This window comes from Lepidochelys olivacea (genome assembly GCF_965140295.1).
Source record: "Lepidochelys olivacea isolate rLepOli2 genome assembly, chromosome: 10".
In the NCBI taxonomy this organism is placed as follows: domain Eukaryota; kingdom Metazoa; phylum Chordata; order Testudines; family Cheloniidae; genus Lepidochelys; species Lepidochelys olivacea.
In genome coordinates this window covers 18377534-18445627 of record NC_140420.1, presented here as the reverse complement: position 1 = coordinate 18445627, position 68094 = coordinate 18377534, and the positions used below count along the sequence as shown (strand labels likewise).

Sequence of the window (68094 nt, the reverse complement as noted above, 5' to 3'; positions counted from 1 at the left end):
CAGGAAGCTGGCTAAATCTACTGTGCTGGTTTCTCCTTTTTACTTCCAGCTGCTAAAATGCATTTTAAAAGATACATGATACCTTTGTACTAGTACTTTTCTAGGGAAACAACTGCTGTAGTTGCCACAAGGATGTGACTGAAAATGGGAGGGGAGACAAATCTACAAGAAAATGCCTGTCTATTATAACGTGGTCCACACTTGAAAGAATGTGAAAACCTGTGCCATTGGATACATTTTCAAGGAATATACTAGGGCCGGGTCGACACTAAAAAGTTACATCAACCCAGCTAGGTCATTCTTGTGTGAAAAATCCACACCACATCCAACCTAGTTAAGCCGACCTAACCCCTCTCTGGACAGCATTAGGTTAATGGAAAAATTCATCTGTCAAACCATCTACCACCTCTTGAGGAGGCGGATTAACTACAGCAACAGGAGCACCTCTCCCTCACTGTAGTGAGTGTCTACACTGAAGTGCTACAGTGGTGCAACTGCAGCAGCTGAAGTCGTAGTCTGACACAGGCATTTTTTTTCTCCTCCAAGAAATGGATGCCTTGCATTGGCTTATTTGGTCATCCTGTGTTCCTGTTCTTACTGAGTATTCCTCAAGTTTTCATGAAATCTAATACACTGTAGTCAAACACTCAGTAAAGATGCTCATAGGCCTAACTGCTCTTATTCATTACTGTATCCAAGGTTGGACAACAGCACGACTTGGGGGCCTTGTTAATATCAGGCAATAAACTGCAGTTGTGTTGGTGAATGAGCTGAGTCAATTGGCATATTGCCACTTCTAGCTTTTTATTGGACAGCACTGAACATATTGATGTGGTTTTGCATCCCTCAAGCAATGCTTGCAGGACATCCACAGGTTCCAAAATAAAATTCCAGGGCTCAGAGCCATCACATCACAATGCTGAATTGCAACATAATTATATTTTGATGTGATGTGACCCAGTGTCATCATAATGCATTGCAGTGTCACAAATGGTAACCTTGGGTAGGCGCTATGTATGCACTGTGTTTCTACCTACTAGTTTTGAAGTGCTTAGGAGTTTCAGGGCAATACTATAAATCATGTTGGTTCACTTGCAACTCTTAAATATTTGAGTCAGTTTTACACATATAACCCATTGTATATGGCATTATAAATCCTTTCATTTGCTGTCTTAGTTCTACTTCTTTTGGTATTTAAATTGAGAAAATTAACCAGTAGCATTTGATATTCAGCAAGCTGAAGAAATAAATTTAAAACAGTAAAATCAAAATCAGATTTTAGTGGAGTACTAGCAATATCGAGTGCAAAGATTCTCTGACTTTCAAAGAAAGAATCTTATGGATCATATCACCACCCACTGATAATGGAGCAGATTATCTCCCCTGTGGGGAAAGGAAAGGTAATATTAGGGATGTATTTTTAGCTGCCTTTTAATGTGATTTAGCAGCTGGACACAAGAAAGAGAATCAGAACCATGTGGCCAACCTCTGTCTGTAGACCACCACAGTTTGAGCACCGCTGATTTAGTGGGTAGAGCAGGAAGTATTGTATAAGAACTGGATTCTAGTCATGAATCTGCTCCTGAATCTGTGTGGTCTTGTGGAAATAATTTAGCATCTCTGAGTATCATTTTCTCCTTTTGTAAAACAGGGATAATAATGACAGGTTTCAGAGTAGCAGGCGTGTTAGTCTGTATTCGCAAAAAGAAAAGGAGTACTTGTGACACCTTAGAGACTAACAAATTTAAAAATTCATGAAGTTGATAGATTTCCACTCTATACGGCTAAATTCAGTGCCTTGCATAATGACAGGTTTCAGAGTCATTTTGAAATCACTGTACAAATATTAAAATGCTATGTAAGTGCCAAGCACTATTCAATACGTAATTGAACTATTTCTGTTTAGAATGACTACATTGTGAAATTTTGATAGTCTTTTAAGTAATAATTAAACTTTTCATCATGATCAATGAGATATAATAATAATAATTTGTCACAGAGAACTTTTTCATCTGTAGATCTCAAGGTACTTTACAAAAGTGGATAAAAACATTTAATCCCCATTTTGCAGAGGGGATAGCTAAAGCACAGGGAAGTTGAGACCCACGTTTTCAAAATTGGCATTTCAGTTTGCTCTTGTTGGTTTCTGGGTCCCAGATTTAGATACCTAGGGCCCAGGATTGATGTCAACGGGAGCTACAGATGCTCAGCACCTTTGAAAATAAAGCTGTAGGTGTGTAAAGCTGCATATCCAAAAATTGAGGCACCCAAAATTAGAGACCATTTTTGAAAATGTAGGTTTAAGTCACTTGTCCAATGTCACAGAATGAGTCAGTGGGAGTGCTGGAAATAGGACTCTGGTCTTCTGACTCCCAGCAATGTGCTCAGTCCACTAGACCACATTGCTAATGTTCTTTCTATTGCAGAATTCTGGAGCAGATTGACACCACTAATTCTTTGCTGATTTCCAATTTATCCTCATGATTTACTGATTTAATATGTAAAACTATTAGTCCAAGTGTTACTTTTTATTACAACTAAAGCAGGGTGTATACTTCTACTGTGCTTAAATAAGACAGCACATTACATCTTCCAACCTTAACCAGTTTGCTTCCTTACCCAGCATGGCTTTTCTAAAAAAATCTGTGCATGCTAAGGAGCACAAGCCAAGCCATTTTCTGGGCTCCATAGCTCCACCTATACCCTTAACAAAGCCACATATTGAAAGAAAAACAAACAATCACCATTGTGGGTGAGGGAAAGAGATGCTAACCATTTCCTAGTTTGGAAACAGGACTGAGGCCAAGGAGAAAAAATAGTATTTGAGCAGAGAAACACAACCCACCAAGATTCTGTAGTTTGAGAATTACAAGTGGGTGCCTACTAAAGACTACAAAGAATTCCTAGAATAGAGATTCCCTGTAAAGATAACACTGCTATGCAGATATGACTGTGTATCATATACACATTGTATAATTTTCATTTAATCCAAAATTGAGTTTACACAATCTCCTTTACACTAACATGTAAACAAACTGAAACAATGGACCTCATAAGATAACACACTCATACATTCTAGATTGTTGTTGCCATTGCAAATTTTGTTCATTTAATGCCAAGAAATCTTACAATAGCTTCTTTGAATGATATGGTAAATTAAGGCTGTTGATTAATCACACAGTTAGCTCACACGATTAACTAAAAATAATTATGATTAAAAAAATTAATCGCGATTAATTGCACTTTTAATCACACTGTTAAATAATACAATACCAATTGAAATGTATTAAATATTTTTGGATAGGTTTCTACATTTTCAAATATATTGATTTTAATTAAAACACAGATGTTTAAACAAACATCAGATGATTTAATTTAAAAAAAAATTAACACACAGATGTGGAGCATCCTTTTTGAAGTCTTAAAAGAACAACACTCCGATGCAGAAACTAAAGAACTGAACCACCAAAAACAAAAATGAACCTTCTGCTGGTGGCATCTGACTCAGATGATGAAAATGAATGTGTGCGAGGCCGCACTGCTTTGGACTGTTATTGAGCAAAACCCATCATCAGCATGGACACATGTTCTCTGGAATGGTGGTTGAAGCATGAAGGGACATGAATCTTTAGCGCATCTGGCATGTAAATATCTTGCAACACCAGTTACAACAGTGCCATGTAAACACCTGTTGTCACTTTCAGGTGACATTATAAGCAAGAAGCATTATCTCCTGCAAATGTAAACAAACTTGTTTGTCTGAGCAATTGGCTGAACAAGAAGTAGGACTGAGTGGACATGGAGGCTCTAAAGTTTTACATTGTCTTATTTTTGAGTGCAGTTATTTTTTGTTTACATAATTCTACATTTGTAAGTTCAACTTTCACGATAAAGAGATTGCGCTACATTATTTGTATTAGCTGAATTGAAAAATACTGTCTCGTTTTTTACTTTGAAAATATATTTGTTATAAAAAATACCTCTGCCCCCATATAACACGACCTGATATAACACAAATTTGGCTAGAACGCAGTAAAGCAGCGCTCCAGGGGGGCGGGGCTGCGCGCTCCAGTGGATCAAAGCAAGTTCAAAATAATGCAGTTTCACCTATAACGCCGTAAGATTTTTTTGGTTCCCGAGGACAGCGTTATATCAGGGTAGAGGTGTAATATAAAGTGAGCACCATGCACTTTGTATTCTGTGTGGTAATTAAAATCAATATATTTGAAAATGTAGAAAACATCAAAATATTTAAATAAATGGTATTCTATTATTAACAGTGCGATTAATCCCCGATTTTTTAATCACTTGACAGACCTAAAATATACAGTAAATTGAATACTAATAACAAAAAATAATATCTTGTAACATTCCCTGTTGATGTGGATGACAAGAGAAAAATACATTTTACCTACTCACAAATCTGTTCCAATTACTAAACATGTTTTCCACTGATCACTTATTTCAAAAATTATTTGAGTAATACGGTATGTGGGAATTTAACCTATGGCATCAAGGTCATTTAGAGGACAGTTTACACTGAGCAGTATTCCTTTGGTAACACAACTGATACAATTACTTTCTTTCCACTGAACCATTTATATTTCCAATTTGTATAATTTTTTTAAACATTCTATTAAAAGGTGGGTATTGCAGGTCTCCAATATAAGTTAATATCTTATACTTAAGTTTGATTTTATGGGTTCTTGCTACAGAACTTGGGTTTATGCCATGGAATACATGAGGCCTGCCCACAAATATAAACTTCCATATGATCTGTTCATTAAATGCAGATTACTTTAAATGCTCTGCACCAAGGGGCCACATCCTGTAATTACACTGGCATAAAGCTGAATAACTCCATTAAAGTGAATGGTTTCTGGATAAGTAACTACTCAGTGGAGTTACTTTTATTTGACACCAATGTCACTGAGAACAGATTAAGTCTAGGAGATTAAATAAAGTGCGCTGCGAAAAATATGCATAACAGTACAATTATAATTCATATTATATAACAGGCCATATTGTCTCTCAAACTTCAGCCAGCATAGGTGGTGGAAAGAAATGCCACAACAGCAGACTCGATTCCGCCACTGTCTCAAGGGAGCACATACTGCAGCAGCCCTTTTATAATTATTTGCAAAGCACATGAGATCACTAGATGAAAGACAATAGACTGGCAAAGTATTGCCTGGTTAATCGATTGCACAGCAATTTCTTGTGATTGTTTTTAAAGTGTTTTTATACCTCTCCGGGGATCCTAACTGAATTCTTTAGCTTTGTCTACACTAATGACTTTACATGTGTCCATGCACGTGGTTCTGCCACAACCCCTCTATTATGCACATCTAAATGGCAGAAGTATGTGTCTGATGGTGAGTAAGCCGCTACACCTGAGAAGACTGGATCAGTTCACACCGTCAGAGGTGTCACAGCACCATCCCTGTACCAGTGTATAGTGTGGATGGGGGTCAGGGGAGGGCACAGGTCTTGAGTTTCAATAGTTCTTCCACTCCAGTCCCACAAAGCACTGAAGCCTTTTCTTCCTGACTCTGAACCAAATCTATAAAGGTTCCTGGCCCTGCATTTTCACTTGTAATAGTGAGCTACACTGACCACATCAGAAAAGCTTCCTGCTGCACTCTTTACAGATCAATACAGGTGAACATGGATCCTGCTCCAAGAGTAGCTTTCTGGTCCACTGAGCCCACCCGGGTGCTGATCACTGTGGTAGGAGTAGGCCATCTTCTATGACTTTGCCTGGAGTGACACAAACGTACAGCTGTACTGGTAAATTTCACAAAGGCTGGAGCAGGCAGGCATTGAGTGGACTCCAGCTCCATGCCAAGAATGCATCAAGCACTTGAGGCTCCTGTAAAGAAGGGCAAAATATTCAAACAGTTGTTCCAGGAGGGCTCATTGTACATACCCCCCTTCTATGAGGAGTTGGCCAGGGTGCTATCTAGGGCTTCCATTACAGAGCCTGAAGTGGCTCACAATTCCCTCTTCTATCCCACTAGCCTCATTGTCTAATAGGAATACGGGCCACCAGAGGGAGGAGGCAGCAGGAACCGGAGGACAAGGAGCATGTGCTTTTGCACTTCTACTCAGAGAAGCCAGTTAAGGAAACATCCCCCGCCCCTCCCAATGAACCCAAGGAGGCGCCAAGCCATGATGGCAGGAACCAGAACCCACCGATATCTCCTCTGACTCTGAAACCTGGCAATAGAGTAACAGCCGTGTTAGTCTGTATTCGCAAAAAGAAAAGGAGTACTTGTAGTACCTTTCTTTTTACTCTATTGCTACATTCCTGATTTTAAGCCCAGCCTGAGCTCCACTTCAACCCTTAAATGGTCCATGAGCAAGATACAGCCATAGATCAATTATTTTATTGATTTCAGATGAATCACTGTCTGAAAAAACAGATTATTAACTAAAAATCGTGTGCCCCTGTGTCTGTGCATTTCTCAGCCAGCATGCAGGCAGCAATGATCCTGGGTCCACATGAACTGGGGGAAGGAAGGGAACAGACTTAGAAAGGTCCCAGTTGGGGATGTGACAGTTGCAGGAAACTGACAGTTGTTTGTGTAAACGTAGTAATGGCTGGTCTTTTGTTCCTTGGAAGATTACACAGTTTCAGTGCTTCTATACCCCCCACCCCCGCTCTTACTATCCCGTTACAGAATGGAGGAAAAGGTTGAGGTGGAGGGCAGATAGGTCCAGAAATGGGGAAGGGAGCATTTTGGTTGTCTGAGGAAAAGTTAGTCACAGCACTCCTTTCTCCTTTGGAAGATTACAACATTTTTACCATCCTGGTCCCTGGTGTCTGGCCTCTCCCCGCACTGAGCCATGCTGCAGGAACTGAGGGAAATGGGGGTGGGAGAAAGATCTGGACTGGCAGTTGGATAAACACACTGTGGTGTCCCTTTGCAGTGGAGAGGCAAGGGATGTGTGGTGCTGACCTGAAACTTCAGGGAACCAAATAAAGTTGCAGTGTTTCCTCTTTCTTTCCCTGTATGTGGTGTTGTTGTAGCCATGTTGGCTCCAGGATATTAGAGAAACAAGGTGTGAGAGATAATATCTTTACTGTATCCATTTCTGTTGGTAAAAGAGACAAGCTTTTGAGCTTACACAGAACTCTTATTCAGACTGAGGATAATACATCACCCACCTCATCTTTCTTTCCCTGTCCATTTCTCTGTTGTTAGGTAGGAACAGGGGCTGAATTTTCTGGTGATGCCAGAGTGGGCAGTTTTTGTGGTTCACATCTCCTTTTGCATGGAAATTCCATGTGACAGTTGAGAATATAGTCAATTTCTAGTCAAATTGCTTTCCAGTCATGTAAGCATATTTCAGCAAAATTTCTGGTGTAGCAGAAACTCCATCTGGTTCTTGAGGTTCAACGGCAGTACAAAGCTGCTTGGTTCACCTTCATAGCTGGCCAGACCTCTCCACTCAGCAATATGTCAAAGTATGAACATTAGCAGAAACATCTCTCTGGCATAGATTGCCAGATCTCACCACGAGACTGGAAAGCCACCTCTTTTCCATTCTGGTACCTTGAAAACTCATGTTCTCCAAATGTTGGCCAGCCTTTTAAGAAGAACTTTCAAACTGGTAATTGAGACATTATGAACATTTTTAAACCATTAGTACATATTTCTTACCATTAGTAGATATTTCTTACCTCTACTCCTTCCTCATGGGCTGCAAAAGTTGTCTGAGAACCAAGGATAGTCTAAGGCTATGTCTACACTGCGCACCTTACAACAACGCAGCTGTGCCACTGCGGCCGCGCTGTTGCAAGGTGTGCTGGGAGAGCTCTCACACAGCAACAACATAAAGCCACCTCCAACAAAGCGCTGTCCACACCAGTGCTTTTCATTGCTAAAACTTTTGTCATTCCGTGGGCGGGGGTGTGTTGTTTTTCACACCCCTGAGCGACAAAAGTGCCAGTGTAGACAAAGCCTAACAGTCACATTCCTGGAATGCTGAAAAGTATCAAAATTGTGGGCTTCTGCCACAAAGTTATGTTATAAGATCATAAGAATGGCCATGGTGGGTTAGGACAATGGTCCACCTAACCCGGTATCCTGTCTTCCAAGTTCTGACAGTGGCCAGTGTTGGGAGTGAAGTGAATCTCAATCCAATATTTTGGCAAGCCAGCCAGAATGTAGATTGGGGTTAACAACCAATATCCCAGGGCCCATGACTTAAGAGTATTGAGAGGTTGAAGGAGTTTAAGTGAAGGAGTCACTGGGGAGATATATAGATAAGTATCTGGCTGGAGGCAGTGGCTAATCTCCCGGAATGCTATTTATCTGGCAACAAAAAGTTGCCAAGAAGAGGGTAAAAGCTGTAGTTGTTTAGGGTTTGCTAGTGGCAGCCAGAGCTTTTGTGAAACAATGGAATGCAGAAAATATGAAACTCAAGTTATAGAAATGCAAAGGGTGAGATACAAGAACTGAGAAACAAGGTCACTGAGTTACAGGCACAGTGTTTTACTATTTTGACAGGTTTCAGAGTAGCAGCTGTGTTAGTCTGTATCCGCAAAAAGAAAAGGAGGACTTGTGGCACCTTAGAGACTAACAAATTTATTTGAGCACAAGCTTTCGTGAGCTACAGCTCACTTCATCGGATGCTCAGATAAATTTGTTAGTCTCTAAGGTGCCACAAGTACTCCTTTTCTTTTTACTATTCTAAGGCTTTGAGTGAGAATGTGAGTCTGAAGGCGCAGAAAGCATTCTGCAAGCACAGCTAGAAGCCATGCAATTGGAGAAGAGAGAGACGTGACAGGCACTTTTAATCAGACAGTGAAACTTTTGGGAGGAGAAAGCATTAATATAGTGAGGAGGATTATATTAATAGTCAGGAGGCTCCACCTTTTTATAATCCCTTTTTTCCTTCCTTGAACAATCTGGACTCTAAAATGCTTATAGGTGACTGTCACAGTCCAAAACAATCAGGGTGGTACACAAAGGGAAGTGAAGGTTAAAAATCTTTCACCAGTGGAGATATTTCTTTCATTATGGCTGATAGGACCTTGTCCCAGAAGCAGGGGCATAGAGAAAGTGTTAAAGTGGTTTGTGAAAGTTAGGGTGTGGGCTGAATTTTGTGATCTGACTAGAGGAGACAGTTTTGGAGAAGGAAGTGGATCCTGGGGTTTGGCTGCATATTCCACAGGGCTAGAGTCAGGGACAGTGGCAGTTCTTGTGTTCAGAGATTATCTGAATTTTATTTGGATCTGACGCAGCAATCATCATTGTTGGTGCTGTGGAGCTGAAAACTAAGGAACCCCCTGCAGAATATGAAGAATGACTTTTCTTTGCTTGTTTTCTGGTCACTAATAATTCCTCTTTTGATGATCCAGACTCCCTACAACTTGTTGTAGATGGGCTACTTGCAGAAGTTAAAGAGGCAGTTAAAATGGGGTTTGATGGGGTAGTACTAATGTTCAGCCTTTGGCTGAAAAAGTGGCATGTGCTTTTTGTCATGTCCTTATTCTTACCCTCCAGGGCACACTGGACGAGGCTAAAGCATTCAGAGTTGAAAGTGGCAGAAGCCCAATTCTGAGGGAGGGTAGTCCAGGACCCCCTGGTTATCGGAGAAGGTGTGAAGGAGAGTGGCCATGGGCACCTATGGATCACCTTGCATGAGGTGCAAAGGCTTCAGGAACTGACCCCAAGGATGGGAGTGTTCTGCTGACTAGAACCATTTCCTCCGTCCTCCAAAAGGGATACTCAGCCGCCTCCCACTCATCCAGAATTCTTACCTGCATTATCTTGGATGAGTAGGGATGCCCCCAACATATCAGTTAGAGGAGGCATTCATAAGCAAAACTTGCCTACTAGTGGGATGTCTGTCTCTTTAACATCTAGAATCCAGGTGGGAGATGTCAGTCATGGTAATATGCTGTTGTGTGACAAGGCACGGAACCACTCACTGGCTTGCTAAACCCTTTGATGTCTTTGTGGCTGATGCTTGTAGGGAAATTTTAGGAGTAGAGTGAATGAAAGCCAGGGGTTTTAAGGTGGATTTGGCTAACCTTTTGCTGTGGAATTCATCACAGGTAAATGAGAACCTTTCCATACTAATGGCTCACTGCAGTGTTTACAGTTAAAGGGGTTTATTCTTTAAATTAGAGGGAACATGTGACAGATGCTGAGGTTCTGGAATTGTGTGCTATTTCCTGAAGTTTTTGTTTGAATGTGGGAGTACTGATGTGTGCATCCAGGTTGAGGGACAGGATCCCCCTCCCCAGCAACAGTATCCTTACCCTAGAGAGGAGGGGACTCGATCCATGTGGTTATTGACTGTCAAAGAGAATGCTGATAATTAAAAAATAAAAATAAAAAAGGGAAGGAAGGGTGTGAAATACCTGGTAAGTTCAATCAGAAAAACACGAACAACACAGCAGTTAACACTGCCTGTCAGAAGAACTGTTTCAGTTTGGCAGCAGAGGTGTTGTTATCTAAGTTGGCTGAGGAAATTCGGTCAGTATAACTACATTGCTCAGGGTGTGAAAAATCAATACCCCTGAGAGATGTGGTTAAATTGACGTAAACCTGGTTTGGGAAAGGATGAAAAGGGGTGGTGAACCGATGGTTGCATGCTATGCAGCTGAAGCCATGCAGCAGGAAGGAAAGAAGGGAATCTACTGATGTAAAAAAAAAAAAAAAAAAAAGGAGAGGGCAAGGACACAGGTGCAGAGACATTAACACGTCATTGTTCACAGATTCAGTCCCATTATGTTTTGCTGGTTTATATGTCTTTTAAAAAATATTTTACTTACATGTTCCAAAGTATTTTTAATAAATGTTATAGTTTCCTTGACTTGTGTGTGGACCCTTCTTCCTAAGGATGATGAATATAAGGTGTTTTAGAGTTTGGGATTGGGCCCCACAATTCACAGCACATGAATTGGAAGGGCGTAACTGGCTGGTGTCATGATACTGCAAACAAACACTTTTCTGTCTGTCGCACACCCACAGCTCCTCCCCTCCCCCAGGTTCAGAAATATCCTGAGTCCCAAGGATACCTGGGAGGGATGGAAAAAGTTCAGTCAGTGTTGTGTGCTTACAGAAAGCACTGCTAGTTCTCAGCACAGTAGAGGTCACAACCCTGAAAGTGGGTAGATAAGTGTCTTTATGGCTTGGTTAACATGCAGTAAATCAAAACACAATTCAAGTATCAATACAGGCATCTGCCATTGCCCACTGATTAAACAACCCCTCCTTTCTCCCTGCTTCCACAAACCTTGCCCAGTTTCAACCTTAGTAGCAACTTTAGTGCTGGATAATGGCTGCTAAGTGCCGTTAGCACCACTGACAAAGAACAGTTAAAAAAAATTGATGCACCCTCTTCAAAGAAGATGTGGATACGGCCATTCAGAGAGATTGAGTACTCCCAATAACAGATTTGCAAACAGGTGTGAACAGCGAAGAGGAAAGCATCGCACAAGCACTGCATCACAACCAGCTGCTACCCTCCACAGCACAAACCCACTCTTAAAGTGTTAACCCAGCGGAAATGCCTTTTATAACTGTCTGTAATGTGTGACTTGTTACAGGAATGAATGGCTAATGACCTTCAGTTACCAGGAAACAAAACCCTCAAAAAGGTAGGTAGTGCCACTAGTATATGCCAGTGTTCTCTCATGTGCTTTTCCAGCAGTTGCACAGGGTTTGAAGGTGTTCCTTGGCACAGATATATATCACCCTCTGCCTCCCTGCTGTGTCAAGAGGTGCACACCTACAGAATCCCTGATTTCCCTTGCTCTCTGGGTGCCAGGACCAGCGTGCACAAGGCTGTGATCTGGTTGCCTGTACAGAGTTTGTAAACCGGACTTGTCCTGAGTCCACTCAGGATGGAAGCACTTCCATTTACCCTCACATACATAATGGAGTGTGCAGTAGGTGACAGCTATATAAATGATATTTTCCACATTGGCACCTAGATGGGTGGGTAGGCAGCCCCAATGAGATAATCAATGGGACAGAGTAATACCAGGGTACAAAATATATCAGAAGAACAGGTCATGCTGGTGGGGAAGTGGCACTCTATGTCAAAGAAATCATAGAATCAAATGAAGTAAAAATCTTAAATGAACCAAACAATGCCATAGAATCTCTATAGATAGTAATTCCATGCTTGAATGATAAGAATATAGCAGTAGGGATATACTACTGACCAGGATGGTGATAGTGACTGTGAAATGCCCAGGGAGATTAGAGGTGCTATAAAAAAATCAATAATGATGGGGGATTTCAACTATCCTCATCTTGACTGGGTACACATCATCACAGGATGGGACGCAGAGATAAAGTTTCTTGACACCTTAAATGACTGCTTCTGGAAGCAGCTAGTCCTGGAAACCACCAGGGGAGAGGCTATTCCTGATTTAGTCCTAAGTGGAGCACAGGATCTGGTCCAAAAGGTGAATATAGCTGAACTGCTTGGTAATAGTGACCACACTATAATTGAATTTAACATCTCTGTGGCAGGGAAACCACCACAGCAGCACAACATGGTAGCATTTAATTTCAGAAAGGGGAACGCCACAAAAGTGAGGAAGTTAATTAAACAGAAATTAAGAGGTACAGTGCCAAAATTGAAATCCCTGCAAGCTGCAGGGAAACTTTTTAAAGACACCATAATAGAGGCTCAACTTAAATGTATACCCCTAATTAAAAAACATAGTAAGAGAACCAAAAAAGTACCACTGCGGCTAAACAAAGTAAAAGAAACAGTGAGAGGCAAAGAAGCACCCTTTAAAAAGTGAAAGTTAAATCCTATTGAGGAAAATAGAAAGGTCCATAAACTTACAAGTTAAGTGTGAAAATATAATTAGGAAGGCCAAAAAAGAATTTGAAGCTCAACTAGCCAAAGACTCAAAAAGTAATAGCAAAAAAAATTGTAAGCACATCAGAAGCAGGAAGCCTGCTAAACAATCACTGGGGCCACTGGACGATCAAGATGCTAAAGGAGCACTCAAGGACAATAAGGCCACTGCGAAGAAACTAAATTAATTCTTTGCATCGGTCTTCATGGCTGAGGATGTGAGGGAGATTCCCAAACCTGAGCCATTCTTTTTAGGTGAACAAATCTGAGGAACTGTCCCAGACTGAGGTGTCATTAGAGGAGGTTTTGGAACAAATTGATAAACTAAACAGTAATAAGTCACCAGACCTCTTGGGTGAATACCATCTGGTCCTGAAGAAACTCAAATGTGAAATTGCAGAACTAACAACTGTGGTATGTAACCTATCATTTAAATCAGCTTCTGTACCAGATGACTGGAGGATAGCTAATGTGATGCCAATATTAAAAGGTTCCAGAGGTGATCCCAGCAATTACAGGCAGGTAAGCCTAACTTCAGTACTGGGCAAACTGGATTGAAACTATAGTGAAGAATAGAATTGTCAGACACATAGGTGAACACAATTTGTTGTGGAAGAGTCAACACGGTTTTTATAAAGGAAAATTGTGCCTCACCAATCTATTAGAATTATTTGAGGGGGGACAACAAGCACGTGGACAAGGGGGAATCCAGTGGACATAGTGTACTTAGATTTTCAGAAAGCCTTTGACAAGGTCCCTCACCAAAGGTTCTTAAGCAAAGAAAGCTGTCATGGAATAAGAGGGAAGGTCCTCTCATGGATTGGTAACTGGTTAAAAGACAGGAAATGAAGGGTAGGAATAAATTATCAGTTTTCAGAATGGAGAGAACTAAATAGTGGTGTCCCCCGGAGGCCTTTATTGGGACCAATACTTTTCAAAATATTCATAAATGATCTAGAAAAAGGGGTAAGCAGTGAGGTGGCAAAATTTGCAGATGATACAAAACTACTCATGTTAGTTCAGTCCAAAGCAGACTGAACAGTTACAAAGGGATCTCACAAAACTGGGTGACTGGGCAACAAAATGGCAGATGAAATTCAATGTTGATAAATGCAAAGTAATGAACATTGGAAAACATAATCCCGACTATACGTATAAAATGATGGGGTCTAAATTAGCTGTTACCCCTCAAGAAAGATCTTGGAGTCATTGTGGATAATCCTCTGAAAACATCCACTCAATGTGCAGTGGCAGTCAGAAAAGCTAACAGAGAGTTGAGAATCATTAAGAAAGGGATAGATAAGACAGGAAATATATTGCCTCTGTATAAATCCATGATCTGTACACATTTTGAATGTGGAGATGTGGTCACCCCATCTCAAAAAAGATATATTGGAACTGGAAAAGGTTCAGAAGAAGACAGCAAAAAGGATTAGGGGTATGGAACATCTGCCATATGAGGAGTGATTAATAAGACTGGGACTTTTCAGATTGGAAAAGAGATGACGAAGGGGAAATATGATAGAGGTCTATAAAATCATGACAGGTGTGGAGAAAGTGAATAAGGAAGTATTCTTTACACCTTCATGTTACGCAAGAACTAGGGATCGCCAAATGAAATTACTAGGCAGCTGTTTTATTTTGTTTATTTAAAATAAATAAAAGGAAGTATTTCTTCACACAACACAGTCAACCTGTGGAACTCTTTGCCAGAAGATGTTGTGAAGGCCAAGACTATAATAGGGTTCAAAAGAGAACTAGATAAGTTCATGGAGGATAGGTCTATTAATGGCCGTTAGCCAGGATGGGCAGGGATGGTGTCCCTAGCCTCTGTTTGCCAGAAGCTGGGAATGGGCGACAGGGGATGAATCACTTATGACTGACTGTTCTGTTCAGTCCCTCTGAAGCACCTGGCATTGGCTACTGTCAGAAGACAGGATACTGGGTGAGATGAACCTTTGGTCTGACCCAGTATGGCCGTTCTTATGATTTCAATCTACCAAACGCACACTCCATGACCATTCTGCAGCTACTGAGCCCAAGTCTCTATTACAGAATTATGTTGGTATAACGACATTGCTCAGAGGTGTGGAAAATCCACACCCCTGAGTGATGCAGTTATACTGACTGAACTCCAGGTATAGGCAGCGCTATATACCACTTCTCAGAGAGGTGGAGTACCTACACCAATAGGAGAAGCTCTCCTGCCAGTAGAGGTAGTGTCTTCACTAACTGATACAGTGGCACACCTGCACCAGTGCAGCTGAGCCACTGCAGCACAGTAATTGTGCTGTAACTGAATTGTTTGTAACTGAATTCCCTTTTTCCCAGTCCTTCCACGAGCCAAGTTACATGCGGGTATGAGGGGCCCCAAAATAACTGCTAGCACAGACACACCTCAAAGAGCAATATAGTTTTTGTGGAATAAAGTTCCTTCCTCCCCCTTCAAGTACAATCCTGATCTCCTCAACACTTTAGTGTTATGAACCTCTCCAGTGTTTCCCATATTTTATTCTTGAATCTGCCTCTATAGTCCACTAAGCCTTGCAGAATGAGTAAATGGTAACCTTTTTGGTTTATATACTCACTTGCCTCTTTTGGTGAGCAAAGTATTGGCATATAGGTGCCATTGACGGAAGCCTCATCCTCTCAAATTGTATGTGACCAGGAGTTGATTCAGAAGTGCCTAGTGATTGGAGCAGGAGTCAGGCTTAGGGGTTAGAACAAGAGTCAGTAGCCAAAAAGCAGAGCCCAAGGTTAGAGCTAGAGTCAGAGGCCAAGTGCCAGAGCCAAAGCATGACAACCAGAATCAGGAGCTGGAGCCTAGGGTCAGAACAAGAGTTAGGGGCCAGAACCAAGGGTCAGAATTGGAGTCAGGAACCAGAGCCCAGACCCAGAGTCAGAGATCAGAGCCCAGGGTCAGAGCCAAAGTCAGGAACAGAGCTGAAGGTCAGAACTGGCTTACCTGCAGTGAATCAAGGCAGGAGCTAGGCTGGAACAAGGTTAGAAAGAGCAAGGCTGAGAACAAGCCACTACAAGAACTATTGCAGCTGTGGGTGAATGTTTTGAGCAACCACTGAACTGCTGCTGGGCTTAAGAGCTGGTCTGCTGACTCTTCCAACCAATCAGGCAGCGTAACTATTCAGGCAGCCAACTATAGGCCAGCTGCACCCATTAGGTTACCCAGAGACTGGCTGTGCTGTAGGCTCTGATTCCTGACAAAATCCCATTATTATTTCTGGAACTTTTCTTATGGCAACCACCCGTGGGTAGATCACAGCGTTAACTGTCTTAAACTTGCACAACCATTACCCAGGCAATGGGCTTTCCAAGCCCGAAGTGGTTTGCAATAGACTGATAGCTGTTTGGTGTTGCCAGCTTCCACAGGGAAATAGCCATCCACTTCTTCATTGGTATGGCTTCCCTGAATCGAATCTTCTGGTACTGGAGGTTTGGCACAAGCTCCTCACACAGCTTCATGAAGGTCTGTTTCCTTATGCAGAAGTTCTGAAGCCATGGCTTGTCATCCCATGTTTTCATAACAATGTGATCCTTCTGCACATGCTAGTTCTCATGCACCAGAAGCAATGTTCATACTGAGGCAATACCAGCATTCACCAAACCTGTACCATGTGAGCTGAATTAATTGTCATTGACCCTTAAGGTCAGCAATCTTTGATGTGTCAGAAAGTTCTGCTCAAATTTCATCCAGCATCTTGCTGATAGTCTACTCCATTACATAAACATAATCTGTCCCACAATATGGAGAAGAACCACATCATCATCCCATTGCTCCATGTCTTCCACCCAGTTTGGCAGGAGGGAGACGTGATCAAGAACTGCCATCACCGAATGTGTTAAGGCAGGTGACAGTACCAACAAACGCAGAGCAAAGCAGTTCCTAGAGCATATCTGTCTGGAATACCGCCTCTGAAATGGCAGTGCTAAAGTTGCATAACAGCAGCAGCACTGTGGGTGTGGGTATATGCATAGATGCAGCATTACCTGTGTCCAGCACATCCTATGTGGACACTCAACGTGGGTATAGGGAACATGAGCAAGCATGTGCACGGTCCAGTACGTGAGCCAGTGTAGACATGGCCACAGTGCGAGAATCTCATTTCTGCCTGTTAGATAGCACTGGTTCTGAATCGAGTAAACATTTGCTTATGCCAAATTAAGACTATGAAAACATTGCAAGAAGCAGTAGTTCTCTTTCCCACAAACATGTTAGGGATCCAACGAGACCCCATTTCAAAACACTGAACCAAGGAACTATACTATACAGATTTCATGGGGGAGAACAGCATTTCTCAAATTGGGGGTCATGACCCAAAAGGCAGTTGCAGGGGGCTCCCAAGGTTATTTTAGGGGGGTTGTGGTATTGCCACTCTTATTTCCGCACTTCCTTCAGAGCTAGGTAGCGGGAGAGTGGAAGCTGTTGAGTGAGGGCCCAGCTCTGCAGACAGCAGCGCAATGCTACCCAGGCCATCCTTACGTCTGCACTGCTGCTGGTGGCAGCTCTGCCTTCAGAGCTGGGCTCCTGGCCAGCAGCCGCTGCTCTCCAGCTGCCCAGTTATGAAAGCAGCACCGCCGCCAGCAGCAGCGCAGAAGTAAGGGTAGCAGTTCCGCAACCCTCTCTACAATAACCTTGCAACCACCCCCTCTCCAACACTCCTTTTTGGGCCAGGACCCCTACAATTACAACACAGTGAAATTCAACATTAGAATGACCATACTGAGTCAGACCAAAGGTCCGTCTAGCCCAGTATCCTGTCTTCCGACAGTGGCCAATACCAGGTGCCCCAGAGGGAATGAACAGAACAGGTAATCATCTAGTAATCCATCCCCTGTCGCCCATTCTCAGCTTCTGGCAAACAGAGGCTAGGGACACCATCCGTGCCCATCCTGGCTAATAGCCATTGATGGACCTATCCTCCATGAATTTATCTAGTTCTTTTTTGAACCCTTTTATAATCTTGGCCTTCACAGCATCCTCTTGCAAGGAGTTCCACAGGTTGACTGTGCATTGTGTGAAAACATACTTCCTTTTGTTTGTTTTAAACCTGCTGCCTATTAATTTCATTTGGTGACCCTTAGTTCTTGCGTTATGAGAAGGAATAAATAACACTTCCTTCTTTACTTTCTCTACACCAGTCATGATTTTATAGACCTCTATCATATCCTCCCTTAGTTGTCTCTTTTTCAAGCTGAAAAGTCCCAGTCTTATTAATCCCTCCTCATAAGGCAGCCGTTCCACACCCTAATCACTTTTGTTGCCCTTTTCTGAACCTTTTCCAAGTCCAATAGATATTTTTTGAGGTGGGGCGACCATATCTGCACGCAGTATTCAAGATGTAGGTGTACCAGGGATTTTTATAGAGGCAATATGATATTTTCTGTCTTATTATCTATCCCTTTCTTAATGATTCCCAACATTCTGTTCGCTTTTTTGACTGCTGCTGCACATTAAGTGGATGTTTTCAGAGGATTCTCCACAATGACTCCAAGATCTCTTTTATTCTGAAGATTCACTCTTCACTCCAGGGTCTCACTCATTCACTCCAAGATCTCTTTCATTCTGAAAACTGACCATTTATTCCTACCCTTTATTGTCTATGGTAACTTTGCTAGTCATTCGGTCACATGTTATTTTTTGTGAGAAGACTGAAGCAATGTAGGCATTGAGTAGCTTTGCCTTCCTATCATCTTGGAAAGTGTTCTTAAATGATTCCCAATTATCATTCACATTTTTCTGATTAAATTTTTCCTCTGAGCTGATTTGGCTCTAGGTATTATTTTGTTAAAAAAAAAAGTTATATATAAAGAGGGAAGCAGAGGGATATAGAGACAATGTGTGCATGTTTTTTATTTTACACTTTTAAAAGTGTGTTGATGGATAAGAACTAGGTTACAGGGAATGGTGGAATGTGGGGAGAACCAGGATTAGAGGAGAGGTCATTAGTAGGCTGAGGTACACACAACGTAACTGGTGAATGGGAGGCTAAAATATTAAGTTTATGGGAGCGAATGGGCAGACAGAGATGAGGAATAGAGGTAGTCAAAAAGCTTGAAAAGCCTGGTTGGAAAGTTCAAGCATATTGCTAGACCGGAACTGGGAATGCAGTTCTTAAAGGAAAGCGAGGGAGAGTCCTTTGGGACTAAAGGGTTACACTTTTCTGAAAAAGCAGAGTGCAATAAAAAGTGGGAGTGTGCTAATAAAGTTTGCGGATGATACAAAGCTGGGAGGTATTGCCAATTTAAAGAAGGACAGGGGTATCCTACAGGAGGATCTGGATGACCTTGTAAACTGGAGTAATAGTAATAGGATGAAATTTAATAGTGAGAAGTTTACGGTTATGCATTTAGGGATTAATAACAAGAATTTTAGTTATAAACTGGGGATGCATCAATTAGAAGTAACGGAGGAGGAGAAGGGCCTTGGAGTATTGGTTGATCATAGGATGACTATGAGCGGCCAATGTGATATGGCTGTGAAAAAAGCTAATGCGGTCTTGGGATGCATCAGGAGAGGTATTTCCAGTAGGGATAAGGAGGTTTTAGTACCGTTATACAAGGCACTGATGAGACCTCACCTGGAATATTGTGTGCAGTTCTGGTCTCCCATGTTTAAGAAGGATGAATTCAAACTGGAACAGGTACAGAGAAGAGCTACTAGGATGATCCGAGGAATGGAAAACTTGTCTTATGAAAGGAGACTCCAGGAGCTTGGCTTGTTTAGCCTAACTAAAAGAAGGTTGAGGGGAGATATGATTGCTCTCTATAAATATATCAGAGGGATAAATACTGGAGAGGGAGAGGAATTATTTAAGCTCAGTACCAATGTGGACACAAGAACAAATGGATATAAACTGGCCACCAGGAAATTTAGACTAGAAATTAGACGAAGGTTTCTAACCATCTGAGGAGTGAAGTTTTGGAACAGCCTTCCAAGGGAAGCAGTGGGGGCAAAAGATCTATCTGGCTTTAAGATTAAACTCGATAAGTTTATGGAGGAGATGGTATGATGGGATGTGGCGGTTTAGTGATGAGACAGAACACAGCTTTATGCAAGCAAATAGGCTGGTCAGCGGAGATGGGCTGTTTTGCCCCCCTGCTTTTTACCTTTTTTTTTTATTATATATTTTTTTTAAGCATTACACACTGCTACACAAAGGAATGTATGACGTTGATTTATATGCTTAGTTATTATTTTTTATTTACTACAATTTTGGTTTTTAGGCCTTGAGCCCAGGCAAAAAAAACCTCCCACAGTTGCTGTCCAAACAATCAAGTTTTCAGGGTTCATATTTAGCCCTTGTCCTTGGATAGAGCAATGTGTGCATTGCTTCTAGGAAACAGTCAGGGTGTGCCCCGCCTGCTTCCAGGTGGAATAGCTAAACATTAACCCTTCATCGGGATAACATGGTTTTGGTAATTAAATATTCATGGTAAATGGGCCCAATGGCCTGTGATGGGATCTTAGATGGGTGGGATCTGAGTTACCCAGGAAAGAATTTTCTGTAGTATCTGGCTGGTGAATCTTGCCCATATGCTCAGGGTTTAGCTGATCGCCATATTTGGGGTCGGGAAGAAATTTTCCTCCAGGGCAGATTGGAAGAGGCCCTGTAGGTTTTTCGCCTTCCTCTGTAGCATGGGGCACGGGTCACTTGCTGGAGGATTCTCTGCTCCTTGAAGTCTTTAAACCACGATTTGAGGATTTCAATAGCACAGACATAGGTGAGAGGTTTATTGCAGGAGTGGGTGGGTGAAATTCTGTGGCCTGCGTTGTGCAGAAGGTCAGACTAGATGATCATAATGGTCCCTTCTGACCTAAATATCTATGAATCTATGAATCTTCCGTTACCAGCTCACCTGCTCCACTGAGCAGCGGACCCACACCATCCTTGATCTTTCTTTATTGTCTGACATATTTGAAGAACCCCTTCTTGTTGTCTCTAACATTTCTTGCCAGCTGTCACTCATTCTTTGCCTTGGCTTTCCTAATTTTGTCCCTACACACTTGTGTTATTCCCATCTATACTTCCTTGGTGACATGCCCCTCCTTCCATTTGCAGCATCTATCCCTTTTGTTTTTTAGATATGTAAACAGGGTCTGCTGAATTCTTCCCTGACAGCTAGCTGGGAGGGGGAAGAGATTTAAGGAGCAAACTGTATTTACAAGAACACACCTACTCTACTTAGATATCCAACAGATAGAGCTATGTTGCTTAAAGTGATCAACTGTGTCTGGTGTTGGGTTACAAATCACCTTAGTACTGAATTCAGGGGTAGTGAAATGCTGTTACCAATGTTGGCATTATTGTATGAATAAAGGGGAGCAGAACTGTGTTTAACCTGTCCCACACAAGGGGGTCACCCTCAGCTGAAAGGACCTTGTTAAGCCAGGGGCTTGAATGCCAGAGCCCTGTGGAAATAAGAGGAGTAGGGACAGGTGTCCCAGCCAGAAGGTGTGTGGCCCCCCTCCCTCAGGGTCCTCCCCAGACTGGTTTAACCTGTTCCTCCCCACTGTTCAAAGAAAGAGCTAAATAGGCTTCATTAGGAGCCTCTTTGTTATTTTAAATGCCCACTCAAAGCTGACATCAGTTGTGGTGGGGCAGTGTTTCTGCCTTGTCTTTTAAGAGCTGACAATTACTAAGAGACTGATGTGCAGAGGTCACAGCAGAGAGGCAGGTGGCAGCAGAAGGTGACTGACAGTCAGCTGGTGAACAAGTGGCTGGTGAGGCAGTGCACAGAATGAGCAGCTGGGGAGGCAGAGAGGAGCAGCAGCTGGCAGGACAGCCAGCGGAGAGGAGTAGCGGGTGCTGGGGCAGTCATCCAAAGACAGTGCTCAGATACCAGAGCAAGTAAGGTGCCTTCTTCTCTAGGTGGGAGGTGAACTCACACAGATGTGCCTCTGAACCCTGGGGTTGTCTCTGACCAAGGATAACCACTGTGAGTAGGGGATGGTGAGGGAGCAGAGAGGGGCACAGAAAAGGAACTGTTGGTTGTAGAACTCAAGAACATGAGGCATAAGGAACTGCCCCACACACTCTGGGGTGGGTGTCCTGCCCACAGTTTTATTATGATGAATCCCACTTGTGGCATTTTCCCTAATTAATGTTGGGTGACTTCCCTGCTTTCATTAAACGTTTCTTTTCTACACTCAGACTCTGTGTTTGCGAGTGAGGAAATATTCCCTCTCAAAGGCACCTAGGGGTGGTATGTAATTTTCCCAGGTTACTGATGGGGGCTCAAGCCAGTTCTATGTTGTATCGATTGAAAGGAACCCCTACATATTGAACCTGGCCCTAGTTGCTGCTGACTCCACCTGGCAGAAAGGTTACAGATAGCTAAAAAACTCAATGTGCAGCCACACTGGCCTCCTGAGGCTCTTTATATCTTTCCTCTGCAACAAAATAGCTTGTTGAGCCATAGTAACCAATACAATACATGTTAAGTCATAGTAACTAATTCAATATTAAACATGACGTAGTATTCAATGTTAACCCTAGGGTTAACCATAACCAGCTGATGCAATGTTAACTATGATAGGCCCTCTCTACACTGAATGTTTAACATCATGTTAGTTACCACAACTCCCAGAGGTGGTGTTCTACCCCTGTGCAATTTTCCAGTGCAGACAAACCCCTTGTGGCATTGCCAGCTTGTGTTGAGTTTGTAGACAAGTGTGCATTTACAGTGATTTCCTGAAGAATATGGAATGGGTCATATCACAGGAGGTCTGGTCATGTCCTCGTGGTCTTAAAAAAAACAGGTGCTAAGCTCTGAGGATTTGTCTGAACTTTGATTTTGTTTACATTTTAACTGATCTATACTTTTTGATGTTTTATTTATACTTCTTATATTATCTTTCGTCACCCAAAGCTCCTGAGGGGGAAGGCAGAGAGTAGGCACCCAATAAATATATATATCCATTTAGTATTTATGTCCTGTTATGATTAAAATATACATGCAAAACGACCTACAGTTCTCCAGATAAATTAAGAGTTACATTTGTCCCTCCATAGTCAATTACCTTAATTCTATCAGTGGTTTGTTTGTTTTTTGTTATTAGTTTTAAAATTAAATAATTTTTCTTGTTCATTGATTGATTACATTTTCCCTTGTCAGACTATTTGCAAAATTCAAAGTGAATAGATCGTGGGGTGAAAAAAGGAAGCCATCACTATAAAGACTCCAGGCCAAATCCTCAGCTGTAGCCAATGGTGCAGCTAAGGAAGAGAAGTGCTCAGCATCAGCTGTTCCTCTGCCAGCTGCCAACAGCCCCAAGAGGACAATAAATGCAGAGAAACTGAGCAGCAGCCCTATATAGGCACTGATATAGCACTGGGCTGGGACTCAGGAGACCTGGGTTGTTTTCCTGGCTTTGCCACCTACCGGCTGTGTGATCTTGGGCATGTTACCTCACTTCTGTGTGTTTGCTTCTCCCCACACCCTTAGTCTGTTTTATATGTTTAGAATATAAACTCTGTCCCCTGCAGTGTATCTATACAGTAGGTCAATAGGCCTCCATCCCAGTTGGCCCTCCACATGCTATTGTAATATGAATAATATTTTTAAAAGGCTTATGATCTAGTGGTTAAAGCAAAAAAAATGGAGAGCCAAAAATGCCTGCAAAATACCCACTGATTCACTATTCCAGTCTTAGTCTATGAAGCAATCATCAATGTGTCCATGTTTAAAAAATGTTCAGAAGAAGTAATTCTTCAGCAGTGCCAAAGACTAAGAGAAACAAAGTGGAGACATTATTTATTGACCAAACATTTCAGGGTTATGTCATCCTAAGACACCCCAGTGGCTAGAAGTTCTTCAAACTGCATTTGTAAGCATTTCTTTCAGGAGACAATGCCACCCCTGTGAAAATTATGACAATTTCTTTAGGGACTTGAAATGATTAATAATGAGTTTCTATGCAGACTTCCAGGGAAAATTATTTACAAAGTGGCTTCTCTACATAAAACAAAGGTCAATAAGAGAACCACCATCTCCAGACCCTCAAAAGAAAGGGGAACAATCCTAAGCAGCAACATCTTTATCAGGGTCACTTTCAGGTGTCATATCTCATACCATAACCCATCCCCTCCACTCCATCAATAATGGCAGCTTTGATACTCTGTTTCTCCTACAATCATCTTCTCTTTTTTCTATACCCCCAATCCAAGGAATGCCCTTCCTGAACTGGTCTGCAGGCCACTACCTGCTCTGCATTCATATCCCCCCTGAAGACCCATTTCCTTCATGATGGCTACAGGATACAAGTTCACTGAAGTCAATGGAAAGATTCCTATTGACTTCCATGGGCTTTGGATCAGGTCCTGACTAACGAAATCACCCATGTATTTACTTCATTTATGCTGGGTATGTCTCTACCTGTATGCGTGCAGGTTAAGTGCAGTGTGAAGCCTGAGGGAGGGCTTGGCTGGCTTGCCTCAGCAATTAAGTGTAAACCCAGGCTGGTAGGTCAGGCGGGCTCAGTGGTACCCTAGTTCCAGGTGGCACCTGGGGGAAAACCCGTCACATAATCGTCTATGCTGATCAAATGTCAGCAGAGAGGGGAGGAAGGATCCTGGCCTTGAAGCTGGGGACTGCTTTGGGGATAACCTGACTAATAGCACCAGGCCTGCCTTTTTGAACAGAAAGGTGAGTTAAAAAAGTAAAATCATGTCAGAAAAACAGATTGATTTATATGTGAATGCATTCATTCTAAGTGAAACAGGCCATGGCTGGAAAACAAACAGAGCTGAACTCCCTTGTTTGATCAGTGTGCATACTGTGCAAATAAAGCATGCATAGAAGATTGAAAACCTGCTCAGTAGCAGTTAGCCAAAGAAACAGCCCAAGGAGGAGCATAAAATAATTAATGAGTTAAGACACATAACAGTCCTACAGGATAATCGCCACACATGGGACAAAGTGGTCATACATAGTGGCCCACATTCGCCTGCCGAAGGGCAAAAACTGGCCAAGACTCCCGAGTTGGTATAGATCCAACCAAACCAGTTCTTACGCCGTGGCTACACACCACCATTGGGTGTGAGTATGTGAATGAACGTGTGGGGGAAGTTTGACTGGATGGGGGTTGCTATGTTCTGGCTAAACTTGGCTGCTGAATGGCATCTTGGAGGCCATAGCTAGCGGCCATAAATTAGAGCAGCCCTAATGAGAGTTAAAAGTTTTCCACACTGGGAATTTGAGCCATTTATACAACTTGATTAAAACTTCATTTATATAATAGTCATACACTTTGCCTTAGTGAGGAGTGCAGGGTCAGTGTATAAATAATAACAATACAATATAATTAAATAGGATCAGATAATAATTGGTCTCCTCTTACAGTGCATAACCAGTACAAAGACTTTACATTAATTTCAGTCCTCTCATTCTATGGAATACCCTCACAATTAATTATTACTTCAGAGCTACAGTTTAGGGCTTAAAAATAAAAATCACAATGTATATGCCTTCAAAGCAAAGCAAAGAAATATAAAACTAGCAGATAATGACAGACTAATATTTGATGGGAGATAAAAGCAAAAGGAAGAAATTTTACAAAATCACTCTTTAGGTCAGGGGTGGGCAAACTTTTTGGCCTGAGGGCCACATCGAGGTTCTGAAACTGTATGGAGGGCCGGGCAGGGAAGACTGTACCTCCCCAAACAGCCTGGCCCCTGCCCCCTATCCACCTCCTCCCACTTCCTACCCCCTGACTGCCCCCCTCAGAACTCCCAACCCATCCAACCCCCCCTGCTCCTTGCCCCTGACTGCCCCCTCCTGGGACCCCCCACCCCTGACCACCTCCTGGGACCCCACCCCCTATCCAACCCCCCTGCTCCCTGTTTCCTGACTACCCCAACACGTAGCCACACCCCTGCCCCCTGACAGGCCCCCCGGGACTCCCATGCCTATCCAACCACCCCCTGCCCCCTGCCTGCCCCCCGGGACCCCCTGCCCCTTATCCAACCCCCCAACCATGCCGCTCCAAGCCGTGCAGTCTAGAGCCATCAGGATCTCGCAGCCCCGCTGCCCAGAGCGCTGGTGACATAGTGAGCTGAGGCTAGGGGAAGGGGGGACAGCGGGGAGGGGCAGGATGGTCCCGCGGGCCAGATGTGGCTTGTGGGCCCTAGTTTGCCCACCTCTGCTTTAGGCCCTTAATTGCGATGGCCATCCTGAGGCATTGGTCAGCCTACTCGATCAAAAGAATGAAGTGTTAATTTTGCATTAAAAAAAAATCTCTAATCTACCTAGGAGTGTCATATACACACACAGCTAGTTTCGGGACTGATGGGATTTGTAAACTGTGCTGTGTTGTTTCTATCTAGTATTCCCATTCAAAAATATATTCTATAGGACTTGTAAACACTTAAAATCAATGTAAGCTTGGGTAAAGTATCCACTGTGTGTCCCCACTCGTTTACATTTTCAGCTAGGAAATAAATCAGGCCTAGAATCCAAACCTTCCTGGCCTACTTTTACCATTTGTGAGTAATGGGGCCAACCCAAACATATGCTAATAAAACAGCTAGACCATCACAAATAAGGTCTCACACACATTCTGTATTTACAGTTCATTTACAAAATGCAGTGTATAAAGTGAATTAATCCACCATAAAGAGAAGGATATCATGCCACTGATGCATAAAATTAAATTTAAAAAATAAATTTATCTCTTTAGTCACTAATTAAAAGGAAAAATGCTCAAGTATATGTGTGATTTCTTCTACATACACATGTGTGGGTATTTATAACAACAATAATTGTAGGCAGGGCTACACTTCCCATTATAAGACTTTGTTTTCAGTTGCTAATAACTTTGCTGAACGTTAACCATTCTAGCTGGAATTTTCCATGCCAAGTGTCTGCTTTATGATAAATTTGTCTGGAAAATTTCAGCCAAAACAGTTCAACCATTTCTGAGGGGAAAATGCATTGTTGCCAGAATTAAGGTTACAGCAGGAGTTTTATGGAAAAAATAGTATGTAATTATGTAATAAAAAACTATCATAATACATACACAAAATTGTATTAAAATTAAAGATCATCATAATACATACATAAAAGGAGACCAAATTAAAATTGCACAGGCAACCTTAATTCATGCATTTCCTAATTTTTAAGTGCTTGACTTTGCAACGTTAATAATGTTCTTTTAATATAGTTTTTTTTTGGTGTGCACATTTTTATATTATAATTGCTTTCCCCTCCCTGCACCCTTTGTAAGTGACCTGTCTTAGACTGCAAGTGGCAGGAACTGTGTTTTTGTATGTGTTTGTACAGTGGCTTGCATGATGGATCCCTGATCCTAATTACGGTCTCAATGCTACTGTAATATTAATAATAATTTTACTGTAGAAGAGTTTAATGGTAGTCTGTTGAAGTCAAAGAAAGTAGAACCACATCCTTTACCAAAGTCATCTTTTTTCTTTCTTTTACTAGGCTGTAGCTCAGGGCATGTCTACACTTACCTTCGGAGCAATCGATCCAGCAGGGGTCAATTTATCGTATCTAGTGAAGAAGAGATAAATCGACCGCTGAGCGGTCTCCTGTCGACTCTGGTACTCCACCGGAGCAAGAAGTGTAGGCGGAGTTGATGGGAGGGCGTCAGCAGTTGACCTACCGCAGTGAAGACACCGCGGTAAGTAGCTCTAAGTACGTTGACTTCAGCTACACTATTTTCATAGCTGAAGTTGCGTAACTTAGACTGACTTAGCTTGCCCCCGCCCAGTGTAGACCAGGCTTTACATTGCTCTGTTGCACATCCCCAAATTCCACACAGCTGTCTTCCTCAAGGCCACCGTTTCTGTAGCTAATATACAGAACAGTATTCTAGCTACAAATGTCCTTTTTAATAACCAATCTATCATACAGTTAGGACATAATTAATAAGTGACACATTTACTACCCTTGTACACGTAAATTACATTAAATGCTTGAGACATTAGATTGTTTTTAGAATATGGCATGGAATCACAATTTTCCTAGTTTAGATTATTCCTCAATCTTTCAGCTAAAGAGATCATTCCACTTAAATAATACTAACCTTGCAATAATATATCACCCACAAGCTGTTTCTTTCAGCACATTGCTTTTCCTCACTGCCTCTGTTCACGGAGTATAACACTGAAGCTTTATTTTGATTCCTCCCTACTAATTCAGATGTAAGTGTGAAACTCTTAGCCCTGGTCTATACTAGGACTTTAGGTCGAATTTAGCAACGTTAAATCGATTTAAACCTGCACCCGTCCACACAGTGAAGCCCTTTATTTCGACTTAAAGGGCTCTTAAAATCGATTTCCTTACTCCACCCCTGACAAGTGGATTAGCGCTTAAATCGACGTTCCCAGCTCGAATTTGGGGTACTGTGGACACAATTCGATGGTATTGGCCTCCGGGAGCTATCCCAGAGTGCTCCATTCTGACCGCTCTGGACAGCACTCTCAACTCAGATGCACTGGCCAGGTAGACAGGAAAAGAACCGCGAACTTTTGAATCTCATTTCCTGTTTGGCCAGCGTGGCAAGCTGCAGGTGACCATGCAGAGCTCATCAGCACAGGTGACCATGATGGAGTCCCAGAATCGCAAAAGAGCTCCAGCATGGACCGAACGGGAGGTACGGGATCTGATCGCTGTTTGGGGAGAGGAATCCGTGCTATCAGAACTCCGTTCCAGTTTTCGAAATGCCAAAACCTTTGTGAAAATCTCCCAGGGCATGAAGGACAGAGGCCATAACAGGGACCCGAAGCAGTGCCGCGTGAAACTGAAGGAGCTGAGGCAAGCCTACCAGAAAACCAGAGAGGCGAACAGCCGCTCTGGGTCAGAGCCCCAAACATGCCGCTTCTATGATGAGCTGCATGCCATTTTAGGGGGTTCAGCCACCACTACCCCAGCCGTGTTGTTTGACTCCTTCAATGGAGATGGAGGCAATACGGAAGTAGGTTTTGGGGACGAAGAAGATGATGAGGAGGAGGAGGTTGTAGATAGCTCACAGCAAGCAAGCGGAGAAACCGGTTTTCCCGACAGCCAGGAACTGTTTCTCACCCTAGACCTGGAGCCAGTACCCCCCGAACCCACCCAAGGCTGCCTCCTGGACCCAGCAGGCGGAGAAGGGACCTCTGGTGAGTGTACCTTTTAAAATGCTATACATGGTTTAAAAGCAAGCATGTGAAAGGATTACTTTGCCCTGGCATTTGCGGTTCTCCTAGATGTAGTCCTAAAGCCTTTGCAAAAGGTTTCTGGGGAGGGCAGCCTTATTTCGTCCTTCATGGTAGGACACTTTATCACTCCAGGCCAGTAACACATACTCGGGAATCACTGTAGAACAAAGCATTGCAGTGTATGTTTGCTGGCATTCAACCAAAATCCGTTCTTTCTCTCTCTGTGTTATCCTCAGGAGAGTGAGATATAATTCATGGTCACCTGGTTGAAATAGGGTGCTTTTCTTCAGGGACACTCAGTATAGCCCATTCCTGCTGGGCTGTTTGCCTGTGGCTGAACAGAAATGTTCCCCGCTGTTAGCCACAGGGAGGGGGGAAGGTTGAGGGGGTAGTCACGCGGTGGGAGGAGGCAAAATGCGACATTGTAACGAAAGCACATGTGCTATGTATGTAATGTTAACAGCAAGGTTTACCCTGAAAGAGTGTAGCGACTGTTTTATAAAATGTGTCTTTTTAAATACCGCTGTCCCTTTTTTTTTCTCCACCAGCTGCATGTGTTTCAATGATCACAGGATCTTCTCCTTCCCAGAGGCTAGTGAAGCTTAGAAAGAAAAAAAAACGCACTCGCGATGAAATGTTCTCCGAGCTCATGCTGTCCTCCCACACTGACAGAGCACAGACGAATGCGTGGAGGCAAATAATGTCAGAGTGCAGGAAAGCACAAAATGACCGGGAGGAGAGGTGGAGGGCTGAAGAGAGTAAGTGGCGGGCTGAAGAGAGTAAGTGGCGGGCTGAAGACAGGGCTGAAGCTCAAATGTGGCGGCAGTGTGATGAGAGGAGGCAGGATTCAGTGACGAGGCTGCTGCAGGACCAAACCAGAATGCTCCAGTGTATGGTTGAGCTGCAGCAAAGGCAGCTGGAGCACAGACTGTCACTGCTGCCCCTCTGTAACCAACCGCCCTCCTCCCCAAGTTCCATAGCCTCCACACCCAGACGCCCAAGAACGCGGTGGGGGGGCCTCCGGCCAACCAGCCACTCCACAACAGAGGATTGCCCAAAAAAAAGGAGGCTGTCATTCAATAAATTTTAAAGTTGTAAACTTTTAAAGTGCTGTGCTTAAAGTGCTGTGTGGCATTTTCCTTCCCTCCTCCACCACCCCTCCTGGGATACCTTGGTAGTCATCTCCCTATTTGTGTGATGAATGAATAACGAATGCATGACTGTGAAGCAGCAATGACTTTATTGCCTCTGCAAGCGGTGATTAAAGAGAGGAGGGGAGGGTGGTTAGCTTACAGGGAAGTAGAGTGAACCAAGGGGCGGGGGGTTTCATCAAGGAGAAACAAACAGAACTTTCACACTGTAGCCTGGCCAGTCATGAAACTGGTTTTCAAAGCTTCTCTGATGCGTACCGCGCCCTCCTGAGCTCTTCTAACCGCCCTGGTGTCTGGCTGCGCGTAACCAGCAGCTAGGCGATTTGCCTCAACCTCCCACCCCGCCATAAACGTCTCCCCCTTACTCTCACAGATATTGTGGAGCACACAGCAAGCAGTAATAACAGTGGGAATATTGGTTTCGCTGAGGTCTAAGCGAGTCAGTAAACTGCGCCAGCGCACCTTTAAACGTCCAAATGCACATTCTACCACCATTCTGCACTTGCTCAGCCTGTAGTTGAACAGCTCCTGACCACTGTCCAGGCTGCCTGTGTACGGCTTCATGAGCCATGGCATTAAGGGGTAGGCTGGGTCCCCAAGGATACATATAGGCATTTCAACATCCCCAACAGTTATTTTCTGGTCTGGGAAGAAAGTCCCTTCCTGCAGCTTTTGAAACAGACCAGAGTTCCTGAAGATGCGAGCGTCATGCACCTTTCCTGGCCATCCCACGTTGATGTTGGTGAAACGTCCCTTGTGATCCACCAGAGCTTGCAGCACTATCGAAAAGTACCCCTTGCGGTTTATGTACTCGCCGGCTTGGTGCTCTGGTGCCAAGATAGGGATATGGGTTCCGTCTATAGCCCCACCACAGTTAGGGAATCCCATTGCAGCAAAGCCATCCACTATGACCTGCACATTTCCCAGGGTCACTACCCTTGATATCAGCAGATCTTTGATTGCGTGAGCTACTTGCATCACAGCAGCCCCCACAGTAGATTTGCCCACTCCAAATTGATTCCCAACTGACCGGTAGCTGTCTGGCATTGCAAGCTTCCACAGGGCTATCGCCACTCGCTTCTCAACTGTGAGGGCTGCTCTCATCCTGGTATTCATGCGCTTCAGGGCAGGGGAAAGCAAGTCACAAAGTTCCATGAAAGTGCCCTTACGCATGCGAAAGTTTCGCAGCCACTGGGAATCGTCCCAGACCTGCAACACTATGCGGTCCCACCAGTCTGTGCTTGTTTCCCGAGCCCAGAATCGGCGTTCCACAGCATGAACCTGCCCCATTAGCACCATGATGCATGCATTGGCAGGGCCCATGCTTTCAGAGAAATCTGTGTCCATGTCCTGATCACTCACGGGACCGCGCTGACGTCGCCTCCTCGCCCGGTATCGCGTTGCCATGTTCTGGTGCTGCATATACTGCTGGATAATGCGTGTGGTGGTTGATGTGCTCCTAATTGCCAAAATGAGCTCAGCGGCCTCCATGCTTGCCTTGGTATGGCGTCCGCACAGAAAAAAGGTGCGGAACGATTGTCTGCCGTTGCTCTGACGGAGGGAGGGGCGACTGACGACACGGCTTACAGGGTTGGCTTCAGGGAGCTAAAATCAACAAAGGGTGTGCCTGTATATCAAGGAGTATTTCAGGCAGGACTGCACGGAGGGTTCCAATAAGAAATGGTGCACCAAAGTTATCGTTGTTATTGGAACACGGAGGTTAGCCTGGCCTCTGATTGATACATGGCTAGATTAACCTCGCTGCGCCTTCTCTGTGACTGACTGCAGTGTGATCTAGACAGGGGAGGAGGAAAATGAGTACAAAACAAATCTGGTCTATTTCTTGTTCTGACCCACTCCATCTATCCTTTACATCTTTGGCTGGCAGCAGACAAAAAAGGCGCGAAATGATTGTCTGCCCTTGCTTTCACGGGGGGAGGGAGGGTGGGAACGGGGTCCTGACGATATGTACCCAGAACCACCCGCGACAATGTTTTAGCCCCATCAGGCATTGGGATATCAACCCAGAATTCCAATGGGCAGCGGAGACTGCGGGAACTGTGGGATAGCTACCCACAGTGCAACGCTCCGGAAGTCGACGCTTGCCTCGGTACTGTGGAAGCGCTCCGCCGAGTTAATGCACTTAATGCACTTAGAGCATTTTCTGTGGGGACACACACACTCGAATATATAAAACCGATTTCAAAAAAACCGACTTCTATAAATACGACCTAATTTCGTAGTGTAGACATATAAAGACATATAAGACAATAAATTGCTTTGCATTTGTTCAAAGCCTAATGTGTCTATTTGTTCAAATCAACTCTCCGGATAAAATGGAATTCAGTCTGAGATGTTCTGACCCCATCCTCCAGCCCACACTGACACGTTCATACAGCCATACATCCTGGATGCATGCGTGCGTGCACATGTGCTGAAGAACAACTGAGACGTTTAAACAATGAACAGGAAAATCACAATGAGATAGACTCAGTGGGCCAGATTTTACGGTCCTTAAATAGGTATGCAGTGGGTGTGAAGAGGGTGCGGGAGCCTTCCCCCACCTTCCTGCATAGTTCATATAAGGGCGAGGCAGAATTGCAGGCCCTACACTGCTCTGTCCCTACTCCCCTAAGAGGGCAGGACGGAATGGGACTAATATAGAGGAGAATAGGCTGCACTCCGCAAGAGACGTAGTAGTGTGTATACTCCTCAGTGCTCCAGGTAGTTTCAGGAGATGTGCCACCTGGAGCGATGCATCTCTGCACCATTCTGAGCAGTGAGTAAAATGGTACAATCTGGGCTATGTACAGAACTCTAAATAAATGTCTGCTCAGAATACATCAGAATGTTAAAGCAACCTCACATACAGCTAATTAATTTATCAGTGAACACAGGGCTATTTACATAAGTGACAGCCATATTTATTTTTTTCTAGTTCATTGCAAATCTCATGCCTTGTAAAATATGTGAATTAGACTTTTAAAAAAATGTGTGCTGTGATTAATTGCTTAACTTTTCTTACCTGCAATAAGATGTGTTTGATTATTTAAGGGCCTCTTTTTTGTTTGCATTACAGAAATGCAGGTCCTCAGCTGGGTAAATCAGCATAATTCTATGGAAGTTGGTTAACAGCTTCTGGCCCAGTTTTTGTTTCCCAGCTATACAGATTCACTCCAGGTAGAAATTTAGAGTTTCAGCTCATAAAGAAATCGAATTCCAGAATGACCTGTTAAACTCTTTTTAAGTTAGGGGAATACCAGCTGTTTTTAAACTGATACATTTTCTTTGTGACAATAGTTCTGATGCTCCTCTCTTACCTGTTCTACAGTAGTGTGACGTAATTGACCTCCGTGGAGTTACTCCTGCTTTACACCAACATTCTGGCAAATCCGGACCCCTTTTCTTTAATAAGTAAAGGCCTGCTCCTGTTCCCAAGAACATCTTGTTTACAGGTACAGGACTGGGCTCACCTCTTTTATCACAGCAATAAGCAATGCAAAATCTGCACAGGACACTTAAATACAATACACAGTGAAGCAGGACAAGTCAACCACAAATAGTTAAAATAGCAAAGTATTTGTCCACTCTCATCAGACTCCAGCTATGTCTCAACTTCACAGCAGCAGACTGTATCCATAAAAACATTCCCTGTTACTGTTCCTCAGATAGAGACCTTACTTGGAAAAAGGCACTAGAAGTGATTGGTCTGGGAAGGCAACCAGAATAAGCACCTACAAGGGAAATAAGTATTTAACTACTACATGAGACACTGGTTAGGGGCATGGTCCTACAAAGTGTTGGGATATTATTTATCCCTTTTTGTTCACCTCAGTCACTGAACCGTTCCCAAGACCAATTCTTTTGTGTAAAAGGCCCATACTAGTGACTATTGCAATTACCCATGTTGTGTGTGAAGATCTGCTGGATGATGTCACAGCCTGCTGCACTTTAAATATACAGAGCTTGATCCTCCACAGGCCTGAACTGGTGTAAGTCACACACAAACAAGAAACCCCTGGAGTCACACACAGCATAAAACTGGTATGGCAGATGGAGAATCAGGCCCATAAAGTCTGCTTCTGATCTCACAGTAGTTTGTAATAGTATGGGACAGATTCTCCACTCACGCTGGTGTAAATCAGGAGTAGCGTCCCTGAAATCAGTAGTTACACCCATGTGAAATTGATGTAATTGACAGAAGAATCAGGCCAGTGTCACTCCATTGACCAAAGGAAGTTCATCCTGATTGACACCAGTGTAAGATCAGACTCAGAACCAGGGCCCAATTCACGACATGGCTTTCTACCCTGCAGCAGCTGAAAGTCCCCCCAAAAGCAGTGCACAGAAGTGCAAGCTGACTGCAGCTCACACTGGCCACAGAAGGCACCAATATGAGCAACTGGGAATGGAGCAGGAGCAGGCATTAAGTTAAACAGGGATATAGACAACAGCACAAGGAGTGCTCATGGCTGATGGGCCAGATTCAGGGCTGCTGGGTGTCCTATACTGTGCATGACACTCACTCAGCCGGTGGCCCTGTACCACATTTTTGCAGCACTGCTGGATCACAGGGGGGAAGCAGCAGCCTAGAAGTGCAGGTGGCACCAACAGCAGCAGCCAAAGGGAGAGGCCCAGTCCTGACACCAGGCTCCCGCAGCACCATCCCAGTCAGCCAGCCCCACAGCCTCAGGTCCCTCCCCAACTTCTACTTTAGACATCCAGACTGAGCACATCTTAACCCCCACTTTAACCATCAGCACCCCACGCAGCCTTCCCCCCAACCCCAAAAGCACCTCCGCTCCCAGGTTATCCCCCAACCACTCAGCCTACAGCTTACCCACTCAGCCCCTGCAGAGACCCCCTCGCCCCCACAGTTTACCCACCAGACGTTTGGCTTCCCCCCCTCCACCCAACAGCCCACCAGGCAGCCACCAATGTTCCCCCCAGATCCCCATGCAGCTTCCAACTGCCTGCCTCATGACAGGAAGCTATCCAGCATCCCCAGACATCCTACAGAAATTCTAGACTCTCTCCAGCACCCACCCCTCTACCCAGCACCCCAGGCACCTTCCAGCACTCTCCTACCTTCAGACACAGTACCGCTGACCTCCGCCCACATCCCAGTGCCACACCCCCAACACCCTCTTGGCCTCCACTGGCTATTCTACCATCCACCCTAGCCATAGCTGACAAATCTGGGGCAGCTCCTTGTCCTTCCCCTGCCATTGCTTGGGCAGGAAGTGTTGACCATAAACAGAAGGTTTTGGTCAAAGGCATATGGTTCAGAAATACACAAATTAACTCATGATATGGTTGCCGATTTGTTCCGTTCTGAGGTGCTGCTTTGTTCTCCTGTCAGTCACGCCCTCTGCCTTGCTGGAGGTCTCTCTGGACTGACCGCTGATGACGCCATGCTGCGTGTACTGTGTGCTGGGTAATAACATGAGAGGACCCTTTATTCAGAGAGCTAACTACAGAGGTGCTGCCATTTCAGCTCCCATCCCAGCCACTGCACACACGCACGCGCACACACACACAGACTGAACTGCTGGTGCCTCCTCCAATCTCTTCCCTCCTGCACCTGTGCACCTCCCTCCAAGTTCAGGGTCGGTTGCTACACCCAGGGTCAGTGTCTACCGGGAAAGAACTCTCCCCATGGATCTCACCCCTCCAGTAGAGCAGGGGGGTTGCCACCTGTGCTGCACTGTGGAGCCTATAGAGGGAGGGCAGAGGCAGGTGGGTGGGGAGCAGGAAGTGGGCTGCCTGCACTGGCGTGAGACAGAGAACATGCGTATCGTCGCCACTCACGCCCCATGGTGGCACCTACGAAAGGAAATACAGGCGGAAGCTGAATTATCTGTTCCCTGGAGCCCTCTCCACGGGCAGGAAAGGCCTCTTAAGCCTGCTGTGAAACTGGCCTTCTGTGTTTTCATTGGGGGTTACATATAGCCCCAGTCTTCTAGAGTTAACAGCAGAGTCTAATGACTGTCGCACATACTGCACCTATACTCAAGAGAACTTGGATCCCATGAAGGTTGGGAGCACAACAAGGCTAACAGTGTTTTAATGTGTGGTTTATCTTAATCAATTTTGATTTGGCCCACGTGTTTGCAGGAATTGTTTTATACAACCATGAGTGATACATCAATAGTGTCAGCCCATTAACATTATTGAAAAACTCAGCAGAATAATAACTGAAGATTTGAAAATTAATGAACTTGTCTATGCTGGGATTTTTTGGACTGGTATAGCTGCACCTGACTGTAGAAACACTGCAGCAGTGTAAAAAGTCATTCGCACAGGCACAGATGTGGTTTACCGCACTTTGAAACTGGGTTAATTCAGTCACTTTTTCCATCTTAGCAGTGTATCTACAATAGGGGTTTGCACCAGTTCAACTACATCAGTTCAAAAAATTCCCAGTGTAGACACCCCCTTTAATATTCTTAACGTTCAGTGCAGGTGTGAAAGTAGAAGTAAAACAGCATGTTTCATTCTAAGGCAGTCAGATATGAAATACGCATTCATAAGGGGGCACTGGAAGTTGCTATATGAGTTTCTGATAGTCTCCATAGCAATGAAAAAGCATACCAATAAGAGAAACCACACAGAGGATACAAGCCAGAGATATGTCTCCTTGCCAGCAACAGAGCTGTGTTGGACTAAAAGAGCTGCATAGAAAATCTAAAGCTACATTCCTTGCATTCTCCGCAGGTAAGGTAATTTATATGTCATAAAATGACTACACTAAAGACAAATAATAAACAACATGAGGAAACCCTGTTATTGAGCATAAAACTATAAACACTTTAAATGAACTGTAAATATGTATATACATATTTGTGCACGTTATATATTACACACACAAAAACTACCATTGCAGAGTTAAGCACTCAGAAGTTAGGAACTGCTAGAATTAAGATTGCCGGTGCAACCTTAATACAGCCTTCCCCCATGCGTATGTATTCTGATGCAGTATTTTATTACTGATCACCTTCTATTTTTTCCCATGGAACCCTGTCTCATTCAGTGCACAGACTGAACAGTGCTCACTTAATGAGCAGCTATTCGATCTTTTCTTTTCTCCTCAGTGTTCAGTGTGTGGCCCCATGTTCTATTTTATACACACCATTCAAGCCCTGCTCTGAAGACAGAATTATTAATTTCCTCATGAGCTCGTCCATGGCACTCATCACTACAGAATCTGAGTGGTTTGCGAACATTGATTAATCTTCACACCACCACTGTGAAGTGAAGGGCTGGTATAATCCCCATTTTACACATGGGGAACTGAGGCACAGAGCTTAAATTCAAATTTTTCCACTAATTTGGGGTGCCGAGGACCTGAAATTTCTGAGTACTTAGCATTGTGTTGCACTTTATCTGTTCAAAGAACATTTCACAGCTGGGAATGCCCAGCACTTCTGCAAATCAGACCCCAGGCTACCAAACTGCACACCCAGAAAATGAGGAATGCACAATTAGTGAGAGACCTGTGGAAAGTTTTGATTTACTTGCCCAGCATTACGTTTGAACACTATGGAAGAAGCAGGGAAAGAATCCAGTTCTCCAAGGCAATATTCAACTGCCTTCACCAGGACCGTCTTTTCTCTTCCTGAAATCTCCTGCCTCATTCACAGTTCACCTTCCATCTTCTGCTACAAGTGAAGCAGGGTTCCTACAGTCAAGGATCTCCTTCACTGCATAACCCTGATTCATGCACAGACTAGATCCTGTGGATGGAGCTGTGGAAAAAACAGTATGTGAGAATGTAATGAAAGCCAGTATCCTAATCCACATGCACAAGGGCACCATATTAAGGTTTTACAGGCAATCTTAATTCTGGCATTTCCTAACTTTTGGGTGCATGACTTTGGGACCTTGATAACGTTCTTTTAACATAGTTTTTGTGTGTCATTTGCTAGGTTTTAAAAAGAAAGCAAACTGAGATTCCCCCTCCCACATCACTCTGAAATTCCATCATGTAACATAGTATTGATACCTATGTGGCTCACTAGCAGGTTTGGAAGCTTCACATCTCTTCCACAGACTTCTGCCACTTGACCTAACAGAGTAATTCACAGCAGTAGAAAGTTGTCATCCACTAAGTGGACCAGCACTCGACACACTTTGCCAGTGGGTTTTTCACTTTTGTGAAGAGCAGAAGAATAGTGAGGCCCTGTCTTGGGTGCCATTCCAGGCTCTGGAGGGGAACATACTTTAGTAGGCACCGACTTTTGCCAATTCCCCCGAACCTTGATCCTTCTGTCCTGTCCTTCCTTGTTTTAGTCCCATTCTCTTTACCTACCCAGTCCCAATTTCCATCCCTCAGGCTTCTCATCCCAGTCCCCGTTTCCTTTCTGAGCGAGTCTCGCTCTTAGAATCCCGATTCCCTGCCTATTCCCAGTCTCTCCCCATCCCCCCAGTCCCACTCTCCCTGCCTGGTTCCTAGTCCCAGTCTCCTGGTCCAGCCAGTCCTAGCCCTCTCTCCTCCTCCAGCTTCCAGTTCCAGTCCCCTCCCCATTCTCTCTGTGGACCAACAGGTCTTGAATCTGTGTTTGCAGTCCCCAGGCAATCTTTGTATGCCAGCCCAACGGCTTGCTAGTAAGTAGTGAGCTGAGTGGGTAATGGAACCCTGGCTCTACCAGAGGCATCATCCATGTGAGTCCTGCTTAGAGGAGTGCCTGACCCCATCAATTCACCCAGCTGCACTGTTCAAGCTGGAAGGAGACACAGGAAGTTGTCTGTGCAGCTGGATTTATTCCTGGACGTCTGCTCCATTGGACCTGACTTCTGAGCCTTGTTCTCCTGACTTGTTCCTGCTTCTCTGCCTTGCTCCAGGTTCCTGTTTCCCTGACCTGTTTCTGCCTTGTTCCTGATCTGACCTTTGGCTTGACTCTCTGATGCTGGCTCTGACCTTTGGCTTGACCCCCGACTCTGATTCTGACCACTAGTGGTGACAGCCCAAGCTCTAGTCTCCTTGCCCTACCAGGTTTAGCTTCCCCTCCAACTCCCAGCATCCCCATCTCCCAGTACATGTCTCTTTGCCCAGTCAGTCACAGTTTCTCTCCCACCCCAGTTTCAATGGACTTCTTGACCCAATCTACTCCTTTCCCTCTCTCTGCTCTGGCTTTTGTCCCCTTTGCATTCTAATCAGATGGTGTCCTCCTCCACACTGGCTGGGCACTAGCAGGCAGGTCATAGAGAGCACAGGAGAGACAAGCTCCCTTCTCTTGGTTTCAGGGCTTGGTCCCACCCCAGGCTAGAGCAGCCATTACAAGTAAAGTCACAGTCGCCCTGTGGGGATGGCATATGTACTGTCCAGCCACGGGAAGCAGCTATGAGGGGATGAAGCAAGCTCGGCTGCTCTGTGGGAATGAGGCACGTGTGGACTAGTCATCACTAGGAACTGTGAGAAGCTTGAGCATGTTGAGTGAGGATGGAATCTTCAGAGTCTTTAGCTGCTAAAACTGAAGAAGTCTTTCCTGAGCACGTGTGAACTGTGAGTGTTCCAAGGCTTATAAACTTGGCCAGAGTTTTACAAGGATTGCTGACACAAAGAGCCTCTGCCAGTTTTCAAGTCCCTACTCCAAAGTATGGGGGCTCTTCAGCTTTGCAAAGCAAAGATCACCATATTTATTTTTTTAACGTGAGCAAAACAATGTATTTTTCCCTCATCGTATTTGTGGAAATGGCTGAACTGTGTTGGCTAAAGCTATCAATCAATCAGTCAAAAAAAAAAAATCATGCTGAGGCAGGCGGTTGACATGGAAAATTTCAGCCTGAGCAGTTTCAAGTCTGGCAAAGTTACAAGCAAGTGAGAACAGGGTTTTATAACCTTAATAAGAGGCGGTGCTACTGGTCTTGCCTATAATATATGTCTTACATACGTTTGCAATTTCTTTTGCTGATAATTATAAATACAGAAAGTAAATTCCAATTTTCCTATTTGACCCACCTCAGCCCATTGATTGGCTGATTTATTTTAGGTGTCACAGCAGAGACGGGTCATGAGCAGACATTCGGGAGAGGTGAGTGGTTTTACAGATCAGTTCAAGGAAGGTGTATTCCATGCTTTAGGGGCAGCATGGAAAAAGGCCCTGAGATGTTTGCAGGACAAGCTGCCAGGAGAGCTGTCCCTGGCAGAGTAGAGGCATGATAACAGGGAGAAGCAGGCAAATAGGGTCTTGAAGATGAGAACAGAAAGCGTGAACTTGCAGTGAAACAAGGTGGAAGAGAGTGGAGAGATTCAGAGGAGGGCTTTTAATTTAACTGCCCTTTAATTTAAATTGAATACATTGTACAGCATGAGTCAAACTTTTAGGGGATGTATTTTTAGCTCGGATTATTCCCATTCTCACTTTTGCAGGAATAAGTGGTGCCCACAAAGCTTGCACCCATGAAAACAGATTACGTGTCTGAGTACCTGACCTGAGTGTTCAGCCAGGTTAGTAAAGACACAAGTACTTACAGTGGCATATACAGTTCAATAGCAGGTATAAAAATACGGGGGCTAGCTTTGCAGACATAAATGGAACCCTCTAAATGGTGGCAACCTTTCTATGAAAAGAACATAAGAACAAAAAGATCACTAAAAATCAAGTGCTTCTCAAAAGTATATTAACATCTGTGAAAATACTGTACTAAGTGGCACCTTTCAGTTTAGGTGATTTCCACATCAGGCTGTATTCATCTTCCCCAGAGAATAAAAGATAAGTTGAAGTGGATATTTACAACAGCATGTGATGCAGGGAACTCCTGAGCTCTAGCAGGGGCTCTGAGACTGGTTCCCTCTGAGACTTACTCTCTCTGTCTTAGTCTCTATCTTTAAAGCGGGGGACAATAATACAGTTTTTGCTTTGCAGAGGTGTGGTGAAGATTAATTCATATTTCAAAAGCACTTTGAAGAGGTCATGTTTCTCCATCAGGTGCATCCTGAAAATTCACTCTTTCTGGCTGCTCATTAGTTGGCCAGTCCTGCTTTCATGCTACCCACCTCACAATCCTTTCATTTAGCCCCCATTACAATATAAAGACAAAATGTAACTGGAGAAGTAAACAAAGAAAACCTATTTGGAATTAACAAATCAATACACATGCCAAATACAACCACAATATCATTTAAATGTATGTGGTAATACACTCCCTCCCACACTGTGTGTATTTAAATGGGCCAGACAATATTCAATATGAGTGAGACTAACTCCAAGGGTAGTCACAGTAAAGTCAATGAGACTACCCATGGAGTAAGCTGCTACTAAACTAGAATAATGCTATCAGACTCTGGCCCAAAGTACATAAGACATTAGCTAAAAACATACTCAAACAACAAAGACAAAAACAGGAACAGAAACAAACCAAAACCCCCTCAAATCAATAACCCATTAAGCTGCATGTGTTATTCTAAGCAGCTCCACATTCTTGCTGTAACCCTTGTTCTCCTTTCACTTTCTATTTATATATCTACCCACACAAGGTCACCTGGTTATTGAGCACCTTTCAGTTTCCTCCCATTTTTCTCATATCCATTGGCTGTGTCAGGGTCTCATTTAGATTCTAAACTCTGCGGGGCAGGGACCAGGTCTCCTGTCTGTTCTGTAAAGTGACTTGAACACTTTTGGGCCCTGTAAAACAAAAAATAAACAATGCTAATATGAATCGGACTTGGTCTAGCAAAGTGCTGAGAATATCCAGCAACCTTCGGAATAGAGAGCATTCAACACCTTGCAGAATTGGGGCTAAAAAGACAAAACAGAGCTGCTATTCCAGTTTTGTTCCACAGTTTTGTATAGAGCATGATCTCTCTGTTGTAAAAATGTACTGCAACATCATTTATCATCTTAACAGTGAAAATAAATAATGTCAGCACTTACTGAAAAACAAGGAAGGATGTTCAGCTGCTTTTGCAGGGGAAAAATCCTATTTTATAAGTTGTTTGAATGAGATTTGATTGAAATTAAATTCTCTAGATTCTTGTGAGCTTTTTGTAAAAAAAAATGTAATTGCCCTTTAATTCTTTTGGCAATTTGGTTTAATTCAGTTTATTTGATTTATTAGCTGAAGTATGTGATTCTGACAGAAAGGGTGATGGGCACACCTGCAAATTCTGAACAGTGTTTGCCAAGCCAGTAGAGCCCAGTTGAAAAACAGCATTTTCTGATGTGGCATTGGAAAACAAGGAAGACCTCATGAAACCAGCGGGATTGGGAGAATCCAGCTAGAACTCATTGGGATTGTTATAAGGGCACCCCCTAGAACCTACTTCAAAGAAGACATAGGGTAAAACTCAGCCCTGGTGTAAGCAAGCTCCACTCCACTGAAGTCAATAGTTCTAAATCTACTTATACCAGACATGAATTAGCCCCCTACTCTAGAATTGAGACCCAATTTGCACTCAGAACTCCCACTGACTTTGCAAGATCAGAGCTTAATTAGCAAGAAAGACCGCATCCATGTTCCCTACCTCACTCTGCCTTCCCCCATCACTATTTTCAAATGGTAAAACTAATCCTCCATTTTCAAGGTTAGGGTGAAAACGTGGATTTTATTTTCTGCACCTCATTAAGCAATTTTGACATTGATTTATTTGGACTTGTGAGCGCTCAGAACTTCTGAAGGTAGACCCTAGTTGTCTCAGATTGATCACCCAAAACCTGAGATATCAGTGGCCACTTTTGAAAATGTCAGTCTCAGTGCTTAAGAGATGTTGAAACCAGCCATGTTGCTTAATTTTGTTCTTCCATGTGTCAGCATGGTACAATTAGTTACTTCTGAGCCCAACGAGCCATACCTGAACCAGTGAGTGTGATGAGTCATCAGAGGCAATTACCTGCAGGTCTTATGATAGGTCCCATAACATTCAATCAGGGTCCAGCCAATCCACAGGTGAGGACCCCCCCAGGTGATCCAAGACAGGTACATAAGCTCCTAAGAGAACCAGTCTCTCTAGTTTGCTCAGTGTTACTACCTGGCTGGGAGCACTCCCATTGCCTATAGTTCTGACAGTCAGCTAGCTGCCTGCTGACTCTAACACATGGAGAACCATTTACCCAATTTCAATCAGCTGTGGGTTTGAAGAAAGAGCTACTAAAACATGGAATTTACTTTCTGATAAATAAACTGGCTCCCAGCACTTTGTAATTCTAAAGCAGACATTATTCTAAAACTGATTTTTGAAAAGATATTATGCCTTCTGAGGAGCTACCAAAATCAGTAGAACAGAAGCTGGTAAGCTGTGCAAGGTTAGCCCTTACTTATCATAACCTGCCCCATCCAAGGCAGAAAGGTCCATTTTAACAAGAACTGCCAAGATCTAAAGATGAATAGAGGTTGCAGGTGATGAACCCACCTGGAAAAAAAAAAGAAGTCCAAGTTAGACACTCAAATCAGAGGCCTCTTTTGAAAATGTTGGCCATAATTTTTTGTCAGACACAATGTAAAGCAGGGTTATCTCAACATTATTTTTATATTTCCTTTAGCAGGGCGTTTGGATCATATCACCTTCCACAGGATGCAACATTATTTAATCCTGTTTATCTTTCTATTCACATTTTTTCTTCTTCCACAAGAAAAGATTGGATTAGCCATGTAGTCATCCTAATGTCACAAGTATAGTCCCTGCTGCTGAAGGGAGCCTCTCTTCTATAATGGTCAAGAGCTCATTGGTAACACATGCCTCATTCTTCTGGATGACATGTACAGACACTTATATGCCAAATAAAAAAGAACAATGGAGAAAAATTGCTTGCAGTTGGTTTGGGCTGCCAAGAAAACAGACTGTATTATACAGGATGCCTGCCTGTGAAGCCAATTAATATGTACCACTTGGGGAGCATTTCAAAATGCATAGAATATGAAAACATAAACACCGCAAGAAGGCAAGCCAAAGTGAAGCAACACACCTCCACAGTAATAATACCTGTGATCACTATAGTACCTTTCATCCACACATCCAAAACTGACAGACTTCACAAATTCTGGACCAAATCTTGTGCATCTTTCTTACACAGGTTGTCCCATTTGCCATCTATGGAGTGATCCCTGTCCGTGTCTGTACTTAATCTATCCATCCTTTCATACAGCATTGTGCTTGCTTTATCCATTACTAAAATGCAGCCACCTCTCAAACAGAAGACATCAGACATTAAACATCACATAACTACACTCCACACCAGATCAGGGTAGAGTGAATACCTTCTCTAGTCAAAGCTACAGGGTATTATATTCAAGCCCCACTGTAGCCAAATACTTCCCATTAAAGTCAATGGGAGTTATTCAGATAGGCTCAGTCCAGCCCCCACTGAAGTCAATGGCTGTACTCCCACTGAATTCAATAGTACAGGTTGAGCCTACAGTGCCGCAGACAAGCAGGACCCAGGGAATTATAGCTTGGCAGAATTTAATCATGCAGTTGGAATCCCATGAAAACTGATTTTTCTTCAACCCCTCTTGTTCAATTTTAAATATTTTTATTTTTTAAACAAAAGAAAGGAAGAAAGTAGGAAAATGGGAAAAAGGTGAGGATAAATAAATATACTGTCAACAGGGATTAAAAACTAAGACACAGATAATTAAACATATTAACCAATTTTTGTGTCTACTGGGTACTCACAATAGAAGTGATACAACTCAAATTCTAAATGTAGTTGGGGATTTTAATAAGCTTGCAAATGAGAGAGTAAAGGGGGAAACAAACAAATTAATGTCATAGGGCCAAATTCTGATCTCAATTACAACTGAAAAGATTGCCAATGATGATAATGCTATTACTGCGAATTTATAATGATTTAATTGAGAGAAGAATCTACCCCACTACTTACCAGATATTACAGATTTCCACTTTGGATTTCACGTGGGTCAGGGATTCAGTCGACTGATTTGTTTGTAGAAGTTTTGCATTCTTGTATTGTTTATGATTTGGGGTTTTTTTGGCATAAGAGGGAAGAATTTTGTGCAGGTTCCTTTGTTGCGACCTGAAGAAATTGTTCAGTGTTCCCAGCAGAAGGAATTTCATGCCTACCGGGGTGCTGTCACTTTCCTTAAACAATGCATCCACCTTTTGCATATCAATTTAAGTCATGTGTTTTTCTACAGCTCCAAATTGCATGGCTCATTCTCTCCTGTATGACATCCCCAACAAATACTTCGATCTGTGACATGTTTCCTTCTGTGGGGATGGGGGGAATAATAAAAATCACATGCAATAACTGAAAGGCCAATACTTGGTATTTTGCTCTGATGATTATTAGAGAAGGATTGGAACAAAAACCTCTAGTCTGGGCTGCATTCAAACTGGATTCAGATCCAAATTTGCAAATTACTCATTTTTATAATGAGCTAAGCTAAAAACCCCAGCAACAAACACCCATGAAGTTTGAAGTTTCAGTCAATCTCTGTTCCAGGTTTGAAAACCAGCACATCTATAGTTAGCACAAGACTATTTTTTTCTGGTAAAGTGAAGGGGAAATGCAATGAAAAATCAGTAGCTGGGATAAATGAGACCAACAGCTAAATGCAGAGGCTTTTTATCTCTCAGCTCTGAGCTGAAAAACAGAAGTGAATCAATACCCTTGCTGTAAGAAGAAAAGGAGTACTTGTGGCACCTTAGAGACTAACCAATTTATTTGAGCATAAGCTTTTGTGAGCTACAGCTCACTTCATCAGATGCATACTGTGGAAACTGCAGAAGACATTATATACACAAAGACCATGAAACAATACCTCCTCCCACCCCACTCTCCTGCTGGTAATAGCTTATCTAACACGGCTGTTACCCTTGCTGTGAGGTCCAGAAGCAATTTTTTAAATGATGGCAGTTTGTAGTGGACAAAGACATTTTTCAGACGCAGTTGGCAAGATTAGTCACTGGTGTAAATTCACAGATATCAGTGGAGTTATTCTGGGGATGAATTGGACCCGTGGTAGCTGAAGGGGTTGGGATGGTCACGCCTAGTTCTTTACCAGTATCTTGGGGTTCTTTTCCTTCTGACACTCTTACCTTCAGAGTATGAATTCGGAGTATGCTGACTTACAGACTGGGATGTGGGCAGAACATTTGCCTCATGAGAGGATTCTTGAAAGAATGGGGTTAGCATCAGTTATAGGCAAAGTTTCTACATCTACACAATATTCAAGCCTTATAATCCTAACATCAAGGATCACACAACGCTGCTGCTTAATTGGAAATTAATGGTGATCCTCACTAATAGATTAGAAATATAAGGCTTTTTTGCCCCAGTCTTCCCACTGTTGCCACACTTGGTTCAGCTCTACTTGTGGTAAGGTTTCAGGGAATGTTGATTTGAAAGGGCTCTGAAGTTTTAAGCACAGTGTCACTTGACCCAACTCAGAACAGGTCTATACAACACAGTGCTTAAAGAGCCGGAGGCTGCTGGTACCTTATCTATACTAGCATTCACACCAGGGAGCTGATCCGGTGATAGACATGGTAGGAAATTTGGGGCACTAAAGTCGAGTGTAGACAAGATTAGAGTGATGAAATGGTAATATTAGAGAGCACAGAGACGCCGATTTCAGAGAAAAGGGTTTGAGGCTGGTGGAGTGGAGTTTGATTTCAAACAAATATTTACTGGTCTCTTTTCACCCATATTTTGGCCTGGCCTTCACTAGTCAAAATAAGTTTAAGCTATGGCTGGACAAATTCATCTTGCATAAATTATGAACTCACTGGAATTTTGTTGGTCCAGTTTGTCAGTTCTGATCTGAACATTGGTTTGTTTTCACCAAAGACAACCTAGTTAAAAAGAAAAACAAGAACAATTTGGGGAGGGAAAGAAAAAGAAGAAGAAAAGAGGTGAAACAGTGCAGGGAAAATTCAAAAAGAGTGAAAAACACAGAGCAGAGAGGAGGAGGAGGAGGAGAAACTATCTTATATAAAAAAACCAAAACCCTATAGATGAATTCCTGTCCCTTTGAAGACAATGGGAGTTTTGCCATTGGCTTTAGTGGAGCCAGGATTTTACCCTTTCTATCTGCATATCAATCTATTGTATTTTTTGGGCACTCATCAGCATAGTTCCTGGACACCAACAAATTACATCAAACAATATTTTGCCCGAGACACTATCTTCACCACTCCCTCATTTATTGCTGTGTTCTTTGTTTAGATGAATTATTTCTGTTCAGCCATGTCTATGCTACAAGCACTACAGTAGCACTGTTATGGCACCGTAGCTATGTTGTTATAACGTAGATGCTTCCTAGAGGGATGGAAGGGGTTTTTCCATTGCTGTAGTAATATACTGCCCTGAGTGATGATACCTAGGGTGACAGAAGCATTCTTCTGTCAACCGAGCTGAGCCATGGGCGCCAGGTCGCTGTGATCCTGTCATGATGGAGGCACGGCCAGGCCAAATCTGAGCCAGTGGTGTTGCAACCTAGCACGCAGGGTTGCAGCACCACTCAGGTTTAGGTTGCCAGGTGTCCAGTGTTCGACCCAAACGCCCAGTTGAAAAGGGACCCTGGTGGCTCCTGTCAGCACTGCTGACAGGGACATTAAAAGTCCAGTTGGTGGCGCACCAGGCTAAGGCAGGATCCCAGAAGCAGCGGCATGTCCCTGCTCTGGCTCCTAGGCATAGGGTCAGCCAGGGAGCTCCATGCATTGCCCCTGCTCCAAGTGCCGGCTCTGCAGCTTCCACTGGCTGAGAACCATGGCCAATGGGAGCTGCAGGGGCAGTGCCTGAGGATGGGGCGACGCCTGCGGATGGGGCAGTGCACAGAGCTGCCTAACCGCGCCTTCGCGTAGGAGCCAGAGGGGGGACATGCCGCTGCTTCAGGGAGCTGCCTGAAGTAAGCGCCACCTGGAGCATGAATCCCCTCCTGTGTCCCAACCCCCGCCCCATCTCTGATCCCCCTCCCACCCTCCGAACCTCTTGATCCCAGCCTGGAGCACCCACCAGAACCCTAAAGCCCTCATCCCTAGCCCCACACCCCCATCTGGAGTCCTTATACCCCCCCACATCCCAAACCCCTGCACTAGCCTAGAGCCCCCTCCCACACTCCAAACCCCTCATCCCCAGTTCAGATACCCCTCTGCACCCCAAACCCCTCATCCCCAGCCCTACCCCAAAGCCTGCATCCCCAGAGGAAGCCCTCACCTCTTCCTGCATCCCAACCCACTGCCCCAGTCCTGAGCCCCCTCCCACACCCTGGACTCCTAATTTCTGGCCCCACACCAGAGCCCACACCCCCAGCTGGAGTCCTCACCCTCTCCTGCACCCCAACTTCCTGAGCCACCCGGTGAAAATGACCGAGTGAATGAAGGTGGAGACGCATGTGACGGGGGGGCGGGGCCTCAGAGGAGGGGCAGGGCAAGGGTGTTAGATTTTGTGCAAATAGGAAGTTGACACCCCTACTCAGGTTTTCACCAGGTTGCCATGCCACTCACTCAAATTTGGAAGGAGTCAGGGTAGAGGCTCATGGGTCAGGGTGGTGGCAGCAGCGGGGAACCTGAGAAGGGAAGAAGAGGGTCAAGTGTGTGTGGGGGCAAATCTAGACCCCCTTACTTTGAACGGCACTCTGCAGCCCGTGATCTCTGAAGTGCATTGCTTCCCAGTACTCCGCTCCCTCAGAGCAATGTGACTCCAATGGGAACTGTGCTCCTATGTGGCCCACCCTGGACAGAGCTGCTTCAAAACCCTCTCTGTGTAGTTTTCAGTGTGCAGGGGGTGTCGTGTGTGAGTGGAGAGAAGGAGTACTGCAAAAGTCAATGTTGTCAGGGTTTGGTTTTTGCAGAAAGACAATTCTGTAGTGTTTGCCTTTGATAGGGCTCCGTATGAGCACAGGGGTCTCTCTACAAGGAGTCAGTTGCAGGATCAGGGCCTAAGTGAAGGCATCTTTTTGTAAATGCTTGCTGTACCACAATGAATGAATATGAACTAAGTGGGCTCCCTGCTACTAGCATAGTTATAATGCAATTCTTATTATCACCAACAGATGGCCAAATATTACCATGCATTCATAACATTTACAGACAAAGGGCAACATAGTGTGGAACAAAACTCTAGGCATGTATATTTAAGAAATGTCATGCACATACTTGGCATTTACTTTTTTATAAACAATATTGCAAAATGCATGAAGAATTATACAACTTCTGTTCCTTCCATGAAAGACCTCACAAGCTCACCAAAGTATAGATCAATATTTTGACCTGCAAGACGCTATGTTAAAGCTAGACATTTTAAACAGATAAATATTATTTCTCATTTCAAATATTTGTGATAAAAAAAAAAACCCTAGAAAACACTGACAATATCTGACTAGACCTACCTGCAATTAAACCAACATTCTCATTTACTGCCAGTAGGTGGCGGAACAGAACATGAGTTCTTCCAGTGCAGACTCAACAAACAAATGAGATTTGAATTCATAAAATGTTTCATTTAGAAAGCAAATGTGTTGCACAAGTTAAAAGTACCTGGCAATTTTTTTTTACACAAACACTCAGTTTCATAGTCTTGCCCTTTTTAAATAAAAACCTGCAATTTCACTATAATATTGCACTGGGTTATGAGGGTTTACCATACTATATAGTTTCTGTTTTAATGTTTCAAAATGTCTTATAATATAGATGCTGATATGATAGCTTATATGACTGATGTGTACATAAAGCCAAGGAGGAAATATTTTTAAAAGCACCTAAGTCAGTGAGCAGCCTAAATGACTTAGACACTTTTTCAAAGTGTTACCTAAGGCCCTGGTTCCCAGTGATTATCAAAGATCCCATTGCATTTTTCACAAGAGTAGAGCTAATAATGCTGGTATCCTAGGTTGTTTCCAATTTGAGAAATTTCATTCTTGTTGCCAAAATTCCCTTGGCAGTTTCAAGTGGATAGAAAATTTTTCATTTTCTGTCTCAAGCTCTTGCGTATTGCTGTGTATTATTCATCAGTTTCTGTGTATTATTCCAGAGATGGCTTAATGTCAGTGGTGGATGGAGTAATTTCCGGATATAAAGGGCTTTTTCCCCTGGGATGAAAGGTGCTGTATATATGAATCATAGAATATCACGGTTGGAAGGGACCTCAGGAGGTCATCTAGTCCAACCCCCTGCTCAAAGCAGGACCAATCCCCAACTAACTCATCCCAGCCAGGGCTTTGTCAAGCCTGACCTTAAAAACTTCTAAGGAAGGAGATTCCACCACCTCCCTAGGTAACACATTCCAGTGTTCCACCACCCTCCTAGTGAAAAAGTTTTTCCTAATATCCAACCTAAATCTCCCCCACTGCAACTTGAGACCATTACTCCTTGTTCTGTCATCTGCTACCACTGAGAATAGTCTAGAGCCATCCTCTTTGGAACCCCCTTTCAGGTAGTTGAAAGTAGCTATCAAATCCCCCCTCATTCTTCTCTTCCGTAGACTAAACATCCCCAGTTCCCTCAGCCTCTCCTCATAACTCATGTGTTCCAGTCCCCTAATAATTTTTGTTGCCCTCTGCTGGACACTTTCCAATTTTTCCACATCCTTGTAGTGTGGGGCCCAAAACTGGACACAGTACTCCAGATGAGGCCTCACCAGTGTCGAATAGAGGGGAACGATCACGTCCCTCGATCTGCTGGCAATGCCCCTACTTATACATTCCAAAATGCCATTGGCCTTCTTGGCAACAAGGACACACTGTTGACTCATATCCAGCTTCTCGTCCACTGTAAACCCTAGGTCCTTCTCTGCAGAACTGCTGCCTAGCCATTCAGTCCCTAGTCTGTAGCGGTGCATTGGATTCTTCCGTCCTAAGTTCAGGACTCTGCACTTGTCCTTGTTGAACCTCATCAGATTTCTTTTGGCCCAATCCTCCAATTTGTCTAGGTCCCTCTGTATCCTATCCCTACCCTCCAGCGTATCTACCTCTCCTCCCAGTTTAGTGTCATCTGAAAATTTGCTGAGGGTGCAATCCACACCATCCTCCAGATCCTTAATGAAGATATTGAACAAAACCGGCCCAAGGAGCGACCCTTGGGGCACTCCACTTGATACCGGCTGCCAACTAGACATGGAGCCATTGATCACTACCCGTTGAGCCCGACAATCTAGCCAGCTTTCTATCCACCTTATAGTCCATTCATCCAGCCCATACTTCTTTAACTTGCTGGCAAGAATACTGTGGGAGACAGTGTCAAAAGCTTTGTTAAAGTCAAGGAATAACACATCCACTGCTTTCCCTTCATCCACAGAACCAGTTATCTCATCATAGAAGGCAATTAGATTAGTCAGGCATGACTTGCCCTTGGTGAATCCATGCTGACTGTTCCTGATCCCTTTCCTCTCCTCTAAGTGCTTCAGAATTGATTCCTTGAGGACCTGCTCCATGATTTTTCCTGGGACTGAGGTGAGGCTGACTGGCCTGTAGTTCCCAGGATCCTCCTTCTTCCCTTTTTTAAAGATGGGCACTACATTAGCCTTTTTCCAGTCATCTGGGACTTCCCCCGATCGCCATGAGTTTTCAAAGATAAAGATATGCAAGCCATTCTAATTCCTTTTCAAACTAGTCTTTGAAATGCCTCTTCTTGTACCTGTTTTTCTGTTGTTAATCCTTCTGAAAGCAAACTTTTAGGGAATAGAGGTGGGATTTTAGGCTTTGTAGAAAGAAACGAACAGCTAAAAAATATTACTCATCCCATGAAGATAACCAAGAAGGACATGAGGATTGAGACTCAAGAGTCATCAAGAGGATTTATTCTCCATAGCAGTTTAGCTCCAGCAGACTCTGCTGCATAAGGAGCTAAGGCATATTTTGTTGAGCAAACATTCCTCAAAGTGAAGGATGAGGGAAGAACAACTTCCTCTCTAAGAAAGGGCAAAGAGCATTGGAGACTATAACAGCCTATTGACCCTGAGATTTTAAGAGGTTGAGCATGGGCCCGGCTTTGACAGCTTTGTGACAATCTGTGTGAAGGGGGTACAAAACCAGTTTAACCAAAGTAATCTCCCCAGTATTGATTGTAACAAGACAGTATTTTGTTGAAAGGCAGTCATTTAGGCCCCATGCGATTGAAGTTTCAGTAAAGTACTTAAACTCAATTGGTGCCTTAGTTTCAACATTACATTCCCACACTAAAACAAACCCAGTTGTGAGCTATTAAGTATGATTCTGTCCATGTCTCTCAACTGTCTAAAACAAGCACACTTTGTCAATTGCCTTTCCAGTGACATGAGAGAAACACAACGCTCTGCGACTTTCTCCATGTCCAGCACTCTGGGCTTGTATCCTTCCTGGCTGGCAGCTTCATTCCTCCTGAGGTCAGTCAGGAAGAGCAATTTAGCAGCTATTTGCCTCTCTCTCTTCTCAAGGAGAGCACAAGCGGCAAATGGCTGAGGACAGCTGGCTCAGAAACCAGTCTTTCTATTGTCCGTTTGGTGCACAATTTTTCCTTCAGTGGCTTAGCATATGCCATTCAACCTCCCAATGGGTAAAGGTCACACTATAAACCCAGTCATTACCAGTCAGAAATGCTTCCTTCTTTGATTAAATATTTTGTTTCACACCACAGCAAGCCCATTCCAACTCAGCGGCAGCTTGCCAGCTAGCTGGGTAAGAACAATTCCCTGGATCCACTTTAGTACTTTTGATGCACTTCAGTTGCAGGAAGAAATTACAAGATCCCCTCTCAGACACAGTCAGAGGAATTCCTGGGTATTTTTTTGGCTATTAAGACTGGTAAATAAATAGCTGTTCTTTATATGAACAGTATGATGACTCTTAAAGCTTATAGGTGCAACTCTGTGGCATCAAGAGGGAGAAAAAGGTTGAATTCATAGAAGCTCTGCATGTTCCATTTTAAAATCAGCAAATCTAAAAGATGCACCATAGTATACAACACTCAGATGCTCTACTCTGTACACTACCAGGGAGCAGGGAAAGCTGCCTGGAGCCAAGAGCTGGCATGGAGAAACAGGGCCTCTGCACAGATGTTCATACCCTAGAACCCACATGGACCTATAGGGATCCTCCAGATTTAGAAGCAGGGCCCTCTGTACATTCTACAAGATATGTGAGCAAAGCCCACCTCCAGTTAAATAATTAGGGAGGAACGCCCAGAACAAATCCTCAACAAGATTGCTTCCCTTGATTGGAAGAGACCCAGTGCAGGCCACTATTTTTCTAGCTCCCTGTAGATTTATCCTAGGCAATTACTGATACTTAGTAGGCAATGGAGCTAATTGACAGAGCACGTACCCTGTTATACCAGGTCTGAATTCAGCCAAGTGCGTGCAGAGGACGTTGGGCCTCTTGAGAAGAGCCTCACATGAGCAAAATAGCCATTATTGTACAGACTAATCCAATACTGACAACTAGACACTAGTTTACCTGATGTCAACAGTTGCAGCTTTCAATTTCCCAATAAACACCCTCTGCCAGATGGAAAAAAACAACACCCCATCCCCCAACAAACATTCTCGTGCCACATGGGAGTTCTGTCAGCTCCCCTCTAGTAGCCTTTACAAACATCTTTGAGGCCTAGACTGTGTACTCAGAGGTGGAATCTTGCAAAGATCTCTGGATTTGTTTGACCTGGACACTACCTGAACTATTTGGTTTATCAGAGTGGGCCTAATTCTGCACTAACTCTCTATTCTACCCCTCATCCTTCAGTTTTGCCCACTGTACACTATTCAGTCTCTTGCTTCCCACAGAATAATACTGTCTGTGCCATTCTGGATTTTGGAGGTAGTTAACAAAGTCCTTGTTATAGCATAATACAAAAAAGGATTAGTGAAAGATAGATCAGGTAGCAGACTAAAAGGAACTTTTTTGTGATCAAGGAGAGAATTAAGACATTATCCAAGGGGATTGTCAGTGTGATGCATGCCCTTTTGCCCATCTGTGGATGATCTGTTTTATACAAACTAAGCTTAATAAAATTGCATGATATCCATTTTTGGGTGTCTTGCATGCAGCAGTCAAAGTTGGGAAAATCATTATGACTGTTTATTTGTATTATTGTTGCATCTAGAGGCCCCTGTCAGATTTAAATTGGGTATTATATTGACAAACACAGCGTGGAAGACAAGCCTCTACTCTGACAAGCCTGAAATCTGTGTAATCAGAGGCGGATTAAGATTTATTGGGGCCCTGGGCACAAAGAACAACCCCCTGCAACAGAGCCCTGCCTCCCGTTCCCCCTCCTCCGCTCCCTGACCTGGCCAGAAACTGGGCTGTGGTAAGAGTTGCACAGGGAGCTCCAGGCCCTGGGGGCAGGTGGAAGGGTCTGGAGCTCCCCACAGCTGCTCGGTTTCCCTGAACAGCTTTTACCACTGCCTAGGGTGACCATATGTTCCATTTTGGCTGGGACAGTCCCCTTTTTAAGTCCTGCCCAGATGTCCCAACTTTTTTGGGCAAAAGTGGGCACTTTTCCCAAAAAAGATGGGGTGTGCGGGGGAAGCAGCAGGGCTCAGGCCAGCTCCATGTGGAGTGGGGAGGAGGCGGAGAAGGGCTTGGGCTGGCTCCGTGTTTGGTGCAGGTGGGGAGAGCGGGGCTCTGGCCAGCTGTTCAGCGCAGGGGAAGGAGAAGGGAGGGGAAGAGAGGGGCTCCAGCAAGCAGTGGGCCAGCCCTTTGTAGTGGGGTGGCAGGTCAGGGGGGAGAGGAGCAGCAGGGGTGGGGCCAAAGTTCCAGTGATCCTGCTGGGGGGCCCCCAAATTGGTCGGGGCCCCTGGGCCTAGGCCCCATAGGCCCATACGGTAATCTACATTGATCTAATTTACACTGATGTAATGTAATGATTCACAGGATGGGCTGTACTAAGCAGACCCAGTTGAATAGCAGGAAAACTCTAGTAGCTTAACTGGCTACTTACACATGCAAATATCTGTTCTGCATTCATAGCTGTATTAACTGCATTTACATCTAAGCATCAGCCTGGGTATCTTCTGAAAATTAGCCCTAGAAATTTACCTCAGGTGTTGTATTTTTGTGTGTGGTAACTCATTTAAATTCTTTCCAGATTTAAAAGAAGTTTGTCAGAGTATGGAGACTTAAAAGACTCAGCCTAATTCATTTATAAAAGTATTTGTGACTCAACAATTTGATTTGAGCAATTTGAGTGTATACAATTTAAGTAGTAAACTTTTCAATTTGAGATAAATCACTTTTTTGGAGGAAGGGTCTACTAGGAGCGCTCTTATGTCTAAGACTATTGCTGCCTTTATGGAAAATATAATTCCACATGGAGACACAAATAGCCCTTACAGGCAGTTTTTGAAATGTATGATTCTATAATATGTCAGAGAAAACAGATTGTCTAAAAGTAAGATGGCTCACTAAAGAGAAAACAAAGTGCATTGCCAATCTTTTATGTGCTGCATTCTCTTGGCATGTCCATAAGGTGCCAGTTCCCAAATATACCAAAACCCGAGAGAAAAGGCACTTCGTTAAATGATAACAGACCAAATTCTCCTCTCAGCTACAGCACTGCCATCTCACTCAGTTTAGGCAGCAGACTCAGGCTGACTGAAGTTGCACTGGCATAAATAAGTGGTGCACTTGGTCCACCCAGCCTTCCATGATCCAGAAAGCAATAATGAATTAGCAAGAACCTTCCTTTCTCACGTCACTAGAATAAGGACACTTTGGGCACCAAAAAAGAAACCCATTTCTTTTTATGTGTATGCCTAGTAGCTCTTTGTATATAGCAGAAAACATTGCCATAATGACGAGCAAATTCATTTTATATCCCCCCAGTCACTTTGCTTTTCATTTTTATATTTTTCCCCATTACTGTCAATTTAACTGTATTTTGGATTTCATTTGAAAAGGCTAGAATACAGTCACAACACCCTCCATGCACGATTTGTAATGGTGCAAACAATTTTTACTATTATGGGCCTGATCCTGTAAAGTGCCCTCAACTTCCCACTGAACTCAGAGAAAGTTGAGTTCTCACTGAACTCAAGAGGCACTCGAGGCTACAGAGGAGTCAGTGGTGCTGACCTGCCATATAACAAGGGTATTACCATTAGTCCCATGGGTCCCACCTTTATTACACTCAGTACCTAGCAGGATTAGGTCCTTAGGCTATACATTTTACACCCATAAAGAGTAATTAGTGAATTGGGGAAGTCTCAATTCTATTTATTTGTCTTTAGTCCCATAGCTTTAGTGATAGAAGTCAGTGCTGCAGTGCTGGTCGGGTCAGGATCCAAACCCTAAGGATGTTGTACAATAAGGGGAGAGGGAAAGAGTGAAGGGGGTTGCCACACTATTGTACATGTTAAAAATCTGGCCCCTGCTGGAGATAGGACGCTGGACTCAGTAGACTGTTGCCCACCTCTAGTATGGCAATTCCTATCTTCCTATTTCTGGTTTGTACTGAATGCAGTTATTTTCATTTCCCGCACGTTGGATTGCATCTGTGCAGCCTAAAAACAAACATGCCCAAGACATGGCACATCTGAAAGCCATTTGAATTTTGATCAGTCACTGATTAGAAAATGCCAGGTAATCTTTGCAGGAGTGCATTAATAAGTGCCTGCTCCCAAAGTAATCACACAAGTCAAGAGATAGTTGCTAAGCAGCTAAAACCCAGAGGACAATCACTTTAAAACCCAGAGGACAATCATGCCACTTTTACACTGGAGTAACTTCAATGGAGTTTATTTCTGATTTACATTGGTGTAAGTGAGATCAGATGGGATCCAGAAGGTCACATCCTCAGCTGCTGCAATTCCAGCTGCTACAGTTACACCAGCTGAGGATCTGGCTCCTAATTTTTCTATTCTTGCAGGACAATGTAGCAAGCTTTTCATAATGGCATGTGAACTACAGTGTCTCCTAGGCAGTACATACCCTTTTGTAATGTAGACATATTTTCTCTTCTTTCCAGTAATTTCTTTTTGGATAAATATGTAAATTTGCTCAGATGGAGAAAACTGCAGAGTTCGAAACTTAAGTTTCAGGTTCATTAGAGAATAAACGATCTGTAAGCAGCTGTGTGAAGGTACATACATTTCCCAGAGTGTAGTGGCAAGGACGTGGGCACATGTATGCCTTCAAAATACCAACACTGTTTTCAGTGGGAGTCAAAAGTAATTGAACTTTAACGTACAGCACTTAATTCCAATGACTTTTATGCACAGACACTGCTCGTGAAATAAATACCAGATTTTAATGAAATGTGTATGTGTCAACATATTGGTGATTCATATTACAGATTTCAAAAGAAGAGTTTGACTTGCTCTGAAGGATTATGCTCCAGTTCTTTTTATTAAGCAATGATAGAAATCTCCAGGCTGGAAACCCCACAGTTTTTGGAGTGTCTCTCTGGAGCAGATGTCTCAAACACTTCAAAAGGAAAGAGGTCTGAGGGAAGAATCTAATCCTTGTTAACAAGTTTGTTTATTACACCAACTACAGTACCAAAGTAAAAGACTCTTAATACCCCTGTGGTCCTTCTAGGGTTGGTCAAAAATCCAAATTTCTGTTCCACACGATATTACAATTTTTGTAAATTTATTTACATGCTGTATCAGGACAAAAAGTAGAAATACTGAAGTTTTTTTACAGAATGGCAGTGCCCACTTCCTCACCAACGTGCTTCAACCTTGACCTGCAGGGACCACATCTAGGGTCATTTTCAATGACATTCAACACTTGGTCTTTCTGAGGAGGCTAATATTTTTGAAAAATTGCTGTGGAGGGGTTAGCTGGAGAGACAATAACAAGTGGAGATTGATAAGAACAATGCAGAATGATAAATTAATGCAGCAAGGCACAGTCCAAAATGGAGTGCTTCTGACATTTCAGAAATTGAAAACTAAAGGCAACAGACTCTTCTCAGACCATATGGCTCACAGTTTCCACTTCTGTGGAGTCCATTTGAGGTTTTAGTCAAAACATATCCACCCAGTAATATTTTAGGACAGACTTTGCATTAGGGGTCTCAGGTAAATACACTGATGTATTTATGAATACCCACCCAAGGGGTAGTCAGCTTGCGCTGGTTGCTAGGTGACAGTGTCCTATCCTCAGGGAACGTCCAGCATGTTGCATTAGCTGGGTGTGCTGGCACTCAATAGCCTACTCCGAGAGTTGTATGGGCTGAGACAGAGGCTGTGAGAACTGCTGTGAACTCCCTCCTCCTGCTCTTCTAATTGAATTTGACTCCATTAAAATCAGTTGTTTTTCCAATTAACTTCATGGTCCCCAGGGTGGATTTCAAAGTAAGAAAGTTAGATATTAAAGCTAGACTGTGCCTTGAAATGCAGCTGGGGAGGGGGCACCCTTTAAATGGGGTTATGCACTCCCACACTGTGGCTGTCTGGCTCCCCTTGGTAGCCTTTGGGGAAGGGGTCACTGCTGACAGCATGGACCCTGCTTCACAGACCCTACACAGAGACATGTGGGGTGTATGCGTGAGGAGCTCCTTGCCCCACTCTCTTCTTCCCTTTGCACCTGCAGTGTGCCAGGCCTGGCAATCTAGATGACGTTTGCTAGGAGGCTAAAGAGGTCAAAAGTACTTGCAAGTGCCTCTTCTATGTGTGACCAACAATCCACAGCACCTTCCAGCTCAGGATCTCAGAGTCAGAAAAGACAAGGATCAGGCAAGGAAGCAGATAAAGACTGAACAGGAAAATGATGAAGGCACCTTTGTGCCATATGTAGTTGTTTAGTTTTGGGTTGAACAAACCGTTTACTTTGACCAAAAGTTTTTTTGTTTTGTTTTTTTTACTTTTTGGTTCACCAGAAATTTAGAAACATTTCATTTGGTCCCTTCTGACCGTAAAGTCTACGATTCTGTGATTTTTGGTTTGACCCCAAAAGATTTTTGTTTTAGTTGCCAGCAAACCAAAAAATCAGTTTGTCAAACTCTGAAGAACATTGTTAGCCACTGCAATAGTGGCTCAGGATTCAGGATTTCCAGTCTCAGCTAGGCGATGCTCTCTGTGAAGTGGAACCCTGCTCTCAGCAGAAGGGCATGTAGCCATGCCCCTCCCCAGGTATTCTTGGAGCTCCCCCTTTCAGAACATGGCGAGGGGGAGGGCAGCACAATACTGAACAGACGCCACAAGAAAATTGAGAGCTAGTGGTTTGTTGCCCAGGCTCCATAATGATGTCTCTTCAGTAATGTTTTTATGGTTCCATCAATCTTATTTAAACTTCAGTGTAAATAAATTGCAGCACATTCACAGTCAGAGCGCAGTGCTCTGACTCACCCAGTCCCAGCAGACAGACATTAAATTAATTTTAGAATGAATTCAAATAAATTCTGTTTCTGCCTCTACAGCTAAGAGGTCTCCATGTCATACATTAGGGCAAAGCAAAACAGGATATCTAATAGGTGGGCTTTAATTAGGTTGAGATAAGCCTCATTAGAACTCATCTCATGAATTATGTAGGTCTGAAACTACACATAAATACTCCCTCCTAGCCCCCCCCCACCTCATTTGTGTGGTGGAGGAGGGGAGATAACAGTCATGCCAGGCTTAAAAATAAATTCATTTCTCTTTCCAAAGCTGTACATCCGATGAATTCCTCCGTCTCCCACGTAGGGCCAAATTCTGCTTTCCACTTGGAGTAACTCCATTAACCTGGGTGGACTTCAGATTTACTATGGTGTCACTAGGAGCAAGATTTAGCTCATAGACTAACATTCACTTTAAATAGTTAAAATATTAACTAATATTAACTAAATTGCCTTTTCCAATGAGGAAATTAGGGATAGACATATAAGACTCAAAAAAAGAAAAGGAGTACTTGTGGCACCTTAGAGACTAACCAATTTATTTGAACATAAGCTTTTGTGAGCTACAGCTCACTTCATCGGATGCATACATTGAAAGCTTATGGTCAAATAAATTGGTTAGTCTCTAAGGTGCCACAAGTACTCCTTTTCTTTTTGCGAATACAGACTAACACGGCTGTTACTCTGAAACCTGTCAAAGACTCAAAAAGTCTATTAGTGGCCTACACTCGCTAAATCCACAAAACTCTCCTGAGTGGCTAGCCAAAATTCAGAGCTTTGTAGGGTTGTTTCCGTCAGGAAGAGAAATGGATGATACAAGTCAGGTATATCCTTTAGTGTAATCTTGTTCATTTACAAAAAAAGTAGGTAAAATCCTGTTTCCCTGAACACTAGAGACAAACAGCAGGTGGTTTCCTGGGTCAGAATCCCCAAATGGGCCTCTCCAGCAAGCTCTGTGCCCAAGAAGCTCAGTCTTTGCTCTCTCGTAGTCACACTCCCATCTCCTTCTGCAGGCTTTGTGTCTCACATCTCCGCAGCTTGCAAAACAATATCCTAGCCCCTGCATTTATAACCAGGGAAACCTCTCAGTCCACACAGTTTAGCCCAGATCCACCATGCAGCCCATTGCCTGGGGAGGTAGCCCTCCCTCCCTGCCAGCAGCAGGCCTTTATTCATAAATTTAATTCCTCCTTCCACTGACCATGAGTGTGTGTGCTTGGCACATCCTTTGGCTTTAACAAAGTTTGGGACTGCCTTTAGATCAAGGACTACCCCCTACATTCTCCCCCAGCCAGGGCAGCCATTGACACCTTTCTGCACAGCAATATGATAACTACTACAGAGATGCGTGAGTTGCACAGTTGAGCTGAGCAGGATTTGGATCTGAATATAAACTTCAAAAATCTGAGGTGTTTGGACTCAGTGTTCCAGTTCAGCCCCTCACAGAGACAGGTCTGAGCCACAAGGTTTAGAGTTGGATTTGGATCAACTCCTTCACTTTCCAGGGTGTAGTTCAGGGGTGGGCAAACTTTTTGGGCTGAGGGCCACATCGGGTTTCGGAAATTGTATGGAGGGCCGGTTAGGAGAGGGAGGTGTGGCCCCTGATTCTCACCCCCTGACGGCCCCCACCCCCGGGACTCCTGCCCCATCCCCCCCATCCCCCACTCCCTGTCCCTTGATCGCCCCCGGAACTCCTGCCCCTGACTGACCCCCACCGCCCCATCCAACCCTTCCTCTCATTTCTGATGCCCCCCCTGCCCCGGAGACCCCTGTCCCATCCAACCCCCCGCTGCTCCCTGACCCCATACTGCGCTGCCTGGAGCACCGGTGGCTGGCAGCGCTAAAGCCGCGCCGCCCAGAGCTGGAGCCAGCCACGCCACCGCGCAGCACAGAGCACCGGGTCAGGCCGGGCTCTGCAGCTGCGCTGCCCCAGGACCTCGCAGCCCCGCCGCCCAGAGCATTGCGCTGGTGGCGCAGTGAGCTGAGGCTGCGGGGGAGGGGGCACAGCGGGGGAGGGGGAACAGCAGGGTAGGGGCTGGGGGCTAGCCTCCCGGGCCAGGAGCTCAGGGGCCGGGCAGGAGGATCCCATCCCGCTGGCCGGATGTGGCCCGTGGGCTGTAGTTTGCCCACCTCTGGTGTAGTTAGATTTGCTTGGCATGTTTCAAGTTGAACACCCGAAAACCAAGATACCCCCCAAATTAGTGCAGGTGTGGGCCTCTACCCACATCTTGGCCATAGACTGGGACCAGTGGTGGAACTCCCATTGATGCTAACGAGACCTGCTTGAACGTATCAAGGCAAGGCAGCCATTTGTGCATACGTTCACCTAGGGGCATGGGCAGATTTATGTTTGGGGATATTTATGGTCTAGTGATGCTGACTGCATCCCTATACTGTTTTAGATGTATGGTCCAGTGAGTAGGGCACTGGTTCAGGAAGCAGGAGACGTGGATTCTAATCCCAGCTCTGCCACTGATGTGCTGTGTAACCTTAGGCCGTCACTTTACCTCTCTATGCCTCAGTTTTCCCCAAGTGTAAAATAGGTAAGTATTATGAGCTGTTTCTTTTTCACGTACTTTGAAATGTACAGATGAAAAGTGCAATGTAAAAGCTAAGTATCATCACTCTAAGTATAAGAATAATACTCTTCAAATCTTAATAATACCCTTAATATCTTTGAATTTTATGTTAAAAGAAACAAGAGAGATGACCCGAATGGCAACAATTATGTCATTTTCTCATCCAATATATTTCCTGCAAAGGCACGTTTGGGCACCTGGGAAGACTGCTTTATTTTCAAAGGTTGAAATGATCATGAGGTGGGGGTTCTGAAGACAGCAGTGGCAGTGAGTTGCAGTAACACTTTTCCAGGTGATTATCGCCTGGGAATTCAGCAGGTGGGATTAAAATCTTGACGTTTATTGTTTGCAGTAGTTACATTTACTCCCGTATTCCCAACTCTGTGTCAAGGCAACAATGGGATAAACGTAAATATGTTGCAGGAAATGCCAACATTTTCCTAGCACCGACTATTTTCTGCCTTGTACTTCGCACTTTATCACAAATGCCCCCATTTACTGCACCACCCACTTGGCAGGAGCACTGTGCAGGTGCAGCATTGCTAAGCAGGCCCTGTGTCATTCAGTGCAGCCACCCCACCTATAGGTGGGGGATCCACTAGGGGCTGGATCATGGAAGGTGCTCCCAGTGAAGTGCCCCTGCCCTTGCAGGCTGAGCTCTAGGTGTGGTACATAAAGGGGCTGCTGCGGGGGAGAAGCTTGTCTGTGCAGGAGCAGTGCTATATTTGACATTATTTTAAAATCTATCGGTTATCTATTTCCAGGTGACTCCAACTCTGTGGGTGAAACCAAGATAATACAGACGAGCTGAGGGATGTGGAATTCCACTGCTAAAGGTCACATATATCGCGCTTGAAAGAGTGACCTAAATGTTTCCACTTGCTGCAAACGGAGCCAAATCCCTCCTCATCCCGGTGTGTGTCATTATGTTTTGCCATTTCTGTCACTACCCTGGCTATTTGCCTATAGCGTTGATGCAGCCTGGTGGTTTGTCAGTCTAGTGTACACGTGGCCTGACCTCTGTGAGCACATGCATGCTGGGCCTCCTTCCCCCTCCCTCACACTAGATTTACTGCTGTAAGGAAGATGAGAATCCAGCTAACTGTATTCTCTTTCTTTGGGGTCGTCAAAGGTGTTAGAGAAAGAATCCCGGAGAGGTGCCAGCACCAGATAACCAGCGTAAATTTCCCCAGCACTTTACCTTTAGCTTCAGCTTGAGGAACCACCGTTATGAAAAAAAAGGCAGCTCGGGCTTAGTGACCATTAAATCTTTGGCCTTTCTGCTGATCCTTCCAACTATGCTCCACTGCGCTAGTAGTCTGTTCTCATACCACACAAGCACTATGACCTGATTCTGATGCCTCTGACCATTGTGACCCCAGACAGTCATCAGATGGCTCCAACGGCTGCCCTAGCTTGCACCAGCCCCTGCAGCCCCTGAATAGCTGAGGCATAGAAACATAAGGACTGCCATACTGGATCAGACCCCGGCGTCCAGGTATCCCAGTTTCCTGTCTCCCACAGAGATGATCCTGCTTGGTGTTTATAGAATCCACAAAGCGGCTGTGGGTGGTTTTGTTTTCAGTTAAAACAAGCAAGTAAAGATTTTATTTCCTGTCATCACCTCTCAGTTGTGTGACTTTATTTTTTGTGCAGAACCTGGATAGAATTGGAACCAGCCCCAGTTCACCGCGCCAGGAAAACGAGGCTTTGCTGTGTATACTGTGAAACGTTGCAAGCACTCTGCAAGCTCTCGGGGTCTGCTCACGATGACTCACCACCGCTGATCTATGCAAAGGCAGGAACAATGGCTTGAACGGGCCAGTTCAACATTCTGATGATAAATGATAATAGCCTTCACTCAGAAAAGGCCATTTATTTACATTTTTGGAGTTCAACATCTCAACAATTTATTTTTCCTCTACTAGGGAAGTAATCTGTTGACAGTCTTACATTCATGATGTATATATATGTCACTACACGAGATGTCAGTTTCAAATAGATAATTTACAAAATTCCCCCCGCATCGCATGCTTTACTAGGATAGGCGCACATAACTCATTTTTTCATCACCATCAATCACCGTGGGAAAGGTGGAGAAGTAGATTTGGTGCCTGGATGGGTGACTGCTCCCGGTTGCTTTTCAGAGCTGATGTATTGATTCTCCTTTACAAATGACTGCATCCTTGCTCCGTGCGAAGCCCTACATCCACCGGTCAGCTATCAGGGCGAATGGCAGAAGTGACCTCCCTGGGGGGCCTTATGCTTCCCCCCAAAAAACTCTCAAGAGGGAGGATCTCTGCAGCAGTGCATACTCCAGCCCAACCCATTCCCCTCCCAGTCTCTCCAGCTTGCCACTCCCTGCCTGCCGCTTTGCAGCATATTGGAGACCCACACAGGGGCCTCCCCACTGCTTGCCCCTGCTGATCAGTGGAGTGGCACCAGTCCTGTTGCAGCAAAGGGGACTTGCCCCAAAAAGCAATGGTCAGAAGGGAAAATGCCACAAGCGAGTCTCTTACCAAAGATGCCCCACTCAGAACGACACAGCAGTAATCAAAATGCAGTGCCTGATATCTATTGTTTGTTAGGCACAGCTGAGGATGACAAACAAATCTGCTTTGTATTAAAAATGTTTTATTCCAGTACAAGTAGCATTGAATCAGCTGTTTAACAGGTGGGCTGCATTAGTGAAGGAGCTGTGCGAAATAAAATCCAAGTGATCATTTCATAAACATAATGGGATGCACACTACTATGGGCATCTGACAGCAGGATACACTTCAGAGCTTCCTCACCCCCTCCCAGCCCTGCTCTTAATTCACTTCCCGTGAGATCCTACATTACATTTGCCTAGTTGTGTCCATATCCTCAGTCCTTAATTAGGCAGAAGTTCCACTAAACTTATTGCTCCCAGTAGCAACTGCAATTCTCATGAGCCTTGTAACAACTGAAAAATAAATCCCATCAACCAGCAAAATTAAATATTGAGTCCTTTATGATTATTTTTCAGATGCCAATTTTTTTCCTTCCAGAAGCAGCATATTAAAAATACTGTGTCTGTATGAACCCAGTCAGCTTAAACACTCATTGAAGCAGGACCTATCCAAGTACTATTATTCATCAATAAAGACTGGAGTTACTATAGTAACTGGATGACATCACAGTTGCTTTTGCTCCATATTTGTCCAGCACATTTCTCCTTTCTTTCTTCCCTTTGCTTCCAAGGCCATCCAGTGGATCAGTGCCAGAACATGGATCAGAACCCACATCTCCCAGTTCTAGTCCACTAACTACGAGACTCAAATGCTTTTTCTTCCCCATCTAAAGACTAGATTGGATTCTGTTGGTGATTGATTTCCCCCTAAAAGTACTGTCGGTATTTCACCTTTTGATCATATTATAAAACTGAAAAATTCTTCTTTTCAAGATTTTGGAGAAAAGTTATCCACAAATAGCAAAACAGAAGCAAGCAACTAATAGATCTAAAATAGCTGAAGTGTTAAATAATATTCATCAGCACCAAATTTACAGCCTACAGAGGATTTATGGTATTTCACTATAAGCCTGTATACTGCAACCTGCTTATCAGAAGTAGTTGTGCATATCTCTTGATTTAGTCTACAAATCTCTATTTTTTAATTTTCTTCTAACATTTTCTGTTTCCTTTCCTCTTTTAAAAGGCAAGCCTTGTAGCTAAACCCTTCTGGAACTATGCAAGTGAAAAAAAAAAAAAAAGGCTTCTGTACCGATGTATATCATCGTACCTGCTGGTACTCTGGAACTGTCAACACAGAATTCATTTTCCCTTTTGAGAGGAATGTAGCTGGTGGATTTTCATGGTTATGCCTATTTATGGATGTATGATTCAAACCAATACTCTGGGCAATCATGCTTAGCTCAGAACATGATGCTCACCAGAAAACGAACAGACATTATGCTTTCTAAAGTTCAGTTTTGAAAGCTACTATGACTAGTGACAGTATTTATCATTCAGCCTTCAGCAAAGCACAAGCAGTAAAAAATAAAATCAGCTGTACAATGCACACTTACTAGTGCACTGTAAATTCCATCACCAAACCCTAAGGAAAGTGCTAACTGTATAGCTTTAGGGATTATTGATATTATAGTGGGACTGTACCATGCACGCATAACATAGTGTGGGACTGGAACACAACACACACTGATCAGAACGTTAGTGAGCTTGTTTGGAAGGCTTTAAAGGACAACGGCAGATTATGGGGGGACTAAATCTTGCTTTGTACACCCATGCAAGGCCTGTTTGTAGCGAAAGTAAAGAATGTCTGTTGCACAGTGAGTCAGGGGAGTGGAGAGCCCACGCAGGGGCTAGAAAGCAAAGGAGACATCCGCAATGGCTCTGCATCGCCCAGTGGAGTGGGTGTTGTGAGCGTAGCCCGGGAGCTGGTGTCCGGCATGAACCCACGGTTGCCAAACCCTGAATAAGCCAGACACAGCAGGCCATGTTCTCTCTCCCCCTGTGGCCTACTAGCTGCGCAGGTCTGCCTATCCTGACACACTTCTGAAGATTTTTTTTTGTGATCCTCACTGTATTTCACCAAGTTCTCTTCAGAGCAGCCCCCTTTCACCTGGACTGTGTGTTGCGCCATTTCCTGGGGTTTGTCCCTTGAAATGAGTGAGAAGAGCAGCAATCCCCAGCTCTGACATGCTCAGTGCAGCTTCTGCTTGCTTAGGCAGAGGGACGCTCCCTTTACACTCCCCTGCTCTGGCAGCCAACTGGCAGCGTAGCCCAGAGCTCCTGCTTTGAGCTGCAGCTGCAGGACGTGCTCAGCAGTTCTGGCCACTGGAGAGGAAATGCTGCTAACTGGTGACATCTGCTCCAGTGTCTTGGCACCTGCTGAGCTGAGCACCCCACACTGCACTCGTTGCTTAGCTGTAGGCATGTTTTTCCTGAAGCAGCAGGTACAAGAGACTCTCTGCTGGAATTAGAGTAACAGCCGTGTTAGTCCGTATTCGCAAAAAGAAAAGGAGTACTTGTGGCACCTTAGAGACTAACCAATTTATCTGAGCATAAGCTTTCGTGAGCTACAGCTCACTTCCTCAGATGCATATCGTGGAAACTGCAGCAGGCTTTATATATACACAGAGAATATGAAACAATACCTATTCCCACCCCACTGTCCTGCTGGTAATAGCTTATCTAAAGTGATCATCAGGTGGGCCATTTCCAGCACAAATCCAGGTTTTCTCACCCTCCACCCCCCACACAAATTCACTCTCCTGCTGGTGATAGCCCATCCAAAGTGACAACTCTTCAAGTTAAAATCCAAGTTAAACCAGAACATCTGGGGGGGGGGGGGTAGGAAAAAACAAGAGGAAACAGGCTACCTTGCATAATGACTTAGCCACTCCAAGTCTCTATTTAAGCCTAAATTAATAGTATCCAATTTGCAAATGAATTCCAATTCAGCAGTTTCTCGCTGGAGTCTGGATTTGTAGTTTTTTTGTTTTAAGATAGCGACCTTCATGTCTGTGATTGCGTGACCAGAGAGATTGAAGTGTTCTCCGACTGGTTTATGAATGTTATAATTCTTGACATCTGATTTGTGTCCATTTATTCTTTTACGTAGAGACTGTCCAGTTTGACCAATGTACATGGCAGAGGGGCATTGCTGGCACATGATGGCATATATCACATTGGTGGATGTGCAGGTGAACGAGCCTCTGATAGTGTGGCTGATGTTATTAGGCCCTGTGATGGTGTCCCCTGAATAGATATGTGGGCACAGTTGGCAACGGGCTTTGTTGCAAGGATAAGTTCCTGGGTTAGTGGTTCTGTTGTGTGGTATGTGGTTGTTGGTGAGTATTTGCTTCAGGTTGCGGGGCTGTCTGTAGGCAAGGACTGGCCTGTCTCCCAAGATTTGTGAGAGTGTTGGGTCATCCTTTTAGGATAGAAACACGAGTTTCTACAAGCCATTACCCTCTGATCCCACTGAGAGTTACCAAAAGCAACTACAGCATTTGCTCAAGAAACTTCCTGAAAAAGCACAAGATCAAATCCGCACAGACACACCCCTGGAACCCCGACCTGGGATATTCTATCTACTACCCAAGATTCATAAACCTGGAAATCCTGGGCGCCCCATCATCTCAGGCATTGGCACCCTGACAGCA

The 68094-nt window shown here is 44.0% G+C and overlaps 1 protein-coding gene across 1 annotated transcript; it reads left to right on the top strand.

Moving 5' to 3' along the window:
- Window positions 1–28420: 28420 nt before the first annotated feature.
- On the top strand, window positions 28421–33279 carry LOC311526877 (uncharacterized protein; the record flags this gene model as incomplete). The annotated part of the gene is made up of 3 exons (XM_084640345.1): window positions 28421–28976; window positions 29564–29855; window positions 33246–33279. 3 exons carry the CDS (start codon window positions 28421–28423, stop codon window positions 33277–33279), a joined length of 882 nt encoding a protein of 293 aa, XP_084496471.1.
- Window positions 33280–68094: the final 34815 nt, after the last annotated feature.